The 72,089-nt window shown below is 44.5% G+C and overlaps 1 protein-coding gene across 1 annotated transcript; it reads left to right on the top strand.

Annotated features, from left to right (window-relative positions):
- The first annotated feature begins 44,518 nt into the window (after positions 1-44,518).
- NPBWR2 (neuropeptides B and W receptor 2) lies at positions 44,519-53,037 on the top strand. Its single transcript, XM_073580866.1, has 2 exons — positions 44,519-44,575; positions 48,892-53,037. Exon 2 carries the CDS (start codon positions 49,146-49,148, stop codon positions 50,115-50,117), a length of 972 nt encoding a protein of 323 aa, XP_073436967.1. The 5' UTR covers positions 44,519-44,575; positions 48,892-49,145; the 3' UTR covers positions 50,118-53,037.
- The last annotated feature ends 19,052 nt before the right edge of the window (positions 53,038-72,089 follow it).

Genomic DNA, 72,089 nt, shown 5'->3' with positions numbered 1-72,089 from the left:
CAGGAACAAGTGTGGATTGTGCAGACGCCACTTCGGAGCTGTAACTGGCGGGGTTGGAGGACAGGGGAAATACGAAAATCAGTGAAGCCACAGGCCTAAGTGGAGCTTGGTTCAAATTAGTAGTCTACAACCGATCTTAAAATTTCTTCAGTGCAGCCTCAGCCTGCTCCGTGCTTGTCCCTGGGCTTCAACACAGCCAGTTGTTGCTCGGAAGTGCCGTCTTCACAGAGTAAAACACTAGCTCCTGTGTTTGTGGGGTTCAGTAACGTCAGCTGTTCCCCTGCTGTTTTGATGGCAATCTGTCCTGCTGCCTCCCAATTGACAGCACATCAGGCCTCAGCCTGCTAAGTGCTTGTCCTGGGCTCCAACATCGCCAGTTGCTGCTCATAACTGACTTTGGCACGGGTACTCCCTCCTGCCCAGCTTGGTTCCAGCCCTGCCTGCTGTTTCCGGGAAGTGTCAATGTCAGTTTGCCACCCCAAGTTGCCATGTCGTGTTGCGGTTGGGTTAGCCGAGGCTAGGGTGCCAGCAGTTTAGGTGCTTCCTATGTGGACTGCGGGTTCTGGTAAGAAAGGCTTGTTCCATAGTGCCAGTAGGACAAGCACCCCCTGTAGGACTGTGTGATTCGGTAACTGCGGCCAGCTTGCGGCATGCCAACTTTGCTTTTCAGGGGTAACTTCTGATACCCCTCCGTGTTCCAGCACCGTCAGCTGGTTCTCGTCAGAGCCTTTGGCCTAGGTGCCTCCATCTCGGTATCCGAGTTCCGGCAACGTCTGCTGGTCCTTGGTAGTGCTTTGTAGCACAGGTACCTCCTGCTTAGTAACCGGGTTCCAGCACCGTCAGCTGGTCCTCGGTTGTGCCATTGGCTCTTATTCCTTCTGCTGCCCCTCCGGGTGCCAGCACTGTCAGCTGGTCCTCGCTATTTCCATTTGCTCTTGCAGCTTATGCTACCCCTCCGGGTTCCTGCACCGTCAGCTGGTTCTCGGCAGAGCCTTTGGCCTAGGTGCCTCCATCTCGGTATCCGAGTTCCGGCAACGTCTGCTGGTCCTTGGTAGTGCTTTGTAGCACAGGTACCTCCTGCTTAGTAACCGGGTTCCAGCACCGTCAGCTGGTCCTTGGTTGTGCCATTGGCTCTTATTCCTTCTGCTGCCCCTCCGGGTGCCAGCACTGTCAGCTGGTCCTCGCTATTTCCATTTGCTCTTGCAGCTTATGCTACCCCTCCGGGTTCCAGCACCGTCAGCTGGTTCTCGTCAGAGCCTTTGGCCTAGGTGCCTCCATCTCGGTATCCGAGTTCCGGCAACGTCTGCTGGTCCTTGGTAGTGCTTTGTAGCACAGGTACCTCCTGCTTAGTAACCGGGTTCCAGCACCGTCAGCTGGTCCTTGGTTGTGCCATTGGCTCTTATTCCTTCTGCTGCCCCTCCGGGTGCCAGCACTGTCAGCTGGTCCTCGCTATTTCCATTTGCTCTTGCAGCTTATGCTACCCCTCCGGGTTCCAGCACCGTCAGCTGGTTCTCGTCAGAGCCTTTGGCCTAGGTGCCTCCATCTCGGTATCCGAGTTCCGGCAACGTCTGCTGGTCCTTGGTAGTGCTTTGTAGCACAGGTACCTCCTGCTTAGTAACCGGGTTCCAGCACCGTCAGCTGGTCCTCGGTAGTGCCATTGGCTCTTGTTCCTTCTGCTGCCCCTCCCGGTGCCAGTACCGTCAGCTGGTTCAAGAGGACAAAGAACAGGAAGACAACCACCAAGATGCAGAACAACAAGAGAGAGAAGACCAAGAAGCATAAAAAAAACAAAGCAGAAGAACATTAAGCATAAGACTAATACTCTGAGCAAATGATATTATCTTATTTATAAGCAGAAGAAGACTAAGCAGTGTATGGGGGTGAGTCCGTTCCTCCTCGTGGTGCCCCTGGAAAAGGCCTGCTGCTGCAGGCCAAACTGAACGCGGACAAATCCTGTTGTAAATCTTTTGTGACAGGCAGAACGGAAGGTGTAAACTTCTAACTTTTCCAGATAACAACTACAGGAATGCCTGACACAAACAAGAATATGATGAAGAAGAATAGGAAGAAGATGAAGAAGTTGAATATGTAGAATAATAATTGTTGAATAAGAAGAATATGAAGAATGTAAGAAAAGGAAGAAGAAGAAGAATGTAAAAAAAGGAAGTAGAAGAATTTAAAAAAGGAAGAAGAAGAAGAATGTAAAAAAAGGAATAAGAAGAAGAATGTAAAAAAAGGAAGAAGAAGAATGTAAAAAAAGGAAGTAGAAGAATGTAAAAAAAGGAGGAAGAAGAAGAAGAAGAATGTAAAAAAAGGAATAAGAAGAAGAAGAAGGTAAAAAAAAGGAAGAAGAATAAGAAAGAAGAAGAAAGAAGAAGAAGACATACATGTCTGGCAAAATATAAATGAGGCTAACATAGTCAATATCTTTGTAACTCCTAACATCTTTAAAAAAAAAGTTTAATTCCTGCTATTCCATTTGATTGGGCTAAACCTCTATGGCTTTAATGTCTCCTCCACCTCCCACAATACATTCTACATTATTCTTAGTTGTTTTTCTTCATGTAGAATTAACCTACAAGGAAAGAAAGGTTTTTTTTTAATTCCGATATTTTGGCCCCATTGACTTGCATTGGTTCCCGGTATCGGAATCGGCGATACCGATACTTTTTTTTAAGATCGGCCGATCCATTCCGATCCGATATTTTCAAGTATCGGCTGGTATCGCTCAACTCTACAGCTAACGCATCCACTTCAATGACTTCCGCATCCTCCCAGGGCCAGAGCACTGAAGAGCAACCATCTGTCTCTTCACCACCTGCCAAATTGCCCAGGCAGTCTGAGAGCCCTGGACAGGAGCCATCTCAATCTTTACTTCTGTTCTCAGAATCTGTTGGCTTGGAAAGAGGTGGCCAGCCAAGCAGCATTCTAGAGCGTGAAGAAGAGGGAGTATGCAGTGATGCGCAACTGCTTTGTCCCTCTGAATCTGAAGAGGCGGGTGGGCCAGTGCCTATTGTCAGCACACCTCAGTACTCTTCTGATGATTATGAGACTCAGTTGCCAATTTCTGGTGCGTACGGTGCTGGCGAGACAACCCAGGCCCAGCCGGTGCTTGAAGAGGGGAGTGGAGATGATGAGGTCCTTGACCCATCATGGCGTCAGCCACAGGAAGGTGGTGGGAGCAGCTCTGAGGAAGAGATTCCCCGAACGGCCAAAACAGGAGGAAGAGGGCGGGGGCAGACTTGGTTGCCTGTAGCCTCCACTTTGGCACCCGTGAGGAGCAATCCTCTTCCATAGCAGAAAACGGGCGCTCCCAGGACTTGCAGTGCGTGGTCTTTTTTTGACACAGTTGCAGATGACATTTGCTTTGTCAAATGCAAGCTGTGTCATCAGAAAGTTAAACGAGGGAAAAATGTCAGCAACCTCAATACCACAAATATGTGGAAACATGTGCGGACCAAGCACGAGGTGGAGTTACACAGACACACTGAAGATGTAGGCCAACCTTCAGCAGCACCTACCACCTTTTCAGCTCGTGTTGGGGCCTCTTCCTCCAGCTCACACATAGCTGGTTCGGCTTCCTCACTGGAACGCCATGGAAGAACCTCTGCCACTGTTGTCCAGAGACCCAGTGAAACTCCACCCACTGAACCACGTTCTCAGTCATCAGCACACTCCCAGGCCACTCACCAGCAATCGGTAGCACAGGCATGGGAGATAAAGCGGCCATACTCGGCGAACCATTCCCGAGCACTGGCTCTGAATGCCGGCATTGCCAAATTACTGGCCCTTGAGATGCTGTCATTCAGGCTGGTGGAGACTGACACCTTCCGGAACTTGATGTCATTGGCAGTTCCACAATACAATGTGCCCAGCCGCTTTTATTTCAGCAGGCAAGCCGTCCCTGCCCTGCAAAAGCATGTGGAGGGAAAAATTAAAAATGCGCTACTAAACGCTGTCAGTAGCAAGGTCCACCTGACCACCGATGCGTGGACCAGTAGCCATGGACAGGGACGATACCTTTCCCTCACTGCCCATTGGGTCAATGTTGTGGAGCCGGGTACAGATCTGGAGAGTGGCTCTTTACGTATTCTGCCAACTCCAAGGATTGCAGGAATGCAGTCTGTACATATTGAGTCCTCCTCCTACTCTAGTTCCTCGGAATCAGCACTGCATGAGCCTATTAGGCCAGATATGAGCACAGGTGTGGCCAAACGTCAACAGGCAGTCCTTAAATTAATTTCTTTGGGGAATCGGAGCCACACAGCACAGGAGCTCTGGAATGCCATCAAGCAGGAGAGCGATGTGTGGTTTGTGCCAGCGAATCTCCAGCCAGGTTTGGTAGTGAGTGACAATGGCCGAAATCTAGTGGCAGCTCTGGGCCTAGGCAACCTCACTCACATACCATGTCTGGCACACGTGCTCAATTTGGTCGTGCAGAGCTTTCTGAGGGACTATCCGGATCTTGATGCACTGCTGCACAAAGTTCGCCTAGAGTGTGCTCACTTGCGGCGCTCCAGCATGGCAAGATTGCGCATGCATCTCTGCAACGCCGATTCCGCCTGCCAGAACATCGCATCATATGTGACCTCCCCACCAGGTGGAATTCAACGTTACATATGTTGGAGCGGTTGTGTGAGCAGCAGGCAGCAGTAATGGAGTACCAGCTGCATCAGGCGCAAACAAGTCGCACTGTGAGCCGGACACACTTCACCACCACTGAGTGGGCCACTATGAGGGACATCTGCCAAGTTTTGCATGCCTTCGATGACTCCACGCGGATGGCCAGTGCAGATGATGCACTAGTCAGCATGACTGTCCCCTGTTGTGAGTTCATTTTCCCCTTCGTCACTGGGGTCTGGTGAACTCCCTATTCTGGTAAAGGAAGGTAATGAGCCTGATTATCAGGCACCTGAGTCTAATGAGGATGACTGGCTGAGTGGAGTCACGGACTGGATATAAGGCTGCCGACGCCCTTCTGCCCTGCGGGTGATTTCTCTGTGGACTTCTAGGACACCAGTCTGATTCCTGCTCCTCTAAAGCTAAGTTTCTGTTTTGCCTGTTAGCTTTAAGTTTTGTTTTTTGTTTTCCTTGCTTTTCTGGATTCTGCCATTCCCTGCTGGGGTGAGCTGAATCTCCTTTTGCCTGTAGCTCTGTCTTCAGTATATTCCTGAGTACTGTCAGTCTGTTTTCTCTTATTTTCATAGGGTTTTTCACGGATTGCAGACAGCAGCCTTCCTGTCCTTTTCTATTTAGTTAGCTTGGGCCCCTCTTTGCTCAGTCTATCTTTCTGTCTGTGTTAGTATTTTCATCTTGCTTCACCGTCATTATATGTTGGGGGCTGCCTATTGCTTTGGGGTCTGCTCTGGGGCAGTTTAGATTTTCCCTTTCTTTCTTTAGGCCTATTTAATTCTCCGGCTGTGATCGAGGGGTCTAGGGCATCGTAGGAACCCCCCACGGCTACTGCTAGTTGTGTTGATAGGTTCAGGGGTCTGCAATCCGATAGCTGCCAACTTCTCTGGTTTTCTGGACTTAGCTAGCATTTCTGTTTTTGCCTCCTACGGTGACTCAATCATAACAGTCCCCCTTATCTGTCTTCTTCAAAAAACCTTACAAGCACTAAGTGAGGAGGTTTTTGAAGAGGTTGAGGATGAGGAGTCAGAAATGCCATCTGCTTCTGGTAAGTCTGCGCAACGTGCTTCCACACAAAGGCCTAGGCAGGGGACACTTAGTGAGGAGGATGGCGAGGAGTCAATGGAGGAGGAGGAACACATCTCTCCAGAGGAGGGAGGTACACAATGCTCTAGTAGTCAGTGTGTACAGCGAGGGTGGGGTGATGCTGAGCAGGCTGAGATGCTGCCTCAAGCTGGGGACAGCGTTTCCGGTCCAGTTGGCAATCTGCAGCACATGGTTGATTTCATGCTGCAGTGCTTGTTAAATGACCGCCGCATCGCCAGCATTCTCCACACGGCTGATTATTGGGTGAACACCCTCTTAGATCCTCGCTACCGGGACAACTTACAAAGCCTCATACCACAGTTGAACCGGGAGCGTAAAATGCGGGAGTACCAAGAAACACTTGTGCAGGCCATCATGTTCTCCATTCCCCCCGCAAGTGTTGCTGGTAGTGCTTTTCAAAGCAGCCATGTGGGTAGAGGCAGTGGAGAAAGCTCTGCACAAAGAGGTAGCAGAGGCAGTGCCGCAGGACAAGGCAAGGCCAGTATGGCCCAAATGTGGAAAAGTTTTGTGGGACTGCCACAAACGGCTACACCATCACAGACGGCTCCAGTTAGCAGGAGGCAACGTTTCCGTCAGATGGTGACAGACTACTTGTCTTGCCCTGTTAGTGTACTCCCAGACGGCTCTTCCCCGTTCAAGTATTGGGTCTCTAAGCTGGATACATGGCCAGAGCTTAGCCAGTATGCATTGGAGGTGCTGGCTTGCCCTGCTGCCAGTGTATTATCGGAACGTGTCTTTAGTGCTGCAGGTGGTGTGGTAACAGACCGTCGCACGTGACTATCCGCCGATAATGTTGACCGGCTTACTTTTGTGAAAATGAACAAGGCCTGGATCTCACCTGAATTTACCAGTCCTCTTCCAGAATAAATAATTGGCTGGCAACAGGATCCAGGTCTCCTGTTGTGTTCATATTTTTATGACCTGAACTTTATTTCCTGGGCTACAGCAACGCCCGTTGTTGCTCAGAAGTGCTGTCCACACAGACAAAACACTCACTCATGTGTAAGTGGAGTTTGGTAATGTCAGCTGATCCCCTGCTGTGTGTATGGCAAAGTGTCCTGCTCCCTCCAAACTCAAAGTACCTCAGATTTACACCTGGCTCCAAGTAGGCCTCGGCCTACTACCTGATTTTCCCTGGGCTCCGACACCGCCAGTTGGTGCTCAGAAGTGCTGTACGCACAGAGAAAACACTCGCTCATGTGTAAGTGGGGTTCGGTAACGTCAGCTGATCCCCTGCTGTGTGTACGGCAAACTCTCCTGCTGCCTACAACTTCTGACTACCTCTGATTTAATATGTTCTCTGATTTGCCCTCTGTCTCCACTCTGTTTTGAGTATTTCCTCCGGCCTACAACACCGCCTGTTTCTGCTCTCAAGTGCCGTCTGCACAATCAACACTTGTTCCTGTGTTACCTGGGTCCTGTAACATCTGGTAACATCTGCTCATCTCCAGAGGTGAGTCCGGCAATGTCTCCTGCTTTGTCTACATTCCCACTACTTGTAGTGGAAAAGTGGACAAAGCAGGAGACATTGCCTGACTCACCTCTAGGGAGAAGCTGCTGTTACAGAACCCCAGTAACACAGGAACAAGTGTTGGTTGTGCAGATGGCATTTCAGAGCAGCAAGTGGCGTGGTTGGAAGCCAGAGGAAATACTCGAAACAGAGTGAAGCCAGAGGCCTAATTGGAGTACGTTGACAGTTAGTAGTAGTGTAGAAACAATCGAAAACTGCCACCAAGTAGGCCTCAGACTACTACCTGATTTTCCCTGGGCTCCGACACCGCCAGTTGGTGCTCAGAAGTGCTGTCCACACAGAAAAAACACTTGTTCATGTGTAAGTGGGGTTCGGTAACGTCAGCTGATCCCCTGCTGTGTGTATGGCAAAGTGTCCTGCTCCCTCCAAACTCAAAGTACCTCTGATTTACACCTGGCTCCAAGTAGGCCTCGGCCTACTACCTGATTTTCCCTGGGCTCCGACACCGCCAGTTGGTGCTCAGAAGTGCTGTCCGCACAGAAAAAAACACTTGTTCATGTGAAAGTGGGGGTCGGTAACGTCAGCTGATCCCCTGCTGTGTGGAGGGCAAACTGCTGCTGCCTCCAAATTGTAACTACTTCTGATTTAAACATTCTCTGATTTGGCCTTTGTCTCCACTCTGTCTCTAGTATTTCCCCTGACCTCCAACACCGCCAGTTCCTGCTCACAGTTGCGTCCACGCATTCCACACTTGTTCCTGTGTTCCTGGTGTTCTGTTACGTGAGCAGATCCCCCAATGTGTGTCCGGCACTGTCTCCTGCGCTGTCCACCTTCCCACTAGAAGTGGTGGGAATGTGGACAGAGCAGGAGACATTGGCAGACACACATCAGGGGATCTGCTGACATTACAGAACCCCAGCAACACAGGAACACGTGTGGATTGGGCAGACGGCTACTGTACGCATAAACTGGCGGTGTTGGTGGTCACGTGAAATCCTGGAAACAGAGTGGAGACAGATGCCTAATTGGAGCACATTGACAGTCTGTTGTAGCCTACAAACAAGCTAAAACTGCCTCCAAGTAGGCCTCGGCCTACACCATGATTGTCCCTGGGCTCCAACAACGCTAGTTGGTGCTCGGAAGTGCTGTCCACACAGAAAAAAACACTCGTTCATGTGAAAGTGGGGTTCGGTAACATCAGCTGATCCCCTGCTGTGTGGAGGGCAAAGTGTCCTGCTCCCTCCAAAGTCAAAATACCTCCGATTTACACCTGGCTCCTAGTAGGCCTCGGCCTGCACCACGATTGTCCCTGGGCTCCAACAACGCCAGTTGGTGCTCGGAAGTGCTGTCCACACAGAAAAAAACACTCGTTCATGTGAAAGTGGGGTTCGGTAACGTCAGCTGATCCCCTGCTGTGTGGAGGGCAAAGTGTCCTGCTTCCTCCAAAGGCAAAATACATCTGATTTACACCTGGCTCCTAGTAGGCCTCGGACTGCACCATGATAGTCCCTGGGCTCCAACAACGCCAGTTGGTGCTCGGAAGTGCTGTCCACACAGAAAAAAACACTCGTTCATGTGAAAGTGGGGTTCGGTAACGTCAGCTGATCCCCTGCTGTGTGGAGGGCAAAGTGTCCTGCTTCCTCCAAAGTCAAAATACCTCCGATTTACACCTGGCTCCTAGTAGGCCTCGGACTGCACCATGATTGTCCCTGGGCTCCAACAACGCCAGTTGGTGCTCGGCAGTGTCTTTGGCATGGGTACTCCCTGTTGCCCAGCCTGGTTCCAGCACGCCAGCTGTTTCCGGGTAGTGTCAAGGTCACTATGCCAACAATCTGTTGTCCTGTCGTCTTGCGGCCGGGTTAGCCGACTCTACGGTGCCTGCAGTTTAGGTGACTCCTATGTGGGCTGCGGGAACTGGCACTGAAGGCTGGATCCGTAGTGCCAATCGGACATGGACCCCCTGTAGGACTGTGGGTTTCGGTAACTGTGGCCGGCTTGCGGCCTGGCTACTTTGCTTTGGATGAGTACCTTCTGCTACCCACCCGGGTTCCAGCACTGTCAGCTGGTTCTCGCCAGAGCCTTTGGCCTAGGTTCCTCCATCTCGGTATCCGAAAGTCCAGCACCGTCAGCTGGTCCTTGGTAGTGCTTTCTAGCACAGGTACCACCTGCCTAGTAACCGTGGTCCAGCACCGTCAGCTGTTCCTCTGTAGTGCCATTGGCTCTTGTAGCTTTTGCTACCCATCTGGGTTCCAGCACCGTCAGCTGGTTCTCGGCAGTGTCTTTGGCACGGGTACTCCCTGTTGCCCAGCCTGGTTCCAGCACGCCAGCTGTTTCCGGGTAGTGTCAAGGTCACTATGCCAACAATCCGTTGTCCTGCCGTCTTGTGGCCGGGTTAGCCGACTCTACGGTGCCAGCAGTTTAGGTTACTCCTATGTGGGCTGCGGGAACTGGCACTGAAGGCTGGATCCGTAGTGCCAATCGGACATAGACCCCCTGTAGGACTGTGGGTTTCGGTAACTGCGGACAAAGAACATGAAGACAACCACCAAGATACAGAACAAAAGACAGAAGAACAAGAAGCAGAAGACGCAAAAGCAGAAGAACAGAAAGCAGAAGAACATTAAGCATAAGACTAAAAATCATCATAGAAGAAATCAAAATTATAAGCAGAAGAAGACTAAGCAGTAAATGGGGGTGAGTCCGTTCCTCCTCGTGGTGCCCCTGGAAAATGCCTGCTGCTGCAGGCCAAACTGAACGCGGACAAATCCTGTTGTAAATCTTTTGTGACAGGCAGAACGTAAGGTGTAATCTTATAACTTTTATAGATAAGTACTACAGGAATGCCTGTCACCATAAGAAAATGAAGAAAAAGAAGAATAGGAAGAAGATGAAGAAATAGCATATGAAAATTAATAATAGCTGAATAAGAAGAATATGAAGAATGGGAAAAAAAAAATTAATGGGAAGAAGGTGAAGAAGAAGATGAATAAGGTGAAGAAAAAGTTGATGGAAAAAAATGCTACTGCTGCGGATCATGAAGGAGAAAGTGTGGGAGAAGTACAAAAGAAGGTGAAGAGCATGGAAGTTGTGAAACATACATATCTGTCAAAATATAAAAAAGTTAACATAGTCAATATCTTTTTAACTCCGAACGTCTTGAAAAAAAAATTGGAATTAATGCTATGCCATGTGATTTGAATAAACCACTATGCCTTTAATGTCTCCTCCACCTCCCAAATACATTCTACATGATTCTTATTTGTTTTCAATTATGTAGACTTAGCCAACAAGGAAATAAAGGGCTTTTTTAAATTCCGATACCGGAAGTCCCATTGACTTGAATGGGACTTCCGGTATCAGAATCGGCGATATACCCGATATTTTTTTCGTATCGGGCGATACCATCCGATACGATATTTTTGGGTATCGAACGGTATGGCTCAACACTACTGCTGAGACGTCACAGAACTCAGATACAGAGGGGAATGATGGGAGAGGGAGTGTCGGCCCCATCCTGTGCTCCTTCCTGCTATATACAGTGGGGGAAATAAGTATTTGATCCCTTGCTGATTTTGTAAGTTTGCCCACTGACAAAGACATGAACAGTCTATAATTTTAAGGGTAGGTTAATTTTAACCCCTTTCTGACATTCGATGTACTATTCTGTCCCTGTGCCCTGGGAATTAATGCCCATGGACAGAATAGTACGTCATACGCAATCAGCCGCGCTCACGAGGGGGAGTGCGGCTGATCACGGCCGGGTGTCAGCTGATTCTCACTAAGTGCCAGTAGCGGTCTTTAACCCCCAGAACACTGCAATCAAATATGACTGTCCCATAGTGGGACATAGTGTAAGGCTATGTTCACACATCCGGAATTCCCGCGGACTTTATGCATTTTTGCAGCGTTTTTTCGCCATGAAAACACAGCAAAAACGCTTCAAAAACGCATAAAATAAGCAACCCATTGAATTCAATGACATTCCGCACATGCTGTGCTAATGCTGAGTATTTTTCTGCGGAGGAATCGCATCGCGGAAAAATATGCAGCATGCTCATTCTTTTTGCGGAATCGCGGGAATTCTGCACACATAGGAATGCATTGTTCAGCTTACATTCCGCATGTGGCTATGCCCACCATGTGCAAAATAAGCGGAAAATATGCGGTTGGTACCCAGGGTCTGGAGGAGAGGAGATTTTCCTCCAGGCACTGGTTAGCATATCCCTGTTAAAAAAAGAACTAAAATAAATTGTGATATTCTCACCTTCTGGCATCCCATGCAGCGTCCCCAGGCCTCAGCAATGCTCCCAGCAAGTCCCGTTCCCAGTGGCAGGGAGTTGCAGAATTGCTGCAGAAATTTCCGCAGGAATTCCGGACGTGTGCACATGGCCTAAAAGTAAGAATGAAATTTAAAAAAAATTAAAGAATTGTAAAACTATTCAAAAAAATAATAAAAAAGAATAAATATTGATTTTTTTAAATTATTATATCATTAAATCAATATTTGAATTAAAAAAATCTAAACAATAAAAGTACACATATTTTGTATCGCCGTGTCCGTAATGACCCAACCTATAAAACTGTCCCACTAGTTTACCCCTTTAGTGAACACCATTAAAAAAAAAAAGGCAAAAAATCAATGCTTTATCATCATACCGCCGAACAAAAAGTTGAAAAACACGCAATCAAAATGATGGATAAAAAATAAACGTGGTACCACTGAAAACATCATCTTGTCCCGCAAAAAACAAGCCGCCATGTAGTTCCATCACTGGAAAAATAAAAAAGTAATAGAATAAAGCGATGCAAAAATAATTAGTTTTTCTATAAAATAGTTTTTATTGTATACAAGCGCCAAACCATAAAAAAGATATAAATGAGGTATCGCTGTCATCATACTGACCCGAAGAATAAAGCTGCTTTATCAATTTTACTACACACGGAACGGTGTAAACGCCCCCCCCCTCAAAAAAAAAGGAATTCATGATTGCTGGTTTTTGTTCCTTCTGCCTCCCAAAAATTGGAATAAAAAGTGATCAAAAAATGTTATGTCCCCCGAAAATGGTACCAATAAAAACGACAACTTGTCCCGCAAAAAACAAGACCTGACGTGACTCTGTGTGCCAAAGTATGGAAAAATTATAGCTCTCAAAATGTTGTGATGCAAAAACTATTGTTTGCAATAAAAAGTGTTCTTTAGTGTGTGACAGCTGCCAAGCATAAAAACCTTCTAACAATAGTAAATCAAACCCCCCTTTTTCACCCCCTTAGTTAGGGAAAAACAATAAATTAAAACATGTATTTATTTCCATTTTTCCATTGGGGTTGGGGTTAGGGTTAGGAATAGGTTCCTCTGGTCTCCTGATCACCCCCCTGATACCTCCATTGTCCCTGCAGCCCCCCTGAAGGCTGGCTTCTTCTTCCGGGAGAAAATGACGGGCGCATGCACAGTGCGCCCGCCGAGATCTGCCGGCCGTTACCCGGCACCAATAGTAGATTTTTTCCTATTGGTTCATTTTGATCACTTGGATATACCCTCTCACAGTGATCAAAATAAAACAAATAGTAAATCAAACCCCCCTTTATCACCCTTTAGTTAGGGGAAAATAATAAAATTAAAAAAAATTATTTATTTACATTTTCCCATTAGGGTTAGAGTGGGGCTAAAGTTAGGGGTAGGGTTGGGGCTAAAGTTAGGGTTGAGGCTAAAGTTAGGGTTGGGGCTGAGTTAAGGTTAGGGTTGGGGCTAAATTTAGGATTGAGGTTGGGGTTGGGATTAGGGTTAGGGGTGTGTTAGGGTTAGGTTTGCGGTTAGGGTTGGGATTATGGTTAGGGGTGTGTTGGGGTTAGGGTTGAAGTTAGAACTGGGGGGGTTTCCATTGTTTAGGCACATCAGGGTCTCTCCAAACGCGACATACGTCTGATCTCAATTCCAGCCAATTCTGCATTGAAAAAGTCAAATGATGCTCCTTCCCTTCCGAGTTGTTTACCCCATATAAGGGGTATCAGCATACTCAGGACAAATTGCACAACCGCAACAACTTTTGGGGTCCAATTTCTCCTGTTACCCTTGGGAAAATAAAAATTGGGGGTGAAAAGATCATTTTTCTGAAAAAAATAAGATTTTTTATTTTTACAGCTCTACATTATAAACTTCTGTGAAGCACTTGGGGGTTCAAGGTGCTCACCACACATCTAGATAAGTTCCTTAGGTGGTCTACTTTTCAAAATGGTGTCACTTGTGGGGGGTTTCCACTGTTTAGGCGTATCACGGGCTCTCCAAACGCAATATGGTGTCCGATCTCAATTCCAGCCAATTTTGCATTGAAAAGTAAAACGGCGCTCCTTCCCTTCTGAGCTTCTCTATGCGCCCAAACAGTGGTTTACCTGTATATATGGGGTATCAGCGTACTCAGGACAAATTGTACAAAAAGAATTGTGGTCCAATTTATCCTGTTACCCTTGGAAAAATAAAACAAATTGGATCTGAAGTAAATTTTTTGTGAAAAAAAGGTAAATGTTCATTTTTTTAAACATTCCAAAAATTCCCGTTAAGCACCTGAAGGGTTAATAAACTTTGTGAATGTGGTTTTGAGCACCTTCAGGGGTGCAGTCTTTGGAATGGTGTCACTTTTGGGTATTTTCTATCATATAGACCCATCAAAGTGGCTTCAAATGTGATGTGGTCCCTAAAAAAAAAATGGGGTTGTAAAAATGGGAAATTGCTGGTCAAATTTTAACCCTTATAACTTCCTAACAAAAAAATTTTGGTTCCAAAATTGTGCTGATGTAAAGTAAACATGTGGTAAATGTTATTTATTAACTATTTTGTGTGACATATTTCTCTGTTTTAAGTGCATGAAAATTCAAAATTGGAAAATTTAAAAGTTTTCGCCACATTTCCATTTTTTTCTTAAATAAACGCAAGTCATATCAAAGAAATTTTACGACTATCATGAAATACAATATGTCATGAGAAAACAATGTCAGAATCACCAGGATCCGTGGAAGCGTTACACAGTTAATATCTCACAAAAGGACAGTGGTAAGAATTGTAAAAATTGGCCTGGGCATTAACATGCAAACCACCCTTGGGGGTAAACGGGTTAACATTGAGCGATAAAATATCAAAAATAAAATCCAGAAAATCACATTGCATAAATTATATAAATTTACTAGTAGATGCAGGATAGGAAAAAAGTGGTCAGACAATCTGCGCTGCAAATCACTATAAACAATTATTATTACAGTGGTCTTTATTCAACGCATTTCGAAGTTTCACAGAACTCCTTCCTCAGGAAAAAAACCACATGCAAGTATCATGAACAGGTTCTTAAATAGAAAAAACAGTACACTTGTTATTCAGGTGCTCGGCGTCTAACAGGTCACCTGATTCAAAAGGGTGTCAAAGTTCATTGCTTGAACACATGATAGACACTTAATAGACAAAATATATATAAATTTCTGTTATAAAATTATTATTATTATCCTTGCATTATACAATGACTAATATATATTAATTTAATTTCTTTATTAACAATCAACGGAAAAAAAATATTAAAAGAAAATTTAAAAAGAAAGGGACAAGAACCTCCAAAACAGGGGGAAAAAAAAGGAGAAATGCCTTACAGGGAGAACAGCCTCTCAAGAGAGCCACCATGAAACCACACAAACAAAGCCAAATCCAACAACATGTATAAAAAAACAAGCTTATACCGTGAAATTTCTGAATAAAATATTCTTTCAAAAGACATTTTTTGGTCTTATTTCTATACATTTTATTGCACAGTTCTTGCTGGAGGATAAAAATTGCATAAAAATTATTTATATAAAAGATATTTATATAAAAAAATGTAAATATCCATATAAAAATTTTAAAAAATATATATTTAAAATCACTTACATTATCCTTTCTTTATTGAATTGGTTGTGCAGTAAAATTTGCGGTATATAGGAATAGTGATGTTTACGATATTAAACAACATATTAAAATATAATTATCAATGAATTAGTGGCAGGGTATTGCATGTGCGCAAAAAAAAAAACCCACACTAAAAATCAAGACAAGGAAAAAGTGAAAAAATAAAAAAATATTTTAAAACAGAACATAATTGCTTCAAATGAACACCTCAGTGACTTCATTTAAACCATGTGGTTTTAGTGTACTCAGCCGTAGAGTTGACCGAGACGGGTTGGTCAAATTCATAAGTCGCCGACATGAAATGAAACCCGACCATAGCGTGAGGTCGGCCATGAGGTCGGCGACCGGAGCGCTTCAAATGATGCTTCCAGCGCCCTTTTTCAGCCAATGATGGAGGACGCACACTGTGGGCAACGCGATGACATGGGCATCGGTCACCACCATCTTTGAGAAGGGCATGCAAGTGATTGGCTTGCTTTGTGTGGCGTCACAGGGGCTATAAAAGGGCGTGCACGCCGACCGCCATCTTACTTCTGCCGATCTTAGCATTAGGGAGAGGTTGCTGCTGCTGATTCTGAATAAGGGAGAGCGTTAGGCAGGGAAGAAGGAAAAAAAAACTGCATCTGTTGATAGCGATTTCCACTTACAACACAACAATTTGTGTGCAGTGACAGGGAGGCTCTATTTTTGTGCATCAGCTCTGTTGGTTATTAGGCAGCCTTATAAGGCTCCCTGATAGCTGCATTGCTGTTTGCACACTGCTGTGCAAACTGCTTTTTTAAAAGCAAAAATACTTTTCTTCCTCTTTTCTGCACAGTTACCAAGCGTTCATTTTTCCACACTTTTGTGTGCACCAGTCCTGCTTGTTAGGCTGCCTGCTGCCATACTTGGACTGAGAGCATCATTGTCAGCCTTCTAAAATCTCTAGCAAGATTCAAATTCTCCCCAAAACTATATACACACCTTGTACCTTGTCATATACCAGCCTATTTCAGCCTGTTAAATTGAGGTGTAATCTATAGTGGGCCTGAGATAATTGTTCAGCCTCCTAAAATGTCTAGGGAGATTCAAGTTCTCCCCAATACTATATACACCTTGTACCTTGTCATACACCAGCCAATTTCAGCCTGTTAAATTGAGGTGTAATCTATAGTGGGCCTGAGATAATTGTTAAGCCTCCTAAAATCTCTAGGGAGATTCAAATTCTCCCCAATACTATATACACCTTGTACCTTGTTTTACAGTACCATATAGCTGGTGGTATTTTGGGTACATTTTCCCAAAAATGAGGAAGTATGATGGAAGTGGGTGGGGGTTGCCAGCTGGTCCAGCTGGTACTTATGGTGGTGGTGCATCTGCTGGTAGTGGCAAAAGCACAATAGCAGCTAAGGCAGGAGGTGTTGAGCCTGCCTCATGGTCTGGCTCTGGAAGGCCTGGAAGGCTATCTTTTCTGGGAGTAGGTTAACCGCTTTTAAAGCCGGTGCATCAGGAACTGGTTTTGGCTTACATTGCCGAAACAGACTCCAGCTAATATGCCCTCCTCTTCTGAAGTTTCAAAAAATGCAAGCACTGAGTCATCAAGTGCTGGCTTCTGGTCAGGAAGAACCCCTTTCCTTGTGTCCTTCACCCCCACCAAAAGTGAATGATGCAGCAGGCCACACTTCACATTAGTCCATGTAGCTCTTTCTATCATACAATGCCAGAGTTATCAAGTTAAATCGTGAATTCCCCAGTCCAAGATGAATCTGATATGGAGTGTGGGTCGCCAGCCAGGGCAATGGGGTTAATCGGTACCGGGCCGGTGTCTCAGAGGGATGTGTCACGGTGGTGGTGACCCGGTCCGTGGCCCTGGGCGTCCATGCAAAGGGGTGAATAACATTTATAGGTGAATGATAAGTGACGCCACTTGTGGTTTCTGATCAGATTGACCAGCGCTGCAGTGTCGCTTCTCTGGGACAGACGTTGTGGTGCAGCTAAGATATAGAAGCCCTGCCGTAGTCACAGGGCAGATGAAAGAGTTGTTAGATGGTGTGCAGTGCAGGATGTAGCAGAGCCATGCGCCAGGCGCAGGAGAAAGATGACAGACACAGTCGTGCAGTTCCTTTACCTGTACTTGGTAAGTGCTGTCCAGGACCCAGAGTACAGATGGAGAAGGAGCTGGTCAGCCTGGAAGCAAATTAGGAATTCTCTCTCTGCAGATAGGTAGTGTGGCCTCCGTTCTAGCGCTTATCTGAGGTACTCGGAGTACTGAGTTCACTGAAGTTCCCCCTGTTGACTCTCTTTTGGAACTTTCTCATATGTGTTGTGTGTTGGTTTAACTGTTAGAGAGATTCTTCGTTGCTCCCAAGCTTGACATCACACTCCCTAGGAGGAAGGTAATGCCACTGTGGTGACCGTACTCCTGGGGGTGCCACAAGTGCACTGATGCCCAGCCACTGCTAGATGATTCTGCTGGTACATTGACCCAGACCACTACATTCCCCTCGCACTCTACACAGCCTGAATGTGACCCTGATGAAACTCAGGTTCCCCTTCCCACATACTATACCACCTTACACGGTGACAAAGAGGAAGGTGCAGATGAAAGTGCAGGTTCCTTGAGCAGGTGGGGGGGCATACTCATGGGCGACGGCACTGGCACAGGGCCCCTCATAGTACGCAAAAGTGTCTCCGCCGACAGACACACCACAGAGTGATCTGTGATGTGACAGAACAGCGATCTGTCACAGGACAGTGATGTCCCACCTGGGACAATGTAATAAAGTAAGAAAAAAAAAAAAGTGTAAAGATAATTTAAAAAAAATCGCTAAATAAATTAAAAAAAAAAAAATCCCAAATAAATTCATTTTTTGGAAATAAAAGAAAACAATAAAAGTACACATTTGGTATCGCCACGTCCGTAACGACCCGCCCTATAAAACTGTCCCATTACTTAAACCCTTTAGCGAACCCCTTAAAAAATAAAAATAAAAAACGAAGCAAAAAATAATGATTTATTATCATACAGCCGAACAAAAAGTGCAATAACACGCGATCAAAAAGACGCATATAAATATCCATGGTACCGCTGAAAATGTCATCTTGTCCCGCAAAAAATGAGCTGCCATACAACATCATCAGCAAAAAAATAAAAAAGTTATAGCTCGCAGAATAAAGCGATGCAAAAATAATTATGTTTTATAAAAAATTGTTTTCATTGCATAAAACCGACAAAGCATAAAAAAAGACCTAAATGAGGTATCGCTGTAACCGTACTAACCCGAAGAATAAAAGCGCTTTATCAATTTTACCGCACGCAGAACGGTGTAAACGCACCCGCCGAAAGAAATTCATGAAACGCTGGTTTTTGTTCATTCTGCTTCCCAAAAAATCGGAATAAAATGTAATCAAAACATGTCACATGCCCGAAAATGGTACCAATAAAAACGTAAACTCATCCTGCAAAAAATAAGACCTCACATGACTCGGTGGGTCAAAATACGGAAAAATTATAGCTCTCAATATGTGGTGATGCAAAAACTATTTTTACAATAAAAAGCGTCTTTTAGCGTGTGACAGCTGCCAAACCTGAAAACCGCCATAAATAGTAAATCAAACCCCCCGTTATCACCCCCTTAGTTAGGGAAAAATAATAAAATTAAAAGAAAATGTATTTATTTCCATTTTCCCGTTAGGGTTAGGGTTAGGGCTAGGGTTAGGGTTAGGGCTGAGATTAGGGTTAGGGTGTGTTGGGGTTAGGGTTGGAGTTAGAATTGGGGGGTTTCCACTGTTTGGGCACATCAGGTGCTCTCCAAATGCAACATGGCGTCTGATCTCAATTCCAGTCAATTCTGCGTTGAAAAAGTCAAATGGTGCTCCTTCCCTTCCAAGCTCTGCCATGCGCCCAAACAGTGTTTTACCCCCACATATGGGGTATCAGCCTACTCAGGACAAATTGCAAAACAACTTTTGGGGTCCAATTTCTCCTGTTACCCTTAGGAAAATAAAAAATTGGGGGCAATAATATAATTTTTGTGGAAAAAATATGATTTTTTATTTTCCCGCCCGGGCGTTATAAACTTCTGTGAAGCACTGGGGGGTTCAAAGTGCTCACCACACATCTAGATAAGTTCCGATGGGGGGTCTAGTTTCTAAAATGGTGTCATTTCTGGGGGGTTTTCACTGTTTTGGTACATCAGGGGCTTTCCAAACGCGGCATGGTGTCCGATCTCAATTCCAGCCAAAAACGTCAAATGGCGCTGCTTCCCTTCCGAGCTCTGCCATGCGCCCAAATAGTGATTTACCCCCACATGTGGGGTATCAGCGTACTCAGGACAAATTGCACAATAACCTTTAGGGTCCTTTTACCCTTGGAAAAATAAGAATTGAGGGTGAAAAGATCATTTTTGTGGAAAAAATATGATTTTTTAATTGTACGGCTGTACGTTATAAACTTCTGTGAAGCCCTTGGGGGTTCAAAGTTCCCACCACACATCTAGATAAGTTCCTTGGGGGGGTCTAGTTTCCAAAATGGTGTCATTTGTGGGGGTTTCCACTGTTTTGGTACATCAGGGGTTTTCCAATCGCGACATGGTGTCCGATCTCAAAGCAATGGGATGAAACTGAATGGGAGGAGGCACAGATTAGATATTAGAAAAAACTTTTTGACAGTTAGAGTGATCAATGAGTGGAACAGGCTGCCACGAGAAGTGGTGAGTTCTCCTTCAATGGAAGTCTTCAAACAGAGGCTGGACAGACATCTGACTGGGATGATTTAGCGAATCCTGCTTTGAGCAGGGGGTTGGACCAGATGGCCCAGGAGGTCCCTTCCAACTCTACGATTCTATGATTCTATGATTCTATGATTCTATGATCTCAATTCCAGCCAAAAAAGTCAAATGGCGCTGCTTCCCTTCTGAGCGATGCCATGCGCCCGAATAGTCGTTTACACCCACATATGGGGTATCAGCGTACTCAGGACAAATTGTAGAATAACTTTTAGGGTCCTGTTACCCTTGGGAAAATAACAATTGAGGATGAAAAGATCATTTTTGTGGAAAAAATATGATTTTTTTTAATTGTACGGCTGTACGTTATAAACTTCTGTGAAACCCTTGTGGGTTCAAAGTTCTCACCACACATCTAGTTAAGTTCCTTGGGGGGTCTAGTTTCCAAAATGGGGTCACTTGTGGGGGGTTTCCACTGTTTAGGTACATCAGGGGCTCTCCAAACGTGACTTGGCATCCGATCTGAATTCCAGCCAATTTTGCATCGAAAAAGTCAAACGGCGCTCCTTCCCTTCTGACTTCTGAGCTCTGCCATGTGCCGAAACAGTGGTTCCCCCCCACATATCAGGTAGCAGCGTACTCAGGACAAACTGCACAATAACTTTTGCAGTCCAATTTCTCCTGTTACCTGTTATGATTGAGTCACCGTAGGAGGCAAAAACAAAAATGCTAGCTAAGTCCAGAAAACCAGAGAGGTTGGCAGCTATCAGATTGCAGACCCCTGATCCTATCACAACAACTAACAGTAGCCGTGGGGGGTTTCTACGATGCCCTAGACCCCTCGATCACAGCCAGAGAATTAAATAGGCCTAAAGAAAGAAAGGGGAAATCTAAACTGCCCCAGAGCAGACCCCAAAGCAAAAGGCAGCCCCCAACATATAATGACGGTGAAGCAAGATGAAAACACTAACACAGACAGAAAGATAGACTGAGCAAAGACGGGGCCCAAACTACCTAGATAGGAAAGGACAGGAAGGCTGCTGTCTGCAATCCGTGAAAAACCCTATAAAAATAAGAGCCAACAGACTGACAGTGAATAAGGCCTTGAAGACGCTAGGCTTCAAAAAAGCTATGTCAGTACTCAGGAATATTCAGAAGACAGAGCAACCGGCAAAAAGGGATTCAGCTCATCCCAGCAGGGAATGGCAGAATCCAGAAAAGCAAGGAAAACAAAAACAAAACATAAATGCAAACAGGCAAAGCAGAAACTTAGCTTTAGGGAAGCAGGAATCAGACTGGTGTCCTAGAAGTCCACAGAGAAATCACCCGCAGGGCAGAAGGGCGTCGGCAGCCTTATATCCAGTCAGTGACTCCACTCAGCCAGTCATCCTCATTAGACTCAGGTGCCAGATAATCAGGCTCATTACCTTCCTTTACCAGAATAGGGAGTTCCCCAGACCTCAGTGACGAAGGGGAAAATGAACTCACAACAGTACCTCCCCCTTGAGGAGGGGTCACCGAACCCTCAACCACGCCACCAGGGCGATCAGGGTGAGCCCGATGAAAGGCACGCACCAATCTTTTGGCATGAATATCAGAGGCAGATACCCAGGAATTATCCTCCTGACCATAACCCTTCCACTTAACCAAATACTGGAGTCTCTGTCTAGCCAGACGGGAATCCAGTATTTTCTCTACCTCATATTCCATGTTACCTTCAACCAATACAGGGTCTGGAGGTGCCACCCCAGGAACAACTGGTTCAACAAACCTCTTCAACAAGGACTTATGGAACACATTATGGATTTTAAATGTGACAGGAAGAGCCAAACGAACAGAGACCGGATTAATAATCTCCAAAATCTTGTAAGGTCCAATAAATCTAAGCTTAAACTTAGGAGAAGCCACCTTCATAGCAATATTTTTTGATGATAACCAAACCATATCACCAATCTTAAACTGGGGACCAATGGTCCTATGTCGATTGGAAAACCGCTGGGCCTTTTCCTGGGAGAGAGATAACTTATCCACCACTTGGTCCCAGATCTGGTGCATTCTCTCCACCACAGTGTCAACACCTGGGCAGGCAGAAGGCTCCACCTGCCCTGAAGAAAATCGAGGATGAAACCCAAAGTTACAAAAAAAAAGGTGACATCAAAGTGGCAGAACTAGCTCTATTATTTAAAGCGAATTCGGCCAAGGGCAAAAATGAAACCCAATCATCCTGATCAGCGGAAATAAAACATCTCAAATACGACTCCAAGGTCTGGTTTGTTCTCTCTGTCTGCCCATTGGTCTGAGGGTGAAAAGCAGAGGAGAAGGACAACTGAATTCCCAGCTTGGAACAGAAAGTCCTCCAAAATCTAGACACAAACTGAACTCCTCTGTCAAATACAATGTTCTCAGGAATCCCGTGTAAGCGAACCACCTGTTGCAAAAACAGGGGCACCAACTCAGAGGAAGACGGCAACTTAGGGAGTGGTACAAGATGAATCATCTTAGAGAACCTATCACAAATCACCCAGATAACAGTCATTCTTTGAGAGACCGGCATATCAGAGATGAAATCCATTGAAATATGGGTCCATGGCCTCCTGGGGACCGGCAAAGGCATCAACAACCCACTAGAGCGAGAACAAGATTTAGACTGGGAGCAAGTCCCACAGGACTGCACAAAATTCCTGACATCATGAGACAAGGTGGGCCACCAAAAAGAGCGACTCACCAGATCTCTAGTACCAAAAATACCTGGATGACCAGCCAATGCAGAGCAATGAACTTCAGACATCACTCTCTTCTTCCACTGGTCAGGAACATACAACTTTCCACTGGGACAACGCTCAGGTTTGTCCTCCTGGAACTCTTGCAGAGCAAGTCTCAAATTGGGCAAGATGGCAGAAAGAACTACCCCTTCGCCTAAGATGGTAGCAGGCTTGGTCACCACAGGAGAATCTGCAAAGAAACTCCTAGAGAGGGCGTCTGCCTTGACATTCTTAGTTCCAGGAAGAAAAGAGACCACAAAATCAAAACGTGTAAAAAACAAGGCCCACCTAGCCTGTCTAGGGTTCAAGCGTTTAGCCGACTCTAGGTAAATCAAATTCTTGTGGTCAGTGAGGACCACAACTTGATGTTTAGCTCCCTCCAACCAATGTCTCCACTCCTCAAATGCCCATTTCATGGCTAACAGTTCCCGATTCCCCACATCATAGTTACGTTCAGATGGAGAGAACTTTCGGGAAAAGAAAGCACAGGGATTCATTTTAGATGTTACAGGATCCTTTTGGGACAAAACAGCTCCTGCACCAATCTCAGAAGCATCCACCTCTACCTGGAACGGGAGTGAGACATCCGGTTGCCGCAAAACCCGGGCGGAGGTAAATCTTCGCTTCGGCTCCTGAAAGGAAGCAACAGCCTCCAGAGGCCAATTCAACACATCAGCACCCTTCTTAGTCAGATCAGTCAATGGCTTGGCAATACTAGAAAATTTTGCTATAAATTTCCGATAAAAATTAGCAAACCCCAAAAACTTCTGGAGGGCCTTCAAAGAAGTGGGCTGAACCCAATCATAAATGGCCTGTACCTTGGCCGGGTCCATTTCAATAGTTGACGGGGACAAAATAAATCCCAAAAATGAAATCCTCTGTACTCCAAAAAGGCATTTCGATCCTTTGACATACAGGGAATTCTCCCTCAAGATCCGGAACACAGAAAGAATATGTTCCACATGAGAATCCCAATCCTTGGAGAAGATCAAAATATCATCCAGATAGATAATCAAAAATTTATCCACAAAGTCTCGGAAAATATCGTTCATGAAGCACTGGAAGACAGAAGGGGCATTAGTGAGCCCAAAAGGCATCACCAGGTACTCAAAATGTCCCTCCGGAGTATTAAACGCCGTCTTCCATTCATCCCCCTGCTTAATGCGGATAAGATTATACGCCCCCTGAGGTCAAGCTTGGTAAACCAGCAAGCACCTCTAACTCTAGAGAATAGATCCGAAATCAGGGGTAACGGATACTGATATTTAGTAGTAATTTTATTGAGGGCACGATAATCAATACAAGGCCTTAAAGAACCATCCTTTTTGGCCACAAAAAAAAAACCGGCACCTAAGGGTGAAGAGGATGCTCTAATATGACCCTTCACCAACGCCTCCTTAATATAGGACCGCATAGCCTCGTGCTCGGGTACAGATAAATTGAAGAGCCGACCCTTGGGAAATTTACACCCCGGGCTTAGTTCAATTGCACAGTCATAACTCCTATGAGGAGGCAAGGACACAGACTCATTCTCACTAAATACATCATAAAAGTCCGCCAAATAGTCAGGAACATCATGCGACTGAGGAGAGGTGGAAAAAACCGGAGCCTCACTAAAGGCACACCGACAACCCCAACTCACCACAGACACAGACTTCCAATCCAAAACTGGATTATGAATTTGCAACCAGGGAAACCCCAGAACAACGGCATCATGCAGACCATGCAACACCAAAAATCTGCAATTTTCTTGATGGTCTGGGGCGACCCGCATGACCACCTGGGTCCAAAACTGAGGTTTATTTTTAGCCAAAGGAGTAGCATCAATCCCCCTCAAAGGGATTGGCGTCTGCAGAGGTGTCATCGGAAATCCACAACGTTTAGCAAAATCCAAGTCCATTAGGTTTAGCGCTGCTCTCGAATCCACAAAAGCCTTGGCGGAAAATGTGGACAGGGAGCAGATCAGAGTAATTGCCAGAAGAAACTTAGGTTGAACACAACCAACAGAAAACGTGTGTGCAAAGCGTTTCTCTCATTTAGGACAAACAGAAATAATATGCGAGGCATCTCCACAGAAAAAACACAGCTTATTACGCCTTCTGAACTCCTGACGTTGCGCCTTAGACAAAACTCTATCACATTGCATAGGTTCAGACATTTGTTCAACAGGTGGCAACATCTCTCGTGTAGTTTTGCGTTCACGTAAACGCCGATCCACTTGAATGGCTAATGACATAGAATCGTCAAGACCAGAGGGAACAGGAAATCCCACCATAGTATCTTTTACAGTTTCTGACAAACCCTTCCGAAAGAGGGCTGCAAAGGCACCATCATTCCAGGTAGTAAGGACCGCCCACTTTCGGAATTTTTGACAGTACAACTCTGCCGAATCCCGACCCTGGCTTAATGCCAATAGGGTCTTTTCAGCCTGATCAATAGCATTAGGTTCGTCATACAACAACACCAAAGCTTGAAAGAATGCGTTCACATTAGTCAGAATAGGATCATCTGGTTTCAAAGAAAACGCCCAATCCTGGGGATCGCCACACAGCAAAGAGATGACAATTTTAACCTACTGCGTGGAGCTCCCAGACGAGTTAGGCTTCAAGGCAAAAAATAATTTACAATTATTTTTGAAACTCAAAAATTTAGATCGATCCCCAAAAAATACATCAGGTGTAGGGATCTTTGGTTCAACAGCATGCGAACGAGCAAGGTAGGCGGAAATTCCCAGCACTTCCGCAGCGAGCTGCTCCACACGATCAGACAATTGCTTTATCTCCATTGAGAGAAAAAAAAAATTCCCCCTACGGCCTCAGAGATATAGAGGAATGAATATACACACACACTTTTTTTTTTTTTTTTTAACACAATTCTTTTCTGCTATTGAGTACCCTAGGATCTGCGGTATGGCGGGTGATTCTGTTATGAGGGAGTCACCGTAGGATGCAAAAACAAAAATGCTAGCTAAGTCCAGAAAACCAGAGAGGTTGGCAGCTATCGGATTGCAGACCCCTGATCCTATCACAACAACTAACAGTAGCCGTGGGGGGTTCCTACGATGCCCTAGACCCCTCGATCACAGCCGGAGAATTAAATAGGCCTAAAGAAAGAAAGGGGAAAGCTAAACTGTCCCAGAGCAGACCCCAAAGCAAAAGGCAGCCCCCAACATATAATGACGGTGAAGCAAGATGAAAACACTAACACAGACAGAAAGATAGACTGAGCAAAGATGGGGCCCAAACTACCTAGATAGGAAAGGACAGGAAGGCTTCTGTCTGCAATCCGTGAAAAACCCTATGAAAATAAGAGCCAACAGACTGACAGTGAAAAAGGCGCTAGGCTTCAAAAAAGCTATGTCAGTACTCAGGAATATTCAGAAGACAGAGCAACCGGCAAAAGGGGATTCAGCTCATCCCAGCAGGGACTGGCAGAATCCAGAAAAGCAAGGAAAACAAACACAAAACATGAATGCAAACAGGCAAAGCAGAAACTTAGCTTTAGGGAAGCAGGAATCAGACTGGTGTCCTAGAAGTCCACAGAGAAATCACCCGCAGGGCAGAAGGGCGTCGGCAGCCTTATATCCAGTCAGTGACTCCACTCAGCCAGTCATCCTCATTAGACTCAGGTGCCTGATAATCAGGCTCATTACCTTCCTTTACCAGAATAGGGAGTTCACCAGACCTCAGTGACGAAGGGGAAATTGAACTCACAACAGTTACCCTTGGTAAAATAAAAAAATTGAACCTGAAGTATTTTGTTTGTGAATAAAGTTAAATGTTCATTTTTTTTTTAAATATTCAAAAAAATTCCTGTGACGCACCTGAAGGGTTAATAAACTTCTTGAATGTGGTTTTGAGCACCTTAAGGGGTGCAGTTTTTAGAATGGTGTCACTTTGGGGTATTTTCTATCATATAGACCCCTCAAAGTGGCTTCAAATGTGATGTGGTCCGTAAAAATAAAATTGTGTTGCAAAAATGAGAAATCGCTGGTCAATTTTTAACCCTTATAACTTCTTAACAAAAAAAAAAATTTTGGTTCCATAATTGTGCTGATGTAAAGTAAACATGTGGGAAATGTTATTTATTAAGTTTTTTGTGTGCCGTATCTCTGTGATTTAAGGGCATAAAAATTCAAAGTTGGAAAATTGCGAAATTTTAAAAATTTTCGCCAAATTTCCGTTTTTTTCACAAATAAACGCAAGTTATTTGAATGAAATTTTACCACTAACATCAAGTACAATATGTCACGAGAAAACAATGTCAGGATCACCCGGATCCATGGAAGCGTTTCAGAGTTATTACCTCATAAAGGGACAGTGGTCAGAATTGTAAAAATTGGCCCGGAAGTTAACGTGCAAACCACCCTTGGTAGTGAAGGGGTTAATATCGTGAACATCACTATTCCTATATACCGCAAATTTTACTGCACAACCAATTCAATAAAGAAAGGATAATGCAAGTAATTTTAAATATATATTTTAATAATTTTTATATGGATATTTACATTTTTTATATAAATAATATCTTTTATATAAATTTTTATCCTCCAGCAAGAACTGTGCAATAATATATATAGAAATAAGACCAAAAAATGTCTTTTGAAAGAATATTTTATTCAGAAATTTCATGGTATAGGTTTGTTTTTCTATACATGTTGTTGGATTTGGCATTGTTTGTGTGGTTTCGTGGTGGCTCTCTTGAGAGGATGTTCTCCCTGTAAGGCATTTCTCCTTTTTTTTTTTCCCCCGGTTTTGGAGGTTCTTGTCCCTTTCTTTTTAAATTTTCTTTTAATAATTTTTTTCCGTCGTTAATAAAGAAATTAACATATATTAGTCATTTTATAATGCAAGTATAATAATAATTTTATAGCAGAAATTTATATATATTTTGCTTATTAGGTGTCTATCATGTGTTCAAACAATGAACTTTGACATCCTCTTGAATCAGGTGACCTGTTAGACGCCGAGCACCTGAATGACAAGTGTACTGTTGTTTCTATTTAAGAACCTTTTCATGATACTTGCATGTGGTTTTTTTCCTGAGGAAGGAGTTCTGTGAAGCTTCGAAACGCGTCGAATAAAGACCACTGTAATAATAATTGTTTATAGTGATTCGCAGCGCGGATTGTCTGACCACTTTTTTTCCTATCCTGCATCTTCTACGTCGGTCCCGCAGCAGCGAATCCTCCATGCTTATTACAAGCTCCATCTGGTGAATGTATTATTTTTAAATTGATATACCTACACTGGATAATGCACAATTGCTCTATTTCTCTTCAATAGTATCCCTAATAAATTTACTAGTAGAATACCCACGGCTTCGCTCGCAGAAAATATGTTAATTTGTTGGTTATGATAGCTAAAGTAAAATATACAGCTGTCGTACCTGTATTGTAAAGGTTCCAATGGATTGTAATGAATAAGAAAATGCTCACACAAGAATTGAATTTACTAAATTGATTTACTATATAAATGATAAGATTAAAATATAAAACTATAAATACAGTTGTTGCCAAAAGTATTGACACCCCTGCAATTCTGTCAGATAATACTCAGTTTCTTCCTGAAAATGATTGCAAACTAAAATTATTTGGTATTATTATCTTCATTTAATTTGTCTTAAATGAAAAAAAAACAAAAAAAGAATTGTCCTAAAGCCAAATTGGATATAATTCCACACCAAACAAAAAAGAGGGTGGACAAAAGTATTGGCACTGTTCGAAAAATCATGTGATGCTTCTCTAATTTGTGTAATTAACAGCACCTGTAACTTACCTGTGGCACCTAACAGGTGTTGGCAATAACTAAATCACACTTGCAGCCAGTTGACATGGATTAAAGTTGACTCAACCTCTGTCCTGTGTCCTTGTGTGTACCTCATTGAGCATGGAGAAAAGAAAGAAGACCAAAGAACTGTCTGAGGACTTGAGAAACCAAATTGTGAGGAAGCATGAGCAATCTCAAGGCTACAAGTCCATCTCCAAAGACCTGATTGTTCCTGTGTCTACCGTGCGCAGTGTCATCAAGAAGTTTAAAGCCCATGGCACTGTGGCTAACCTCCCTAGATGTGGACGGAAAAGAAAAATTGACAAGAAATTTCAACGCAAGATTTTGCGGATGTTGGATAAAGAACCTCGACTAACATCCAAACAAGTTCAAGCTGCCCTACAGTCTGAGGGTACAACAGTGTCAACCCGCACTATCCATCGGCGTCTGAATGAAAAGGGACTGTATGGTAGGAGACCCAGGAAGACCCCACTTCTTACCCCGAGACATAAAAAGGCCAGGCTGGAGTTTGCCAAAACTTACCTGAAAAAGCCTAAAACGTTTTGGAAGAATGTTCTCTGGTCAGATGAGACAAAAGTAGAGCTTTTTGGGCAAAGGCATCAACATAGAGTTTACAGGAGAAAAAAAGAGGCATTCAAAGAAAAGAACACGGTCCCTACAGTCAAACATGGTGGAGGCTCCCAGATGTTTTGGGGTTGCTTTGCTGCCTCTGGCACTGGACTGCTTGACCGTGTGCATGGCATTATGAAGTCTGAAGACTACCAACAAATTTTGCAGCATAATGTAGGGCCCAGTGTGAGAAAGCTGGTTCTCCCTCAGAGGTCATGGGTCTTCCAGCAGGACAATGACCCAAAACACACTTCAAAAAGCACTAGAAAATGGTTTGAGAGAAAGCACTGGAGACTTCTAAGGTGGCCAGCAAGGAGTCCAGACCTGAATCCCATAGAACACCTGTGGAGAGATCTAAAAATGGCAGTTTGGAGAAGGCACCCTTCAAATATCAGGGACCTGGAGTAGTTTGCCAAAGAAGAATGGTCTAGAATTCCAGCAGAGCTGTAACGGGGTCTACCAAGCTGGGGTACCTCTTTCAGTACCACCCCGTGTTTTCGGAGGTCCGCTCTGCGTTGGCTGTAGTCTGAATGAATGACGCTGGCTGGAATCCCTGGGTTACATGGGCGCATATAAAAGATCCCTGCTTCTCCATGTATTTCCAGTCTGACAACACTTTACTCACAGGACACAGAATATATCACACAGATACAGAGGGCAGGCCAATAGAAAAGCAGACCAGACATGCATTGCAAAAGCCGCAGGTGGCCGGAGCCTGCCGATGTTTACTGTGGAAATTACAAAGGTGGGGGGAGGGCAGACAAAAGGGGAATGCTGATGCATTAGGGACATGCATCTCACATAGAACCTATTATCCATACATATAGCTGCACAACATATTCTGGGTGCTAAGTGGTTCTGTAGCACGAGCATTGTAAGAAACTCATTGATGGTTACCGGAAGCAGTTGGTCGCAGTTATTTTGGCTAAAGGTTGTGCAACCAAGTATTAGGCTGAGGGTGCCAATACTTTTGTCTGGCCCATTTATGGAGTTTTGTGTGAAATGATCAATGTTTTGCTTTTTGCTTCATTCTCTTTTGTGTTTTTTTCATTTAAGACAAATTAAATGAAGATAATTATACCAATGAATTTATGTTTGCAATCATTTTCAGGAAGAAACTGAGTATTATCTGACAGAATTGTAAGGGTGTCTATACTTTTGGCCACAACTGTACATATGCATTAATCAGAAACAGGCATTATTCATACGTTACATTATTCAGATAGTCTCATCTCAGTCCTCTCTCGTCTGTTCACATCCCTTCTGCCCTCTGTCTCTCTCTGTGTCTCTCTTTTTATCCCCCAAAAGCACCCAAATGTGTCTTAGTTAAAAAGCTTTGATCTATCCTTGAATGCTAATGAGAAAGTCCCCTGAAACCAAATAGATGAGAATTCACCAGATAACATCCATGGGGAAAGTTAACACACCCAATCTAATTAGGGTAGTTGCCTTGAATATCAATGGTCCTTTGTTGATGGATAAACAAATGACCAGTAATTTACATTCCTTTATCTTAAATAAGTTTCAGTGACCTTTTGCTTACCTCCCTGGAAGTAAGGATACAGTATATATTATATTAAATTGATTGAAACCATATAAAAATAACTCATAGTATACATTCCACCCCTTGGTTTCAATCACTTTAATTAATTAACCTGCCACTAAACTATACCATTTATCATTATTTGCATTGCTCCTATACATATTTATTTATTTGCTACCAATAGAAAACCGTTTTGGTAAAAAAAACAAACATCCTGGGCTTAAAACGGAAAAAATCAAAACAAAACAGCATTGGACCAGCAGGTGCTTTGTAGAAATCTTCTTTCTTCAGATCTTCTTAGACCACAATTCTGAATGGGTCTGTTGCAGGGAAGCACGGGGAGTATTATGCCCTCATCACTTGGCCTTAGTGACTTCACTACTTTCCCTGGTTAGCAAAACAACAGACTCTAAAGAGCAATCTGTCCCTGCCCTTCATGACATTAACCCCTCGGTGCAGGTGTCCAATGACTGAGCATAAGAGTCCTTTCATTTTCTTTTGCTGCAGCTGTTCAGGGCCTCACTTTATATGCCATTTGGTTTCCAGCAGAAGCTTCTAGGGTTAATTGTCCCCTCGCTTGTCATCAGCTGGCAGTCATGAGGATTCACCCTGGTGACGGTTCAGCATCACCTGGGCTCAGTCTCAGTGCTCAATTGGACATCTTCAGTCTACACACAAGACACAGCCTGCACTGAGGGAAAGTGAAATTCTCAATCTTACTTGAAAGTTCCAAAGTCTTGGCAGAGCTAACTCAGTCCAAAGCAACAGTCCAAAATAACTCAGTCCATGATTTATTCACAGTCCAAGATAGAATAACTTGTTCAATATAACTCAGTCCTGGTGCCTTGTTTTCCACCCCTTGATCAAATGAATCAAACAAAATTACTGTAGGTTTGTTGGTCCAAATTAATTGTGCCCAGAATGACCTTTGAAATTTTCTACTGTTGCAAATATTTCTACTCTAGATAATAACTACTACATAAAATATATCATATGTGTATGGACTTATACACTGAAATAAATCATAATGTCAAAATATCAGATACCAGTTATCAAACACATCAAATTCATGTCAATCTGATTTGCATAATAGCGATGATCATAATTACCAGTACAATCATGTTCATGGAGATCACAAAATAATGTTACTACTAATCAGAATCAGTACAATTACATGTTAAGGAAAACAGAACCTAAACCAATTTGCTATTAACCCAATTCTAGCAAATTATTTTTTTTACATAATAATATACACATTACATCAACACATACTCTGGCTTCACCTAATGCACTCATTCAGTAAGCAGGGGAGATTCTCATTTACATATAGACAAACACACACTTTGTGTAACCACACATTTGCATTGCATGACTCAGGTGTAGGTGAACAAAGCTATATCGAGAACAAAAGACTGACATTAACAAACTAGCATTCATTGAAATCTTTTAACATATATGTTCTTCAAAACCCAATTTGCACGGGAGCTCCCAAAAAATAAAAAATGTTAAAACTCAAAAATAAGTCATAAAATATCATCTTATATTAGGTAGATGGACTCCTTTTTCACTACTGCAGAAATGAACTGTTTTACTGTGCACTGTATTTACATGTTAATTAGATGGCCAAGGTTTCTTCTTTTACTCCTGCAAACAAAAGGTTAATTACACCCCCCACCCCCCAATCCAACTGAAAAGAGAAAAAAAAACAATTACTTTAAAAACCAAGAATGCTAAACACAGTACTATTAAAATTCAGAAAATGAGCTCATAAAAAATAAAAATATACCAAGTAAAAATAAAAATACCACGTGGATTTTTTCTTTGGCTGGGAAGCCAATTTTAACAAGGGATATCCATGACAAATACACAAAGCACATACAGTGACAAAGACAACACTTAGTACAAATAAGTCATCTATTATCTTGTCAACCCCCCAGTATATTATCAGTCATCTAACTTTAGGTCAGTCTTAAATTCATTGTCTGTACTGTCACTCCCTCTTTTCCTTGTATGTTTCTCTCACAATGGCTCCCACATACAGAATCATCTCACATCTGTTGTGGTCTTTTGCCTTTTAAAACATCAAGGTCTATTACAAACCCTCAGGTGAGGAATGCACATTTATGCATCACCAAGACCAAACTCAATTCATCATATATCAGCCAGCGCATACGTCACAGTATGCTCACAGGAGTATTTCTCTTCATATATCAGCCAGCGCATACTTCATAGTATGCTCACAGGAATATTTCTCTAAGAAACTCTAGAACAAAAACAAACATCATTAAACATCAAAAAATGTCAAAACTGTTCAAACTATTTTCAGGGATGTTCCACAACTTTTTTCTAAAATCTGCATTTAAAATTAGTCCATGAGGGAATCTTGGCAGGGGGTGTAGTATGCCATGGTATTGGAAGAGTGCAAGGGGCAGTTACAGTGGGGGCTTTGCATGCCTCCATCAGGTGTCCCACCTCTATCTTTCCAACCCCCTATCTCATTTGTCGCCACCCTCTTGGGTCTGGCGAATTGCAATTTACTTCTCCTCAGATCTTGCCATCTCCTCAACAGGTCACTTGTAGAGATCCCATCTATCTCCTGGAAAGGAACTCCACTAGCTATCAGGTCACAAAACAACTCCTTCCTGCTCTTTCTTATTTGAGTATCATCCTCTTTTCTCCTTTCTTGATCTACTCTCTCTACTGTACTATTTTTTGATACTTTTGCTCTCTCTAGAGCAGATAGCAGGGAGATTAAATTGCATCCTGTGTAGACATTAGTGGAATTTCCCATAAGTGCACCCAACATAGTGAACAATGGGGCTTTGTAAGCAGCTGGGCCACCTTCTATGAACTTATTCTTCAACAATACTATCAATATTGCAGCATCTGGTCCCTTCCAATCCTCTACAACAGCAAAGTGATCATTCAGATCTGGAAAAGGATTGCGAGTTATACCTCCTATGCATGCAATTTCTCTCAATCTCAGAACACCATCTGCAAGAGTCTCCCATCGTGTCTGTGGTATTAATTCCATGGGAGAGTCATACACTTGTGCCAAAGAATCCCTCACCAAATGCAGCAAAGAGAAAGTCTCTGTAGTGTCCCATGCACGTCTCATTTTTAGACGCACCATAGGATCAATACAAATACCACAAAGTCCTACTGCATCAAGACGGTTCAAGATTATAGTATCGGCTCCCTGATCCCATAATCTGAGAATCCATGCTAACAAAGGTTTTCCTGCTTGCTGCCTGTACCTGGTAGCTAATTCTGTTAATTCTCCTGCTGTATAATTCCTAGTTTCCTCTGTCAATGAAGCTTCTGCTCCTGTAGCTGCGTTTCCTGCATCCATCCTATCTCCACTACGCTGTGTCACTTCTCTCCTAGTTTTAGTAATCACAATCGGTCTGGCTTGCTTTTCTTCCTCATCTGTCTCACTGTCAGAGCCTTCCCATTCCATCAAATCTGACCATTTCTCACGTGCAATCGTGGTCCTAATCTGTGCAGTACGAATATCTGACACTGGCCGCTGTCTCCTCCTGCGCCTATTCTTATTCACATTTTTCATTACATAAGCTTCAAAATTCCTTTGCATATTGTCATGCTGTTTCATTTGGTCTCTCAAGGCTGATTGCAAGCTAATCCTTTGCTCTAAAACTGTATGCAGCTCTAAATGCAAATTATCTATCTGTTCCTGTAAGCTTTGAGACACTTGCACACAGATCCATCCAACGGCTGCTGCAGTTTTCTGCTCTTTTGCATCATACCTTGAGAGATCAAATTTGGCAGCCACATCCTGGGGATTTGATAAGCGCTGTCCCTCCATATATTTGTAACATTCCTGTGCCATTGGGGTCCACTTTCCTGGTAATACCCATTGTGGCAAAGATCTGACACTACTCTCAACTGCTTTCCTATTCTTAACAAACTTATTCAATTTTGCAAACATTTTTATTCAAAACAATTCCACTTCTGACACCAATTTGTATTTTTAAAGGTTCCAATGGATTGTAATGAATAAGAAAATGCTCACACAAGAATTGAATTTACTAAATTGATTTACTATATAAATAAGATTAAAATGTAAAACTATAAATACATATGCATTAATCAGAAACAGGCATTATTCAGATAGTCTCATCTCAGTCCTCTCTCGTCTGTTCACATCCCTTCTGCCCTCTGTCTCTCTCTGTCTCTTTTTATCCCCCAAAAGCATCCAAATGAGTCTTAGTTAAAAAGCTTTGATCTATCCTTGAATGCTAATGAGAAAGTCCCCTGAAACCAAATAGATGAGAATTCACCAGATAACATCCATGGGGAAAGTTAACACACCCAATCTAATTAGGGTAGTTGCCTTGAATATCAATGGTCCTTTGTTGATGGATAAACAAATGACCAGTAACTTACATTCCTTTATCTTAATTAAGTTTCAGTGACCTTTTGCTTACCTCCCTGGAAGTAAGGATACAGTATATATTATATTGATTGAAACCATATAAAAATAACTCATAGTATACAGTACCAAAGAATGTCATCTGGAAAGATGAATTGCATCTACTAATATTTTGCAGAAAATGCTTGGACTCGGCAGTTATTCCTGACATTTTTGAAAGAAGTGGTTCAGGAGGTAGATCTAAAGGTGGCAAACTGACTTTACCATTTGAGCAGCACATACCAGGCGATTCCAAGTTAAACTTCTTTGCTTGACAATGTTTGCATATTATGTCCATTTTGCCAAATATGACTTTCAGATGTGACCTATAGTCTTGAATTGGGTTGTAGTGAAATGCTTCCAAACTTAAATCAGCCTGCCTACATCTTTGTACACGATGCATATGTCATATGCAGTCATTTTCACAACGTTCATCCTTCAGATGTATCCATATTCCTTGCTTCAGCCTGCCTTATCCCATTCTTGTGAAGACGACATTCCTGTTGCTCTGATGTCTCAGCTGCCTTACATTTATCCTGTCTCATCCGTTTCTTTTCATGCCACGAGTCACATTGTTCACTTGTCTCAGCTCTTTGACACAATTTTGCTTTCTTAGCTTCTGGATGTATTTGCCCAATTGAAGGTCATTTTTTGGGTCGCATTTTAAAATACAGTCCTTACTATTATGACCCTTTAGTATTCACCTGACACTGATAACAGATGTAACAGGATGAGTAGTAAATACAGAGCAGCCATCACACAGTATTACTAAGACCTAAAGAAGCTCACATCTCAGTAATGAAAACCACCTCACAGGCACAGGGTCAGCTTTCACTTTACCTCAGCAGCTTCAGTGATGAAAGCTCCCTGTATATTAAGCAATAATGACAATCTTACTATGAGGCATTTTTCGCCTGACCAATATTTCTGCTCAGTAATGTTCGTACGTGTGCGTAAGGTGCATCCATCTGAGTGTGTTTGCATGCATGTGTGGTCCTTGCATGCGTGTGTGTGGTGTGTGCATGTGGTATTTGTGGGGTGGTGTGGTGGTATTTGTGGGGTGGTGTTTGTGATGTGTGGTGCCCCTGAGGGTCCAGTCGCCACAGAGATGCTGTACCTCACCCAGAGGTGTGGTATCCCATAACCAGGTACGGTGGAGTCACCCTACCACATTCAATCCCACATACCACACACACGTACAATAGCAGAGCACCCTTTATGACCCCTGCTTTGGAACACGAAGGGTGTTGGGAGGTGGGCGGAGCATAGTTTGCGAGAGGGAGAATTGTAGGTTACAAGGAAGTTAGGTCAGATTCCCTCAGAGGGAGGGAAGGAGAAGGACGTGTCTTGTGCAGCTCCAGTCAGCAGGAGTTGCTGGACGGATTGGCTTACTGTATGTAGAAAGCTCCCTAAAAGAAAAGGTGGTTCTTCTGAGACATGGTTGGAGCGTACTCCCCTTGGGGCCCAATCCACGCTGACAGGTGTCAGGTGGGGAAGAAACTTGGTCGCAAAGGGTCACGGCCCCTAGTCTAGTGAGCATGCTTCCAGGCGCTACTAGCAAGCCGATAGTTGTGGTGACTTTAAGGACCACAGCCCCTACCACAGTTATTCTTACCAGAAAGGCAGCTACATAGGATCACAGAAGCGAAGGGTACACATTGTCTGACAGGATTCGCAGCTGCTGGCCTGGGACGTTAATTGTGAAGTGCTGGAAAGGAAGGAAAGTGGAAAGCAGCATATTGTGTGGAGATTGCCAGGAAAGTGTACATGCTGACAGGGAGTGCTGGAAGGGTGTACTTCATTTTGCCTGGAAGTTGGCTGGACCCCTCCCCTGGAGAACACAGCACTGAAGTGGGCAACTGTATGCACCAGATTGTAAGTAAAGCCTTGGAACTGCATGCAACTCTGTCCTCTACCTTCTTTCTGCGTCACGTCACCAACCTGGCACGGCTACATCCTTCACTCCACACTACCTCACCATCTCTAAACTCATCTCAACTGCCCTGGGACTACAGCTCTGCCTGTGGAGAGCTATTCCACCTCAGCTGCCTCATACCATCTGTCCCAGAGGATTTGCAGAGCAGCGCTGGTCACCTCTCACCAGAATACCACAGGTGGCATCACAAATATTACATACAAACTCTATTCCTATTCAATTCCCTTAATTTTGCATGAACGTCTGTGGCCATGGACCGGGTCGCTGCCACTGTGACACATCCATTTAAGACACCGGCCCAGTATCGAGTAACCCACGGCCCCTGGGGTGCTTCATGTGTGTTTAGAGGGTCTGGTGTTTGTGTGGTGTGTTGTGGCATTTGTGTGGTGCTTGTGGGTTGGTATATGTGTGCTGTCTGTGTGATGTATGTATGGTGCTTGTGAAATGTTTGTGTGTTGCGTGTGGTGGTGTGGCCCCTTTAGAAGCGACTCTTTGGTGCCGTCACTATAATCAGTCCTTGTCAGTCACAACTGTTGTTTTCCCTTCAGAACTTTTACTTTCACCTTCATATTTCCCGAATATATATACACTCACTGGCCACTTTATTAGGTAGACCATGCTAGTAACGGGTTGGACCCCCTTTTGCCTTCAGAACTGCCTCAATTCTTCGTGGCAGAGATTCAACAAGGTGCTGGAAGCATTCCTCAGAGATTTTGGACCATATTGACATGATGGCATCACACAGTTGGCGCAGATTTGTCGGATGCACATCCCTGATGCGAATCTCCCGTTCCACCACATCCCAAAGATGCTCTATTGGATTGAGATCTGGTGACTGAGGAGGCCATTTGAGTACAGTGAACTCATTGTCATGTTCAAGAAACCAATCTGAGATGATTCGAGCTTTATGACATGGCGCATTATCCTGCTGAAAGTAGCCATCAGATGCCTGTTCTTAGCTGAGAGGAGTGGTACCCAGTGTGGTCTTCTGCTGCTGTAGCCCATCTGCCTCAAAGTTCGACGCACTGTGCGTTCAGAGATGCTCTTCTGCCTACCTTGGTTGTAACGGGTGGCAATTTGAGTCACTGTTGCCTTTCTATCAGCTCGAACCAGTATGCCCATTCTCCTCTGACCTCTGGCATCAACAAGGCATTTCCGGCCACAGAACTGCCGCTCACTGGATTTTTTTTCTTTTTCGGACCATTCTCTGTAAACCCTAGAGATGGTTGTGCGTGAAAATCCCAGTAGATCAGCAGTTTCTGAAATACTCAGACCAGCCCTTCTGGCACCAACAATCATGCCACGTTCAAAGGCACTCAAATCACCTTTCTTCCCCATACTGATGCTCGGTTTGAACTGCAGGAGATTGTCTTGACCATGTCTACATGCCTAAATGCACTGAGTTGCCGCCATGTGATTGGCTGATTAGAAATTAAGTCTTAACACACAGTTGGACAGGTGTACCTAATAAAGTGGCCAGTGAGTGTATATATAGGGCCTAACTTCAGGGGCCCCAATCTCATGATGGGGGGATGCTAACGAGATTTAACGTGCACAATATTCTGCTCCTATGGGTGGAGAGGGGGCATGCCAAATTTCACCCAAATCGGGAGAGAACTGTGGATTTGTATAGAACGGGCTACTACAGATTTCACATTTACCCATTATATGTATAGGGCCAAACTTCGAGAGCCCCAATCTCATGATGGGGGGGAGGGGCACTAACGAGATGTAACGTGCGCAGTATTCTGCTCCTGTGGGTGGAGAGGGGACGTGCCAAATTTCACCCAAATCAGGCAAGAACTGTGGATTTGTATAGAGCGGGCTATTACAGATTTTGAGTTTTATATATATATATATATAGACTAGTAGAATATCCGCGGCTTCGCTCACGGAAAATATGTTAAATTGTTGGTTATGGTAGCTAAAGTAAAATTTTCAGTGTCACCCTGAAAGTGACATTTTCAGAGTGCTACAGTAATTTTTTTTTTCCACTTTAAATTTTTATTATTTTGGCATTTTACTAATTTGTCAGTCACAACTGTTGCTTTCCCCTCAGCAATTTTACTTTCACCTTCACATTTCTCCACTATATGTATAGAACCTAACTCCGGGGGCCCCAATCTCATGACAGGGGGACTCTAGCGAGATTTAGGCTGTGTGCACACGTTGCAGATTTAGATGTAGATCCGCAGCGTTTTTGGCCGCATTAAATCCGCAGTCAATGTTGATGTATGGGAAATGGAAATTAGTTGTGCACATGCAGCATTTTTTTTTTCCGCTGCATGTCAATTCCTTTTGCAGATCTGCAGCGTTTCTGCACCCATTGACTTCCACTGAGTCAGGCACATCAGCAGCAAAACCGCAGATGTAAAAAAGATTTGCTGGGCATGTGTGTGCTAGAAACACTGCAGATCGGGAGGAGGGAAGTGTGTGCATGTCTGTGTGTGCTCTACAGGGGCTCCTGCAATAAACTGTGGGTTGTGAGGAGGCGTGCCAAATTTCACCCAATCGGGCGAGAACCGTGGATTTGTATAGAGCGGGCTACTACAGATTTTGAGTTTTATATATAGATTTGCATTTTGCAGTGAGAAATAAGTATTTGATCCCTAAGAGTTCTGGCACCTATAGACCAGTTAGACTCTCCTAATCAACTTGTTACCAGCATTAAAGACAGCTGTCTTACATAGTCACTTTTATAAAAGACTCCTGTCCACAGACTCAGTTATTCAGTCAGACTCTAACCTTTACAACATGGGCAAGGCCAAAGAGCTTTATAAGGATGTAAGGGACAAGATCATACAGCTGCACAAAGCTGGAATGGGCTACAAAACCATAAGTAAGACACTTGGTGAGAAGGAGACAACTGTTGGTGTAATAGTAAGAAAATGGAAGAAATTCAAAATGACTGTCAATTGACATCAATCTGGGGTGCCATGCCAAATCTCACTTTGTGGGGGTATCCTTAATCATGAGGAAAGTAAGAGATCAGCCTAAAACTACACGGGGGGAACTTGCTAATAATCTCAAGGCAGCTGGGACCACAGTCACCAAGAAAACCATTGCTAACACATTACACCGAAAAGGTTTGAAATTCTGCAGTGCCCGCAAGGTCCCCATGCTCAAGAAGGCACATGTGCAGGCCCGTCAAAAGTGTGCCAATGAACACCTGGATGATTCTGTGAGTGATTGGGAGAAGGTGCTGTGGTCAGATGAGACAAAAATTGAGCTCTTTGAGCTCTTTGGCATTAACTCAACTCGCTGTGTTTGGAGGTGTTTGGAGGAAGAGAAATGCTGACTCAAAGAACACCATCCCCACTGTCAAGCATAGAGATGGAAATATTATGTTTAGGGGCATTTATCTGCTAAGGGCACAGGAATACTTCACTGCATCAATGGGAGAATGGATGGAGCCATTACCATTAAATCCTGAGTGACAACCTCCTTCCCTCCGCCAAGACATTAAAAATGGGTCATGGCTGGGTCTTCCAGCGAGACAATGACCCAAAACATACAGCCAAAGCAACAAAGTAGTGTCTCAAAAAGAAGCATATTAAGGTCATGGAGTGGCCTAGCCTGTCTCCAGACCTTAATCCCATAGAAAACTTCTGGAGGAAGTTGAAGCTCCGAGTTACCAAGCGCAAGCCTCAAAATCTTAATGATGTAAAGATTATCTGCAAAGAGGAGTGGACCAAAATTCCTCCAGACATGTGTGCAAACCTCATCATCAACTAGAAAAAATGTCTGACTGCTGTGCTTGCCAACAAGGGTTTTGCCACCAAGTATTAAGTCTTGTTTGTCAGAGGGATCAAATACTTATTTCTCACTGCAAAATGTAAGTACATTTATTTAATTTATACAATGTGATTTTTCTGGATGTTATTTTTGATATTCTATCTCTCAATGTTAAAATTAACCTACCCTTAAAACTATAGACTGTTAATGTCTTTGTCAGTGGGCAAACCTTCAAAATCAGCAAGGGATCAAATAATTATTTCCCCCACTGTATATCCCCCAACCTGGGTCCATTCTAGTATGTATGTCCTCCGTTCTGATAGATCTGACACTCATCCTGTCTCCATGCTGGTATATATGTGTCTATATATGTGTGTGTGTGTATATATATATATATATATATATATATATATATATATACAGTATATGTCCTGTATCCTGGTATACATGTTTTCCAACCTGGTATACATGACCTCTATCCTCGTATATATGTTCCCCTTCCTGGGTCCCACCCGGTTGTATATGTTCGCCATCCTTGTATATATCTTCCCCATCCTGGTATATATGTTCCACATATGGTCCCCATCCTGGTGTATGCAGTACAGTTGCAGCCCACAAAATTAGAATATCATCAAAAAGTTAATTTATTTCAGTTCTTCAATACAAAAAGTGAAACTCATATATTATATAGAGTCATTACAAACAGAGTGATCTATTTCAAGTGTTTATGAGGGTGGAGGAGAGGCACTAGAGTGTGGTGGGGAAAACAATAATTGGGTGGTGGAGAGGACACTGGGGTGTGATGGAGAGAACAATGAGGGGGTAGTGGAGAGGACATTGAGGTTTGGTGAGGGAGGACAATAGTGTGGTGGGGGAGAACAATAATTGGGTTAGGGAGAGGACACTGAGGTGTGGTGGAGAGAACAATGATGGGGTGGGGGAGAAACTGAAGTGTGGTGGGAGAGAACAATAATTGGGTGGTGGAGAGGACACTGAGGTGTGGGGGGGAGAACAATGATGAGGGTGGGGAAGAGGACACAGGTGTGGTTGGGAGAAAAATGATGGTGTTGTGGAGAGGATACTGAGGTGTGGTGGGGATAAGAATGATGAGGTGGTGGAGAGGACACTGGGGTGTGATGGGGAGAACAAAGAGGGGGTGGTAGAGAGGACACCGAGGTTTGGTGGGGGAGGACAATAGTGTGCTGAGAACGAACAATGATGGGGGTGGTGGACAGGACACTGAGGTGCGATGGGAGAACATTATGAGCGTGGTAGAGAGGACACTGACATGTGGTGGGGAGAACAGCGATGGAGGTTGTGGAGTTGACAATGATGGGAGTTGGGGAGAGGACATTGAGGTGTGGACAGGGAGAACAATGATGGGGAGGTGGAGAGGACAGTGAAGTGGGTGGGGGATAGGACAATGATTCATGTGAGTGAGAGGACAATGATGTGGTGGAGAGGACAATGAGTGGGATGTGGAGATGACAATGATGGGGATGGGGAAGAGGACAATGATGGATGTGGGGGAATGGATAAAGACGGATGTGGAATGAGGACAATGATGGGGCTGTTGTACACTGATGTGTGGTTTGGGAAAACAATGGTGGGATGGGGAGAACAATCATGGGGTGGAGGGAGAGAACAATGATGAAGATGGGGAGGGGACACTGAGGTGTGGTGAGGAGAACAATGATGGTAGGGGACAGGACACTGAGGTGTGGTGGAGAGAACAATGATGAGGGTGGAGGAGAGGACACTCATGTGTGGTGGGACAGAACAATGATGAGGGTGGTGGAGAGGACACTGAGATGTGGTGAGAAGAACAATGGTGATGGTAGGGAACAGGACACTGAGGTGTGGTGGGGAGAACAATGATGTGTGGTGGGAGAGAACAATGATGAGGGTGGTGGAGAGGACACTGAGATGTGATGGAGAGGACTATGATGAGGTTAGTGGAGAGGACATTAGGATGTGGTGGGTCAGAGCATTGATAGGGGTTCGGGAGAGAACACTGAAGTGTGGTGGGGACAACAATTATGGGGTGGTGGAGAGGACACTGAGATATGGTGTTGTAAACAATGATGGTGGTGGTGGAGAGCACAATGAAGTGTGGTTGGGGAGAACAATGATGTAAGTGGGGAGAACTATGATGGCTGTGGTGAGGGAGAACAATGATGAGGATGGGGAGAGGACACCGAACTGTGGTGCGGGGGAACAATAATGGGGCTGGTGGAGAGGTTACTGAGGAATGGTGGGGAGAACAATGATGGGGTGGCGGACATGACACTGAGGTATGGTGGGGAGAACAATGATGGTGTGGTGGAGAGGATACTGAGGTGTGGTGGAGGAGAACAATGAAGGGGTGGTAGAGAAGACACTGAGGTGTGGTATGGTTGAACAATGATGAGTTTGGTGAAGAGAACACTGAGGAGTGGTGGGGAGAACAATAATGGGGTGGGGGAGAGGACGCTGAGGTGTGGTGGGGAGGACAATGATGTGAGTGGTGGACAATGATGGGGATAAAGGAAAGGACAATGATGGATGTCAGTGAGAGGACAATGATAGGGATTTGGGAGAGGGTAATGATGGATGTGCAGGAGAGGACAATGATGGGGTGGTGGAGATGACAATGAAAGGGGTGGGTGAGAGGACAATTAAGGGGGTGGAGGAGAGGACAATGAAGGTGGTGGGGGAGATGACAATGAGGGGAGTGGAGGAAAGGATAATGAGGGGGTGGGGGAGAGGACAATGGGGGTGGGGGAGAGGACAATGGGGTGGGGAAGAGGACAATGATGGATGTTGGGGAGAGGACAATGATAGGAATGGGGAGAGGGCAATGATGGATGTTCAGGAGAGGACAATGATGGGGTGGAGGAGATGACAATGAAGGGGGTGGGGAGAGGACAATGAAGGGGTGGAGGAGAGGACAATGAGGGGAGTGGAGGAAAGGATAATGGAGGGTGGGAAATTGGGAAGGGAGTAAGGGGGGCTTATAATGGACTGATGAACAGGGAAAGAGGGAGCAGGGCGTTAGAGATGGTTGTCAAAAGGAATCTGGTTGTTGAGGAGGGTGATAAGTCCCTTATAGCATCCTCCCCCATTTTACAATTCATTATGACACTCTCAGGGACTTCAAATTTATTGTGAAGTGGAAGAGAAATAAGGTGCATAGGACACTTTATAATAAATTGAAAGTTGGGAGAAGATGCTGTCAGGGACTTTAAATAAATTGGGAGGAGATGGAGGATGATCAGTACATGGTAATGTCTTCTCCATTCCCCAAATTCATTTTGAAGCTATCAAGGACTTGTAATTAATGATGGGGGACACAGGAAAGGGACTAAGGCTTTGTGAACACATTCGGGATTTGCAGGAGAAAATTCTGCTGTATACCCAAATTAGTTGGCAGAAGGAAAGTTCCGTAAAATTATTTAAAAAAAATTGCCACCTTTTTATATGCTTTTGCTATGTATTTTTCCCCACTAATATTTTCATCTTTCCATTTTATATAAGGAATCAATTAATAAGAAGTTAGTCACCATAACCACCATGGAGAGACAGATCCACAGAATCGGGATCCATCTCATTCCTGAGATTTGTAGTTCCATAGCATCTCCCTTGAGTCCAGACGAATTCCAAGCACCACATACAATGTAGATCTGAAGATGCTCCTTCTAGGTCTGTACGGTCTTCTCACTGTCAGTATCTGGATCAGAGCCCCCATCCTGGATGAGATGCCCCCAGCCACCCTCCTCCTTATCTTCCATGGTCTCCCACTATAAGTTTTATTAAACTTTTGCATCCTGAGTGGAGCGCTGTCTGATATCACGTCACAGAGCAGTGACAGGCCCTCCTCCCCACCACAACTTGCAGAAGAGAGAGAAGAGGCAGAGCGCAGGAGAAGGAGCACAGACTGCACAGAGCGCAAGGTAAGGAGCAGCCCGAGCTGTGGGGACAGGGATACAGCACAGATCGGAGGGTGAGAGGTGTCAGCACAGATCGGAGGGTGAGAGGTGTCAGTACCGATCCGAGGGTGTAAGGTGTCGGTACACATCGGATGGTAAGAGGTGTCAGCACAGATGGGAGGGTGTGAGGTGTCCGCACAGTTTGGAGGGTGTGTGGTGTCACCACAGATCGGAGGGTGTAAGGTGTTAGTACCGATCGGAGGGTGAGAGGTGTCAGCACATATCGAGGGTGAGAGGTGTCACCACAGATCGGAGGGTGAGAGGTGTCAGCACAGTTTGGAGGGTGTGAGGTGTCACCACAGATCGGAGGGTGTAAGGTGTCAGTACCGATCGGAGGGTGAGAGGTGTCCGCACAGTTTGGAGGGTGTGTGGTGTCACCACAGATCGGAGGGTGTAAGGTGTCAGTACCGATCGGAGGTAGAGAGGTGTCAGCATAGATGGGAGGGTGTGAGGTGTCAGTACCGATCGGAGGGTGTGAGGTGTCCGCACAGTTTGGAGGGTGAGAGGTGTCAGCACAGATGGGAGGGTGTGAGGTGTCAGTACCGATCGGAGGGTGAGAGGTGTCCGCACAGTTTGGAGGGTGAGAGGTGTCAGCATAGATGGGAGGGTGTGAGGTGTCAGTACCGATCGGAGGGTGTGAGGTGTCCGCACAGTTTGGAGGGTGAGAGGTGTCAGCACAGATGGGAGGGTGTGAGGTGTCAGTACCGATCGGAGGGTGAGAGGTGTCCGCACAGTTTGGAGGGTGTGTGGTGTCACCACAGATCGGAGGGTGTAAGGTGTCAGTACCGATCGGAGGGTGAGAGGTGTCAGCACAGATGGGAGGGTGTGAGGTGTCAGTACCGATCGGAGGGTGTGAGGTGTCCGCACAGTTTGGAGGGTGAGAGGTGTCAGCACAGATGGGAGGGTGTGAGGTGTCAGTACCGATCGGAGGGTGTGAGGTGTCCGCACAGTTTGGAGGGTGAGAGGTGTCAGCACAGATGGGAGGGTGTGAGGTGTCAGTACCGATCGGAGGGTGAGAGGTGTCCGCACAGTTTGGAGGGTGTGTGGTGTCACCACAGATCGGAGGGTGTAAGGTGTCAGTACCGATCGGAGGGTGAGAGGTGTCAGTACTGATCGGAGGGTGTGAGGTGTCAGCACAGATCGGAGGGTGTGAGGTGTCCGCACAGTTTGGAGGGTGTGTGGTGTCACCACAGATCGGAGGGTGTAAGGTGTCAGTACCGATCGGAGGGTGAGAGGTGTCAGTACTGATCGGAGGGTGTGAGGTGTCAGCACAGATCGGAGGGTGTGAGGTGTCCGCACAGTTTGGAGGGTGTGAGGTGTCAGCACAGATGGGAGGGTGTGAGGTGTCAGTACCGATCGGAGGGTGAGAGGTGTCCGCACAGTTTGCAGGGTGTGTGGTGTCACCACAGATCGGAGGGTGTGAGGTGTCACGACAGATCGGAGGGTGTGAGGTGTCACCACAGATCGGAGGGTGTGAGGTGTCAGTACCGATCGGAGGGTGAGAGGTGTCGGTACATAGCGGAGAGTGAGAGGTGTCCGCAGAGCACGGATCAGGGCAGCGATCGCAGGTGAAACACTGAAGAAACCGCTCCTGAGATATGAAGTCGCGAGTGGAGATGATGGGAGCTTTGGTAGCTCAACTACACGCCCTACAAAATAGTAGTGGAATTGGAGCTTATACTGAAGAGCATGGGGGGGCACAGAAAAGGGGGCTGCATGAAAACTGGGAAGATGACATCGGGTGTAGCATGGCTAAAAGAAAGGGGAAGAGCCATAGTGGGGACCTACAGTGTGATGAGGAGGGTCCAGAAGAGGTCCTATGGGGTGGTGGTCACAAAGCGGGTAGATGGGGATATTCAGTGAAAGGAGCAGCAGAGGTCATATACAGGGGGAAATGCCTGAGTGCTATAGAACAAAGGGTAAAGGAGGGGATCCTACAATGTAGAGAAGAAGTAAGGGTTATATAGGGGGTAAAAGGATGATAACAGTGAAGAGGGAGCAGAAGATGGGGGTCCTGTCCTGATGACAGCAATAAGGGATCTATATGTAAAGGATCAAAGAGGGGTCCACACAAGAGGAGACAGGGTTTATTTCACAGGAGAGAACAGATGTGAGGGTCTGCAGTGACAGGAGCATGCAGAGGTCCAGCAGAGGGAGCAGAGGTAGGCTGGGAGGAATGGATTCTACAGGGTTAAGACTAGAAAGCAAAGAAAATCAATGTACAGTACAAGACAGAAGAAGGGTCTACACAAGGAGGAAAATAAAAAGGGGCTATAATACTAGAAGACACAGAAGAGGGGTCTACACTAGAAAGCACAGAATAAGGGTCTAGACTAGGAGGGGGAAAGAGTTGTGGGTTCTGCTGTGGAGGGTCATCTAAGGGAGTGAACAGAAGTCCTACAGGATGGGGGGCATGACATTTGGAAAGTAGGTAAAATATCAGGAGCACAGGAGAGTATAATGCAGAGACAAGTTACTACACATAGGAGCCGACATTCAGGCATATAAGAGCTGTGATCATCAGAATAGATTGCTGCATTGTGTACATGAAAAGCTGTATGTTATATAATAACCGCTGAAAGGAAGAGGAGATACAGCTGGGTCATTATAGTACAGAGGAGAAAGATGATGGCAGCACTGGAAAAACTATTACCCCCATTTCAGGAAGGATTGTAACAGATGAGGTGGCACAACCCTGTCCCAATCACTGCATATGTCATTTGATTTAGCATAGGACTGCAAGTCATGCTAAATGATCCCACGTCAGTTCCTTATCACTGCTCAAAAGATTCAGATAAATGACAAATACAACTCTGCTGCATCTGTAGTGATCCAGCAGCAAAGAGAGAAGAGGAGAGTTGCATATATAATATTTTTATACGCCATGAAGATAATATTGCTTGGCTCGTTGCTCTTTTATGCAGCTTTAAGACCATGATGTAGGTTTTACTTCTAGATCCACTTAAAAGCACAGACTACATAGTGCAACACGCTTTGCGGCACATACTCGGCTCTGCTACATCTGAATATTGTTGGGAATTGTGTAGTTGTAGCATAATGTGCCCTGTGATTGTTAAACTATAGTAATTGTCATGGTTTGCTGAGACTTGTGGTTCTAGAAATTTTTTTTCTCCTTACTCTACTGTAGCTTATTATTATTTCCACCCAATATTCTCACACTGCTCCTTTCTATATAATTATTATACAGGGAATTGCATATCGGGGATAGAGAAGATTTCTAGAACTGCGCTGGGAATTAAGCTTCTATTGTGCTAAATGCTGTTATTACATCATTACGTTAATCGGTTTCCAGTGAGGAGCGCTGAGGACGCTGATGTTTAGCAATAGGGGCGTCAGTGCGGAAAACCCAACCCAATCCACCAGCTGCCTTACAAGATGTAGTCATCTAGTTCAGTGGAAGCTATTGCTTTATGTTATCAGCCACTTTAAACTGAAACTAGGGAAACAACACAGAACAGAATGTGGGGTATGTGGAGACAAAATGCTTTTCTCCAACTTTCACTACCTTTGCTATTTTATCAAATTGTTCATGCATAGGTGTGGCATAGTGTTACTGGGCTTACTGTATAGACCCAGCAATCATGGCGATGGGATCGGACTGACGTGGATCCTTTATGGACTGTATTTCGTGGATCTGTAAGGATTTTCAGAGACATTTTAATTGGATCCAAAAAAAGTGAAATCTGTACCATAGAAGAGATTTTGCAAAAGGAAAAGTGAGGGAATTGCCTATTGCAACTAATTAGATCTTTAGGAGTCTGATAAGAACTGTAATCTGCTTTTCATGAGCAAAAATATCCTTTTTTTTCTTTTCACTGGCGTTGGTAAATTTCCCCCATTGTGATACAACCATTTGAGCTGGAAAATAGAGCCCCTTCTTAGGATGCTATGGTGATTATTATTTTTCATCCCATATAGACGGTTTTCTGGCATCATATTTTGCACGTCTGTGCCTGCCCCATCTCTCCCCTATAAAATGGTTAAGAAAAGGAGAAGTCTACCCCAACGAACACCAGAAAAATGGCTCATCGGGGGCTTAGATTTCCTTTTCTATCACGCAGATACTCCAAGATTATTAAGAGGCGATGCTATTATTATCTTTCCCATAGTACCCCATATGCATCCACATATGCACTTTTTGTCTCACATCTTCATATTTTTCTTTAGGCAGCATTTGCTGTTCCAGAATGTAATTAATTTGTCTAAATCTTTTTATCTCGTCTAATTTTTTTTTCTTTCCTTTTTTGCTTTGCTTTCAGAAACTGAACAGATTATCAGTCCGAGGACACACAGACATATCTAACAGTCTCCCAGAGGCTCAGCGTTTTTCAGGGTTGTAAGCTCCCACACGACATGTATACGTTCTTGGTAAGCCTTTTTATAACTAGCTGGTGGATGGATGCTTGCATCAGTGGGTTAATATACCAAGAGGCTGCAACATGTGGAAAGCCATGAACTGTGGAGCCTTCACCTTATTTCCCATCTGTCCTGATAAGATTTGAAGCAGAGAGCCATGGAGAACGTGTCCCTGCTGAGCCATCCCAACCTATCGTGTATTCTCGGTGGGGTTAATGATATCACTAACAATGAGCTGCCCCCTGACTTTTACATCATTCTCCCTGTCATCTACTCTGTGATTTGTGTGGTGGGGCTGACAGGAAACACCGCTGTCATTTATGTCATTCTCAAAGCCCCCAAGATGAAGACTGTCACCAACCTCTTCATCCTGAACCTGGCAATTGCAGATGACTTGTTCACTCTTGTTCTTCCCATCAACATTGCAGAGATCCTTCTACATTATTGGCCCTTTGGGGTTGTCCTATGTAAAATCATTTTGTCTATAGATCTGTACAACATCTTTTCAAGCATCTTCTTCTTGACTGTCATGAGTGTAGACCGCTATCTAGTAGTTCTGGCCACAGTGAGGTCGAAGAGGATGCCGTATCGCACCTACAGGGCAGCAAAGATTATCAGTATTTTAGTTTGGTTCTTGGTGATTGTTATTGTGTTGCCCTTCACTGTTTTTGCTGGAGTTTACATGGATGACATGGAATTTAAGAGCTGTGGATTAAACTTTCCCAAGCCAGAAAAGCTTTGGTTCAAAGCAAGTCGTATCTATACCCTGCTCCTGGGGTTTGCCATCCCTGTTTCCACCATCTGCGTCTTGTACATGGTCATGTTGTACAAACTACGGAACATGAGGTTGAATTCCAATGGGAAAGCGTTGGACAAGGCCAAGAAGAGAGTCACCATCATGGTCTTTGTTGTTGTAGCAGTTTGCCTTTTCTGTTGGACTCCTTTCCATTTGGCCACCATCGTGTCTCTCACTACAGATTTGCAGGAGACCTCTTTAGTCATTGGAATCTCTTACTTTATCACAAGTCTGAGCTACGCCAACTCTTGCCTCAATCCCTTCCTTTATGCCTTCCTGGATGACAGTTTCAGGAAGAGCTTTCGGAAGTTGCTGGAATGCAAAGCAACTTAAAGGACGTTAGGTTCTGGTTCTAATTCAAACCTTAAGAGAATTTCTCACATAAACAAAATATGGTCCCTAGTAAATATAAGTAGACGAGTCGGTCTTCTTAGAAATTATATACAGCTCCTATTTATATCTGATTTTTAAAATGCTGGACTGCAAGTAATATAGCCACAATTAAAGACTATGGACACTTCACACAGAATTTGTGTGATTGTTAAATTTGCTTCCTAAACTATTTTCTAAACATGTCGAACAGGAAAGGGTTGGCACTTTGTTCTCCTCAGTACAATGATTTATTAGAGATCCATTTGCAAAAACTACTGTAAAAACCTCAAGCCACTGATGCATATACTTCTTTAGTCATAGATATTTTATGGCAGTGTATTCCATAACGCGTCAGCTGGTTGGAGGTTTTTACTGTCATTTTTGCACGTGGAAATCTAATAAAGTGTTTAACTGAGGAGAACAGTAAAACCTCAAGTCATTGATGTGTTTCAGAATACACTTCCTTAGCCAGAGATATTACTAAGGAAGTGTATTCCAAAACGCGTCACCTGACTCAAAGTTTTTACTGTCATTTTTGCACATGGATTTCTAATAAATCAATGAACCGAGGAGAATGGAGTGACATCCCTTTCCTGTATGACATATTGCTTTACCTGCTCAGGCTGCCATGCACGCAAGATGCGATTGATGCAGGTTTAGTGTGCTGTCACAGTTTGTGTTGGATTACATTATATAAGTAGTCTTCACTAAAAAATCTTTCTACCATTACACTTATGCAGAATGTTGTTAGGTTGATAACGTAGGCAAGCGGTTTTGGCGCCATTGGATCTGACCGAGGCCCTGCTACGAGTTAGGACCAAACACAGCTTTGCCATCTGGTTTCTCCATAACCCTGGGTGCTAGAAGGGGTCGAGACCCAGGCGGGTATTTGCCATGTTCTGGGGATCTCGGATATATACACAGTGTAGGGCATACATACTGATAAGAAATCTAGATTGTGAGCCCCATCGGGGACAGTGCTGATAATGTCTGTAAAGTGCTGTGGAATTAATGGCACTATGTAAGTGAGTAAAATAAATAAATGATATGCAAGATCCTAATCTGACAGAGCTCCTGCTGCTGACATCCCTCCCTGTATCCACCTTCTCTCAGTGTTAGACATAGCAGAAGGGAGGGAGTGGGGGTTGTATACAGATCCACAATGTAAGCTTTACAGAGAATAGAAAAAAACTCTACAGAGGAGGAGAAAACTCATGGAGAGGAAATAAGTGCCGTTCTGGAGATGTGCTGATACATTAAAGCAAGGGAAGATAGCAGTACCCTGGATACACACAGACTTCACATCTGGCCTATATTTCAGGGAGAGACACTCCAAAAAGAGCAAAAAAGAGAAAAATCTGAAACTTGCATCAGGCTACACAGTTGACAACATGGAGTCTGGAAATATATGAAGGATTAAGGATTGCTAACTGAAACTTCAATTTTGTTAACTAAAGGTAACCACTAATATTTCTGAAAACAATTTCTTCCATGTCAAAGATGTCCATAGGCTTTAAAGGAGTTATAGTGTTTGTTACCCAGCTTACCCAAAACTATATACAACAGCTACAAATGACAAAAGGCAAGAGTTAACTCTTTGTCTTGCGGTTAATCATAAAAACTGCTAATTCGTTGTCCTAGTTTAAAATGTGGTGTCATATAAGGTATTGTAAGAGCTTCTGAAACAGGGAGAAGAGTTTGGGGTTTTAAGTGCCCCGTTCTGGTAAGGAAAAGTTCCTTAGTTTCAAGAATTTGCTGCCATTTCTTTACTTTCACGAGAAATGCTGTTCCAATCGCTGGCCTACGTGTATCTTGACTACAGTACAAAGTGGATTTCAGTGTAATAGGGACCACATATCTAGTTAGAGACTACAAACGTAGATTTTATTTTATTATGTTTTGTTAATAACTAAAATGAATGATCCGTTGTTCTCTTAAAAATTCTATGTAAGTCACTATAATGCTCACCTACTGTTTCACTTCAGTGTTTGCTCCATATGAACACCACTATGAACATGCTCCATTATGAGTCACTTTCTTGGAAGTGCTTTCTCACCAAAGTCTTTCGTTTTTTGCCTAAATCTCACTTTTCACACAAAACCTATAGAAAAAAACTCTGTATGTAAGTATCCTGCCTATATATTGGGGATAGAAACTTTGTCTGTCATTATAATAGTAATGGGGGCTTTTAGAATGTCGCTGCTTTGAAGAGAGGGGAGCAGGATGTCACTACTCCAGGGATCAGGTGGAGGGAGGAAGGAGATATCTGGATGTAGCTTGTGACCCTCTCTCAGAGCTGAATGTGGCTTACCAGATAAGGAAGGTTGGGGACCACTAGTCTATAACTTCACATTCTATCCTTTTAAGTGTGTGATTCTTCTTCATTAGCATTCTGCCAGTACAATAGGTCCTGGAACATCCTTTCACTTCCCATCATACATTGACTGCCTCTGTTATGCAGTTTGAAGCCCAGGAGCTGAAGCAGAGAGACACAAAGCCCGACTACCACTCCCTGTAATCCCTTTGGCGTCTCTGATGCTATAAATGGATTGCCCTTGATATTAGACAGCTAGATAGATAGAAGGGAGGTACTTGGTGGCTAGTACTTTTTAGTAATTTTTTTTAGGGGTAAGCCCACATACTTCTTCAATTTAATGATTCTGAGATTGTGTATTTATCACATCTAACAAATGAGATTAAGCTGCCCGTTCAGATTGGAAACTGTGCATAGCACAAGGACAACGTACAGTAGGTGCCCCTATATTGGTTTTTGTCATGTCCTTTATAGTCCATGGCTTTGACTTGTATGTATGACCAGTTCACAGCAACTCAGCACGGTTTTAGTAATATCATCCAATAAAATAATCTTTTTACAAAAAAAGTTTCAGTTTCTTTATGTTGTAAGTCTAATAAATGTAACCATTCTATGGATATAATGATTGTGTATGTCAAGAATCAGAATCAGTATGTAGAAGGTCAAGAAAACGTATGACCCATTTACACAATGAGATCCAGGCAGTTAAATAACCGCCAACTGACTATATACATTCCAATTGGCCGTCACCTATTGTCCCATTTCCGCAGGCCGACAAATGGGAACAGAACAATAATCATTCATGTCCATAGAATATCATGTTATTGGCAGACAAATCTGTTTACTCCATGGTACAGCCCACCGATTATTGACATGTCTCAATGGGACAGTACTATAGGAATTTTGGAACAAGGTTTGTTACATTATTTCCTGAACTATGACCTTGGTCCTCTTGCAAATCAACCACCTCTGACCAGGTTGCCGATATTTTGCTTGTCAATACGCTAAATAATACAAGGCTCATGAAATGTAGTTATGAAATACAGGAGTTGATGTTGTGCATGGTTAAAGAAGCACTCTCATTAACGTTTTTATCCTCTTCATACAGTGGGTATGGAAAGTATTCAGACCCCTTTAAATTTTTCACTCTTTATTTCATTGCAGCCATTTGGTAAATTAAAAAAAGTTCATTTTTTTCTCATTAATGTATACTCTGCACCCCATCTTGACTGAAAAATAACAGAAGTGTAGAAATGTTTGCAAATTTATTAAAAAAGAAAAACTGAAACATGGTCATAAGTATTCAGACCCTTTGCTCAGACACTCATATTAAAGTCACATGCTGTCCATTTCCTTGTGATACTCCTTGAGATGGTTCTACTCCTTCATTGGATTCCAGCTGTGTTTAATTAAAATGATAGGAATTGATTTGTAAACGGACACACCTGTCTATATAAGACCTCACAGCTCACGGTGAGGTCTTAGACCAAATGAGAATCATGAGATCAAAAGAACTGGCCAAGGAGCTCAGAGACAGAATTGATGCAAGGCACAGATCTGGCCAAGGTTACAAAAGACTTTCGCAGTACTCAAGGTTCCTAAGAACACAGTGGCCTCCATAATCATTAAATGGAAGAAGTTTGGGACCACCAGAAGTCTTCCTAGACCTGGCCGTCCAGCTAAACTGAGCAATCGTGGGAGAAGAGCCTTGGTGAGAGAGGTAAAGAAGAAACCCAAGATCACTGTGGCTGAGCTCCATAGATGCAGTAGGATAATGGGAGAAAGTTCCACAAAGTCAACTATCACTGCAGCCCTCCATCAGTTGGGCCTTTATGGCAGAGTGGCCCAATGGAAGCCTCTCCTCAGTGCCAGACATATGAAAGCCTACATATAGTTTGCTAAAAAACACATGAAAAACTCCCAGACTATGAGAAATAATATTCTCTGGTCTGATGAGACGAAAAGATAGAACTTTTTGGTGATAATTCTAAGCGATATGTGTGGAGAAAACCAGGCACTGCTCATCACCTTCCCAATACAATCCCAACAGTGAAACATGGTGGTAGCATCATGCTATGGGGGTGTTTTTCAGCTGCAGGGACAGGACAACTGGTTGCAATTGAAGGAAACATGAATGCGGCCAAGTACAGCCCAATACGTCCGGCTATCAACCACACTCGGATCCTTCAGACGGAACCTGAAAACCCACCTCTTCAGGAAAGCCTACAGTCTGCAATGATCCCCGCTGCCTCCTCACCACTACTGGAGCTACCGCCTCACCATCAATGGAGCTGCTGCAACCCCCCCAACCTACTGTCTCCTTCCTCACCATCCTGTAGAATGTAAGCCCGCAAGGGCAGGGTCTTCTCTCCCCTCTATATCAGTCTGTGATTGTTAGTTTGTTTACTGTAAGTGATATCTTTAATTTGCATGTAACCCCTTCTTATGTACAGCACCATGGAACCAATGGTGCTTTATAACTAAATTAATAATAATAATAATAATAATAATAATAATAATAAAATATCCTGAATGAAAACCTCTTCCAGAGTGCTCTGGACCTCAGACTTGGCTGAAGGTTCACCTTCCATCAAGGCAAAGAACCTAAGCACACAGCTAAAATAACAAAGGAGTGGCTTCAGAACAACTCTGTGACCATTCTTGACTGGCCCAGCCAGAGCCCTGACCTAAACCAAATTGACCATCTCTGGAGAGACCTGAAAATGGCTGTCCACCAATGTTCACCATCCATCCTGACGGAACTGGAGAGGATCTGCATGGAAGAATGGCAGAGGATCCCCAAATCCAGGTGTGAAAAACTTGTTTCATCATTCCCAAAAAAGACTCCTGGCTGTACTAGCTCAAAAGGGTGCTTCTATTCAATACTGAGCAAAGGGTCTGAATACTTATGACCATGTGATATTTCAGCTTTTCTTGTTTAATAAATTTGCAAAAATTTCTACATTTCTGCTTTTTTTCAGCCAAGATAGGGTGCAGAGTGTACATTAATGAGAAAAAAAATGAACTTTTTTGAATTTGCAAAATGGCTGCAATGAAACAAAGAGTGAAAAATTAAAAGGGGTCTAAATACTTTCACACTGTAGTATAGTAAAGGACAGTGGAGGGGACTTTATGCAGATAGAATCTGCCTATGGGGAGTGCATTATACTATAGAGTCTGCTTATGAGGAGTGCATTATACTATAGAGTCTGCCTATGGGGGGTGCAGTATACTATAGAGTCTGGCTATGGGGAGTACATTATACTGTAGAGTCTGCCTATGGGGAATGCATTATACTGTAGAGTCTGCCTATGGGGAGTGCATTATGCTATAGAGTCTGCCTTTGGGGAGTGCATTATACAGCATAGATTTTGCCTATGGAGGGGTGCATTATACTATAGAGTCTGCCTATGGGGGTTGCATTATACAATGTAGAGTCTGCCTATGGGGAATGCATTATACTAAATAGAGTCTGTATATGGGGAGTAAATTATGCTATATAGAGTCTGTCTATGGGGAATACATTATACTATATAGAGTCTGCCTATGGGGAATGCATTATACTGTATAGAGTCTGCCTATGGGGGGTGCATTATACAATATAGAGTCTGCCTATGGGGGTGCATTATACAATATTGAGTCTGCCTATGGGGGGTGCATTATAAAATATAGAGTCTGCCCATGGAGAGTGCATTATTCAATATAGAGTCTGCCTACAGGGGGTGCATTAAATAATTAGAGTCTGCCAATGGGGAATGTGTTATACTAAATAGAGTATGCCCACGGGAATGCATTATACTATAGAGGCCTATGAGGAGTTCATTATACTATATGGAAGTCTATGGGGAGTGCACTATCTGGTGAATTATACTATATGGAGGCTATCTAGGGGGCCATCTTACAGTGTTGGAGCCATTAAACAGTTTGGGAGCTACTAAGCGATCAGTATACTGTGTGGGTGGTAGTATACAGCAAGTAGTCATTATACTGTGTATAGGGGAGCTGTACAGGGGGAGACTCGGGACATTATTAAATGTAAAGTGGGCACTTATTGTTATAGGGGAACTCGGGTTACTGTGACTGTCAAAGGGGCACACAGGGCCTTATTACTTTCTAGGTTTATAGTGGGCAAAATGTGGGCACTGTTTTCTTGGGCATTGCACCTGGCCTTAATATATTCTAAAGGGTTGCTTTAGAATTTAGAGGACACACAGTTCCACACAGCAGGTGCAATAATAGGGACACATACGGCAGCAGCGGCTCAGCATTGGGGTATCAGAAGGATGAGGAGTTTGTGCAGGTTGGGAATAGATGGTGATGGTGCTGGAATGTGAAAAGTGAAATGTTTCTTTCCTGTAATCTCTGCAAACGAGTCCTGGCTGGAGAAGTTGTCATGTCGATCTGGGCCAGATGGAAAAGACGGGAAAAGTGAATGGCTCCATCAGAAAGAACATCCTCTGTAAGTCACCATCTACAGTGGGTATGGAAAGTATTTTTCACTCTTAGTTTCATTGCAGCCATTTGGTAAATTCAAAAAAGTTTTTTTTTCTCATTACTGTACACCCTGCACCCCATCTTGACTGAAAAAAAAACAGAAATGTAGGAATTTTTGGAAATGTATTAAAAAAGAAAAACTGAAATATCATATGGTCATAAGTGTTCAGACCTTTTTTGCTCAGTAATGAGTAGAAGCACCCTTTTGAGTTAGTACACTCATAAGTCTTCTTGTGAATGATGCAACAAGTTTTTAACACCTGGATTTGGGGATCCTTTGCCATTCTTCCTTGCAGATCCTCTCCATTTCCATCAGGTTGGATAGTGAACTTTAGTGGACAGCCATTTTCACGTCTCTCCAGAGATGCTCAATTAGGTTTAGGCCAGGGCTCTAACTGGGCCAGTCAAGAATGGTCACAGAATTGTTCTGAAGCCACTCCTTTGTTATTTTAGCTATATGCTTAGGGTCATTGTCTTGTTGGAAGGTGAACCTTCGGCTAGACGTTTTTGCAAATTTATTAAAAAAGAAAAACTGAAATTTCGCATGATCACAAGTATTCAGACCCTTTGCTCAGTATTGATTAGAAGCACCCTTTTGAGCTAGTACAGCCATGAGGCTTCTTGGGAATGGTGCAAAAAGTTTTTCACACATGGATTTGGGGATCCTCTGCCATTATTCCTTGCAGATCCTCTCCAGTTCCGTCAGGTTGGATGGTGAACGTTGATGGGCAGCCATTTTCAGGTCTCTCCAGAGCTGTTTAATTGGGTTTAGGTCAGGGCTCTGGCTGGGCCAGTCAAGAATGGTCACAGAGTTGTTCTGAAGCCACTCCTTTGTTATTTTAGCTGTGTGCTTAGGGTCATTGTCTTGTTGGAAGGTGAACCTTCGGCTAAGTCTGAGGTCCAGAGCATTCTGGAAGAGGTTTTCATCCAGGATATTTATCTCTGTACTTGGCCGCACTCATGTTTCCTTCAATTGCAACCAATCGTCCTGTCCCTGCAGCTGAAAAACACCCCCATAGCATAATGCTGCCACCTCCATGTTTCACTGTTGGGATTGTATTGGACAGGTGATGAGCAGTGCCTGGTTTTCTCCACACATACCGCTTAGAATTATTACCAAAAAGTTCTATCTTCGTCTCATCGTCTTCATCAATCTTATTTCTTATAGTCTGGGAGTCTTTTGTGTGTTGTTAGCAAACTCTATGCGGGCTTTCATATGTCTGGCACTGAGGAGGGCTGAAGTGATAGTTGACTTTGTGGAACTTTCTCCCATCTCCATACTGCATCTCTGGAGCTCAGCCACAGTGATATTGGGTTTCTTCTTTACCTCTCTCACCAATGCTCTTCTCCAATTATTGCTCAGTTTGGCTGGACAGCCAGGTCTAGGAAGACTTCTGGTGGTCCCACACTTCCTCCATTTAAGGATTATGGAGGCCATTGTGCTCTTAGGAACTTGAGTACTGCAGAAACTCTTTTGTAACCTTGGCCAGATCTTTGCCTTGCCACAATTCTGTCTCTGAGCTCCTTGCCAGTTCCTTTGACCTCATGATTCTCATTTGGTATGATATGAATGGTGAGCTGTGAGGTCTTATATAGACAGGTGTGTGCCTTTACAAGTCATGTCCTATCAGTTTAATTAAACACAGCTGGACTCCAATGAAGGAGTTGAACCATCTCAAGGAGGATCACAAGGAAATGGACAGCATATGACTTAAATATGAGTGTCTGAGCAAAGGCTCTGAATAATAATAATAATAAATTTTATTTCTATAGCGCCGACATATTCCGCAGCACTTTACATTTCAGAAGGGATTTGTACAGACAATAGACATTACAGCATAACAATAATCACATAGATTATAACAAATTGTCATGGTTTGAACAGGGTTCTTGCCCTGCACTCACAGGGTTAAGTGTTCGTGGCCTCTTTCTGGATCTGGGAGGGGTATTTATACTCACTCTTTACCAGGGTTCTCTGTCAGCTATACTGTTGTTCTGGTGTGTCTGACCCCTGGTGTGCGTGTATTCTGCATTGCTTGTTTGATTCCCGTGTATGACCCGGCCTGTTCCCTCACTCTGTACTCCGTCTCTCGCTTTGGTACTACTGTCTTCTCCGGTTCTGACCTCCTGGCTTGGCTATCGTTACTCCGTTACAGTTTGTCCCTATTGTACCGTCTATTGCCCGTTCTGGTTTTCTGACCTATTGCTACGTCCTGACTATCCTTTCTGTCTAAACCCCGTGGTACTGTATTGCTATCTGGTGCTTTGACCCTGGCTTTGTCTGGTTTCTGTCTCTGTCTATGCCCCTTGGTAACATTGCCCTGTAGTTACCTTTCTAGGAGTTTCCCTGCAGCTCCTAGATCTGTGGAGCTTAGGCCACGCCCCCAGCAGTCATGTGCTTCAGGTCCTGATACTCTGAAGCACGCATCATCACCGCTGCTGCCCTGCTCCACAGGTATCTGTGAGTACTGTCTTTGTACTCAGGACACCCGCACTGGCACAGTGAGCAAGTGCAGTGCGGTGTTCCTGACACAAATACAAAGAGGAATGAGGGCCCTGCTCGCAAGCTTGCAGTCTATGAGGAAAGAGGTAGACACGAAAGGTGGGTGGTAACAATTGCCCTGATTGTTTGGACCAGCCATAATGTTAAGTGTGTAACAGTACAGACACAGAGGGCTAATGGATGCATAAAGCATGTGGGAACATGATGCGGGGAACCTGGTTATGGTAAAACTTTTGACTGTGCCACCCAGGGATAGATTAGGCTAATGTGTTAAGGCGGTAGGCCAGTCTGAATAAATGCATTTTCAGGGCACGCTTAAAATTGTGGGGATTGGGGACTAATCGTATTGACCTGGGAAGTGCATTCCAAAGAATTGGCGCAGCACGTGTAAAGTCTTGGAGACGGGAGTGGGAGGTTCTGATTATTGAGGATGCTAACCTCAGGTCATCAGCAGAACGGAGGACGCAGGTAGGGTGGTATACTGAAACAAGGGAGGAGATGTAGGGTGGTGCTGAGCCATGGAGTGCTTTGTGGGTGAGGGTAATAAGTTTGTACTGGATTCTGGAGTGGATGGGTAGCCAGTGTAATGACTGGCACAAGGTAGAGGCATCGGTCTAACGATTGGCGAGGAATATGATCCTGGCTGCAGAATTCAAGACAGATTGGAGAGGGGAGAGTTTGGTAAGCGGGAGACCGATTAGAAGAGAGTTACAATAGTAACTTATGATCATGTGATATTTCAGTTGTTTTTTTTTAATAGATTTGCAAACATTTCTACATTTCCATTTTTTTTTCAGTCAAGATGGGGTGCAGAGTATACACAAGTGGGAAAAAAAATTTACTTTTTGAATTTACCAAATGGCTGCAATGAACCAAAGCATGAAAAATTTAAAGGGGTCTGAATACTTTCCATACCCACTGTATAACTGTGCTGAAATCACTTATATGTTCTGCAGGACTGGTGTCTACCATCGACCATATGGCATTAATAACAATGTTGGTCATTGTATAGAGATTATTTTCAGCAACAGTGCGGTCATCTGCTGAGGTTCTCCTACATCCACTAGTAGGGAGCATCACCGAGTTGTAATTAAGGTTACCTGGTAAAGGGGCCCACTCAGAACTTTCACCCCTGAGCCAGAACCCTTGCTACGCCTCTGGGTCTATAACATCACATTATTAAAAAGAGATTAGCTGAATCGTTCTAAGCTCTATGTAGAAACAGGAGGTCAATTTTTCCTGCATGAGTCATCATTAGAAGTACAGGGGGTGGAACAAAGCAACTGGGTCAGGAGTTGAAGAGGGAAATTATTCATGCATGGAAAAGAGACTTCCTGTTTCAACATAGAGAAGAATTAACTGGGTAGAAAGGCAAAATGAGCAATTGTAAGTACATAGTGCCATATAATAAGATGATGGCAATATATTTAAAGGATAAAAACTATGATGGAAGTGTTACTTTAAGGAGAATGTCACAGTCTGACTGTAATGTGCTCTGTACAGAGCTGTGACTCTGTAATGTGGGGCTGAACCTTGTGAACCTCAGCAAATGACTTTGCTCCAATGATTCTCCTCACTTACCAATCCACATTAATCCTGCCACCTTGAGGCTGTGTGCACACGCTGCGGATTTCGCTGCGGTTCCGCAGCGGTTTTGGCCGCTGCGGACCCGCAGCAGTTTCTGCTGTGGTGTACAGTACAATGATTCCCTATGGGAATCAAAAACCGCAATGCAGACGGTGCGGAATTTTCCACGCGGATTATCTGCGGTTTTCAATCCGCAGAAAGAATTGACATGTCAATTCTTTCTGCGGATTCCGCTGCGGTTTGCCATCTCCTCCATTGAGGAGATGAAAAACCGCAGGGCAAAACCGCAGAGCAATCCGCAGGTAAAACCGCAGGTATTTTGACCTGCGGTTTCACCTGCGGATTTTACAAAATCCGCGCGGATGAATCCGCACCTAATCCGCAGCGTGTGCACACAGCCTGACACAATGAAAATTAAAGGAGACATTCTGTATCTGCAGGATCGGCCTCAGGATCATTTCTTTTGTGGGGCCCAGCATCAATCACTTTCAACCAAGCTTAATATGTGTTTTTCATTAAAATGATGAAAGAGTTGTTTTACCTCTTATGTATGTGCCAAGCATCACTGTATGACTGACAATGAGACTTGTATCGCCCATTAAAAGGTTCCATTATTGGGTGATGTTCCTGTAATCATTCATGACACCCTAGTTTTATCCTGTATGCTTGTCTCTATTGATCCAGTTTACAAACACAAAAACATAACTGGCAAAATGGTAGAGAGATAAAAAAACATTTGTACATGAGCGTTTCTTCATTGGCCTTAATCAATAACCATTACCAATCAACATTTGGAGATAAGTGCAAAATACAAAGGATAAAGTGCAGCAGCCACTGTGTGCGCCAAGTTGTGCAATCATTGAATATATCAAATGTAAACTGCATTATTGCTAAATAGACTCTATTTATAAATTTGAGGTTCTTAGCAGTGTAGTTTGCATTTTACATACTTAACATTTACATATATTGGTGCACACAGCGGCTGCTGCACTTTTTTCATTAGCTGCAGTCACACTTGCATTCATTCTTTTACACATGTATGGCCTGAAAATGCTATTAACCTGCAGATATTAGGGTTAATCTGCAGGTTAATGGCATTATGAAGGTGTCTGGCTGCAGTACTGAAAGTGCAGCACATAGGAAAAAATTAACTTTACTCCTCCCGGAAGGCACCGGCTTTCAGTCATGCAGGCATGTCTGGATCAATTACAGTCACAGCATTGAGAGGAGGGCACTGTAAGTAAGTCCAACCCTGACTGACTTCGTGAAGATGCACTGCTGAGGGGGCTGTCAGTCAGTATCTTGGCGTGGTTAGAGATTACGCTTTTAGTGCTTTGTGAGCAGTGACTATAGCCACACAGACATGCCTGCATGACTGAAATCCAGCGGCTCCTGGGAAGAATAAAGTTCATTTTCTCCCGACTGCCGAATTTTCAGTACTGCGGTCGCGCACCTTCCTAACGCTATTAACTTGCAGATTAATGATACATGTGCAGGTTAATTACATTATCGTATCTGACAGGTTCCCTTTAAGAGGTGGTGGTCAGATTTGCTTTTTGGAACATTCATTAGGAGATTATAGGGCTGATTCATTTAGATTGGCATTGTACATGTCAGTCTTAACGAAGGGGTGGGATGTGCTGAATTCATTCAGAAGGCCTACTTAGTGAATTCAGCACATTTTCTATATCATGTGTGCCTCCGTGCACCTCGCCAGAAATGCTACCCCAGTTAATGAGTGGCGTAACTTATAGTGAATTCAGTGGGAGGATGTATTGAAGTGAGTGGTGACAATGGAAGGCCACAAACTAAGGCCCCCAATTCATCTAGAATTCATTTTCACACTGGTCTTGATAAGGGAGAAGCACATGCCTCTTAATGAAATAAGAGGGTCTAACTTGCTGTGTGCCTCTGTGCACTACACCAGAAATCTTATGCTAGTCAGGCACTGGAAAAAGATTGGAAAAAGATTTCTGGCATAAGTAACATTGCAGCTTTTCATGAATTAGATGAACTGTGGTGACATGCTAGCATCATGTCCCCTTCCCATCCCCGTTTTGCCCATTTTGGTGGAGCTGAGAGAAGCAGGCCTTATTACTATTATTTATTATTACAGCACCATTTATTCCATGGCCCTTTACATGAAAAGAAGAAAACATAACAAAAAACAAATACAATAATCTTGAACAAAACAAGTCACCGACTGGTATAAGAGGAGAGAGGATCCTGCCCACAATGGCTCAGAGTCTACAAGGGATTGGTGAGGATACAGTAGGTTGTGTAGCAGTTTGGTTGCTTGTCTGTAAAGGTAGGTCTTCAGACACCTTTTGAAGGTTTCCACTGTAGGCGAGAGTCTGATATGTTGGGACAGAGCGTTCCAGAGTAGGGGGATACATGGGAAAAATCTTGTATGCAAGTGTGGGAAGAGGAGATAAATGAGGAGTAGAGAAGGAGATCTTCTGAAGATTGGAGGTTGCGTGCAGGTAAGTACCGGGAGACATGGTCACAGATGTATAGAGGAGACAGGATGTGGATGGCTTGTATGATAAGATTAGTGTTTTGAAATGGAGTCTCTGGTCAATGGGGAGCCAATGAAGAGATTAACAGAGAGGCCGAGGAATAATGGGGGGGGGGGAGACAGGTAGAATAGTCAGACAGCAGAGTTTAGGATAAATTGGAGGGTTGCAAGATTATTAGAGGAGAGGCCACAAAGTAGGAGGTTGCAGTAGTTGAGGCAGGAGATGATGAGGGCATGAACTAGTGTTTTTGCAGATTCTTGGTTGAGGAATGTGTGGATCCAGGAGAAATTTTTGAGTTGGAGTCAGCAGGAAGTGTAAAGGGCTTGGATACGTGGTTCGAAGGAGAGATCAGAGTCAAGGGTTACCCCAAGGCAGCGAGCTTGCGGGACTCATGAGAGTGGGCAGCCATTGACTTTGATGGATAGGCCTGTTTGGGGGGTTGAGTGAGAAACATGATAAATTCTGTTTTATCCATGTTAAGTTTTAGAAATCTAACAGAGAAAAAAGATGAAATAACGGACAGACATTGTGAGATTCTGGATAGTAAGGAGGTGGTATCTGGTCCAGAGAGATAAATCTGTGTGTCATCAGCATAAAGGTGTTGCTGAAAACCATGGGACTCTATGAGCTGTTCCAGGCCAAAGGTGTAGATGGAGAAGAGCAGAGGTCCTAGAACTGAACCTTGGGGAACACCAACAAATAGGATGCGAGGTGAGGAGGTGGTGTGTGAGTGGGAGACGCTGAATGTCCAGTCTGATCGGTATGAGGAGATCCAAGATAAGGCTAAATCTGTGATGCCAAGAGATGAGAGAATCTGTAGTAAGAGGGAATGGTCCACTGTGTCGAACGCAGGTGATAGGTCCAGGAGGAGGGGAATAGAGTAGTGTCACTTGGATTTGGCAGTTAGTAGGCCGTTAGTGACTTTAGTCAGGACAGTTTCAGTGGAATGGTGCTGTCGGAAGCCAGATTGTAAGCGGTCAAAGAGGGAGTGAGGACAGTTCAGAATGGACATGCTGTTCCAGTAGTTTTGAGACATAGGGTAGAAATGATATGGAGCAATAACTAGACAGATAGGATAGGTCAAGGGAGGGCTTTATGAGGATGTGTGTGATCGAGGCATGTTTGAAGTATGAGGGGAAGACACCAGTTATTAGTGATAGGTTGAAAAGATGGATTAGGATTAGGATGAAGACTGTGGTGAGGTTTGGGATGGGATCAAGTTAAGTTCAAGTGGTGAGATGTGATTTGGAGAGTAAAGAGGAAAGTTAACCTTCTGTAATGTAGAGAAGCTGTTTTTTGAGGAGGAGGGCTGAGTAGTTATGAGAAGGGGATGTAGGACAAAGCTTTCTATGATGTTATTGATCATCTGCTTGAAGAATGAGGCAAAGTCTTCAGATGAGAGGAGAGGGGGGAGATGCTGCGGGACAGAGAAGAGAATTGAAAGTGTTGAATAGCTGTTTAGAGTTGTGAGACAGAGAAGATATAAGAGATGAGAAGTAAGTTTGTTTTGCTGCAGTGAGCATGGACTCGAAAGAAGTAAAGGACTGTTTGACTGCAATGAAGTGCTCATTGTAGTGGGATCTTTTCCCTCTCCGCTAAGCAACCCTGGATTCCCACTTCAGTTCTTTAATCAGACTGGCTTGTCAGGGTTGCCTGTTGAGTATGCGAGCTTTGGTATGTGTGAGGGGGGCTGCCAATTTTAGAGCTGTTGTGGTGTTACATAAAGTGGCAGCAGCATCTGCATTGTGTAAAGAACTTAGGTGTGTAAGAAAGAGAAGGGATCCAGAGAGTGAGTGTAGGTCGAGGTGTTTGAGATTTCTGTGAAGGTGTGCAAGTTTGTGGAGTGGGATTGTGCTCCTGGAGAGGAGAGGGAAGAGATTGTAGGTAGATTGTGGTCAGAAAGGATATCAGGGATAGGTGAGTTAGAGAGGTTAGATAGGGGAACAGAGGTGAGTGAAGATGAAGTCCAGTATTTGTGTGAATGGCTGTGGAAGACCATTGAGCAAGGTCGAAGGAGGAAGTGAGAGATAGAATCTTAGAGAAAGCTGAGTGTGATGTGTTAATGGGGATGTTAAAGTCACCCATGATGATAGTGGAGGTGTCAGCAGAAATTAAATAAAGTAGCCAGGTAGTGAAGTGGTCAAAGAAGGTGGCTTGCCCTGGGGGTGGTAAATGACAGCCGGTTGGATGTGGAGTAATATGCACACAGTGCACCTCAAAAGAAGGGAGAGTAATGGAGGGTGGCAGTGGGATTTGGGTGAAGGAGCAGTTACCTGACAGGAGAAAACCAACTCCTCTGTCACGCTTGCTTCTTGGGCAGTGGCTGTGGGAAAGGTGGAATCCACCATACGAAAGTGCAGCTGAAGAGGCTATGTTAGAGAGGGTGAGCCAGGTTTCAGTGATGGTGAGGAAGGAAAATTTGTTAGTAATGAAAAGATCATGTATGTATGAAAAGTTTATTGCAAATAGAGCGAGCGTTCAATAGAGCTCCTGTTAGAGCGGGGGGCTGAGCGAATGGGTATAAGGTTATAAAGGTTGCGGAAATTTGTGATAGAACGTAGATAAGAAGTGGAAACAACTGTGGCAATGCGGTGAGGAGGGCCAGGATTTGGAGAGATATGGCTGGCAGTGAGGAGGAGCAGAGAAAGTGTTAGTAGGTGGGAGTGTGGCGCCCCCAGGAGTATGGCCGCCACAGTGACTTTGCCTTCCTACAGGGTGGGTGATGTCATGCTTGGAAGCAGTGAATGGTCTCTCTCGCAGTTACCTATACATGCACCACAGTTCCACTCCAGGCCAGCAGGGGGGACTCTGAACTGGATTTGAAGGGAGGAGTCCTCTCTGAGTGCCAAGAGGGAGGAGTGGTCAGTTAGTGTGAGGAGGTCCACGTGTGCAGACGTGTGGAGAGAAGCTGGAGGTTGAGCTGAGGAAAGAGAGCTCCCTCACAGTGAGAGCGCATGAACTGGAGCCTGGTCTCCACGGTTGTACGGATACTAACGGTCCTGCAACAGACACCAGAGGAGTAGGAGGCTGTAAATGCCCTGCTTCCATCTAAGACTCGGAGGCACAACAGCACGGAGTGAGCCAAGAGAGGAATAGCGACTACAGCTGTCTGCCATATGAGGAGTGCTAGTAGAAGAGAATTAGGAAGAACTTCAGTGTAACTCAGTACTAGGAGTACTTCACTCAAATAAACGCTAGAGAAGGAGACTGCACAGCCCATCTGCTGAGAGAGAATCCCTGAGCTGCTTCCAGGCTAGCCTGCTCCAGCACCATCTGTAATCAGGACCCTGGACTGCATTTATCAAGTAAAGGTACAGAAATTGCACCCCGCTGTGTCTTTGTCTGCTTCCTACCCTTCCGGCACTGCTACATCCCTGTGCCAACCACATCTACACTGCCTTGCGACTACAGCTTCACCTGTGGGGAGCTTTTACATCTTTGCTGCACCATACCATCAGTCCCAGTGGATCTACATGCAGCGTCGGCTTAACATCTCACTTGCCGAACACCACAGGTGGCGTCACAAACTATTCCATTAACTACGTTCCACCATTCAACTTTCCCTATTATTTGGGCGCCCAGGGCCATGGACCGGGTCACCGCTGCTATGACACATCCCACCGACACTGGCCCGGTGCCGAGTACCCCACAGCCCTGGGAGGGCGACCCAGGAGCAGGAGAGGGCATGAAAGAGCTGTCAGTGTTTGGAGATGGAGGATTACGGTATATGTTGAGGAACAGATCTGAGGAGGAGGTGAGATGGGGAGAATGGAGGGAGAGATAACCAGTTCATTGCTAGGTTTTGGGATTAGGGGTATTAGTAGAAAGTGCAGGACTATAGGGGTGAAAGTGAAAACTAACAGAAACATTGTTTACTGTGACGTTGTATCCAGTTAACTTCACTTCCCATCTAGTTCAATTCTGGTTTAATTCAGGGCAGCACTCCTAAGTGATACAGTGGGCACACTACGTCATGCAGACATAATGCTCACAATATATTCAGGTGTGAAATGTGGGGAGGAGGCCTGAACTCATCTTCTTGATCAGTTACTCAAGCTGAGCCAGATGTAGGATAATGCAATTAGAGTAAACAAATGGGTCATAAAGAAAAGTGGGGAGGGGGTAGCAACATATCAGGGGTGAGTAGCAAAGACAAAATATCAGGGTTTGGAAAAGCTTATAACACCAAATGTTGCAAAATTTTGTTGTGCAAAAGTAGCCACAGTTATAACCACTTATATAGTGACAGTAAGCTAGTGGTCGTAACCATAGAAACCTGCATATTGAGTAGAGTTGAGCGACTTTTGGTTTTTTAGGGTCGCGTTTCGTTTCGTGAAACCCGACTTTTCTAAAAGTCGGGTCGAGCAAGATCGTCCGATTATAGGGAAAAGTCGGGGTCGTCCCGAAACACGAAACCCAATGTAAGTCAATGGGGAATAAAAGTCGGCAGTGAGAGGAGGACAGGAAACACACCTACAGTGCCCATTTGAATGCCAAAAGCATCAATTCTTCTTACTTAAGCTTGTCAACCTTAATTAACTTCATAATACAAGTTACGCACTGAAAAATGGGGGTTATTTGGCTAAAGTTGTGGGGGGGTAGGGCTGGCTCCAGGTTTTCATGTGCCCTGGGCGAAAGAGCGCCCCTTTAACACATACCACAACTCATCATGCTCCGATACGGCAGAGAAATAGCGGTATAGTACAATGAAAAATACTTCACTTTTTACATCTCATGACGAGGCCCATCTATTTCTCCATACAGAATCATTGGTCCCATATAATGTTTGAAACAGTATATGATGAGCTCCACATAATGCTACAGTATATGTTGGTCCCCATGGATGAAGCTCCACTGTGTTATGGGCCCAAATAATGCTCCAAACATAATGGGCCCCATTTCTAATGCTCTAGTGTATAATGGGCCCTGTAAATGCTGCACCAGTGTCTGATGTCCACCTTTGGAATGTTCCAGTGTATGGTGGGCCCCATCTATCATTCTCCAGAGTATAGTGCTCCCCAAAAATTGCTGTCCCAACATTGAAAACAATCAAATAAGTCTCCTCGCTAGGGAATCCCTGTACTTCTCTGGATTCCTCGTCGTCCCCATCTTCCATCTCACTGCACAGTATTTCAACTTTGCAAGTGCTGTGATCCTGGGCAAGCAGGGGGGGCCCACTCGTTGGCGACGGCTCTGGCACAGGGCCCATGATAGTACGGTGGTGTGTCTGATGGCGGGTGGGCCGAACCTGCACTTTCATCTGCAGCTTCCTCTTTGTCACCGTGTAAGATGGAACTGTATATGGGAAGGGTAACCTGAGTTTCATCAGGGTCAGATTCAGGTCGTGTAGCGTGCGAGGGGAATGTAGTGGTCTGGGTCAATGTACCAGCAGATTCATCGAGCAGTGGCTGGGCATCAGTGCACTTGTGTCACCCCCAGGAGTACGGTCGCCACAGTGGCATTACCTTCTTCCTAGGGAGTGTGATGTCATGCTTGGGAGCAACGAAGGATCTCTCTAGCAGGTTAACTGATTGGGCGGCGTTATTCCCACGAGTCATGACCCTCCAAACAGTGTTCATGAAGGCAAAGTGTTTGTTTTACGTGGGCAGTATGGTTGCAAAGCTGAACCTTAAAGGAATGTCCAGAAGGGCACCACCAGGAGTGGAGCCTACGGTTAAATTCGACTCCACCTGGGAAACCTCAACCATGCCAGCTACAGAACAGATGCACACATTGCAAGCTTAATTCCGTTAACGAACGAGACTCCGTCATGCCCCGCGGTCCGAGTCCGGCTTACTAGAGGGACAAGTGAGGCTCTGGCACATGAGATTGGCCAATAACTGGTGTGTCATGCCCTTACATGTCCGTGGCTGCATGTGCGCTACACTGAAAAGGCCAGCGTTTGTCGCTTACGGGTGCAGATAACCCGCTGAACAACGTTAGTGATGGGGATCACTGATTACAATTATTACCCGCGAACGATGATTTCCCAGTAAGTGCAGGTCAACCGCAGTTCCGGAATTAGGCCTAACCGTCATTCCTGAAAAAATTAAAAACTTACGTGTGCAAACCACAGGTGCTGTAGCTTGCTTAACAGCTTGCCAGCCGTTCTCACGCCCAGTATGGATTACACGTGATTGCACAAAGGTGAGAAAGGGTACCGTATCCCCAGATAACATGTATGGATAGCGTACACATTCAAAATATATGTCTCAGGAGGCAGGCTCAGACGGTGTTAGGCCCAGTATGGATTGCACGTGATTGCACAAAGGTTAGAAAGGGTACCGTATCCCCGGATAACATGTATGGATAGCGTACACATTCAAAATCTATGTCTATACATCAGGAGGCAGGCTCAGACGGTGTTAGACCCAGTATGGATTGCACGTGATTGCACAAAGGTTAGAAAGGGTACCGTATCCCCGGATAACATGTATGGATAGCGTACACATTCAAAATATATGTCTCAGGAGGCAGGCTCAGACGGTGTTAGGCCCAGTATGGATTGCACGTGATTGCACAAAGGTTAGAAAGGGTACCGTATCCCCAGATAACATGTATGGATAGCGTACACATTCAAAATATATGTCTCAGGAGGCAGGCTCAGACGGTGTTAGGCCCAGTATGGATTGCACGTGATTGCACAAAGGTTAGAAAGGGTACCGTATCCCCGGATAACATGTATGGATAGCGTACACATTCAAAATCTATGTCTATACATCAGGAGGCAGGCTCAGACGGTGTTAGGCCCAGTATGGATTGCACGTGATTGCACAAAGGTTAGAAAGGGTACCGTACCCCCAGATAACATGTATGGATAGCGTACACATTCAAAATATATGTCTCAGGAGGCAGGCTCAGACGGTGTTAGGCCCAGTATGGATTGCACATGATTGCACAAAGGTTAGAAAGGGTACCGTATCCCCAGATAACATGTATGGATAGCGTACACATTCAAAATATATGTCTCAGGAGGCAGGCTCAGACGGTGTTAGGCCCAGTATGGATTGCACGTGATTGCACAAAGGTTAGAAAGGGTACCGTATCCCCGGATAACATGTATGGATAGCGTACACATTCAAAATCTATGTCTATACATCAGGAGTCAGGCTCAGACGGGGTTAGGCCCAGTATGGATTGCACGTGATTGCACAAAGGTTAGAAAGGGTACCGTATCCCCAGATAACATGTATGGATAGCGTACACATTCAAAATATATGTCTCAGGAGGCAGGCTCAGACGGTGTCAGGCACAGTATGGATTTGACGGCCCAGATTACACAGCGGAGGAGCAGGGAGAGGTAAAGATTGCAAATGCTGGGGCCTTGCCCAAGCAAGGGGGGCCCACTCGTGGGCGTCGGTACTGGCACTGTGCCCCTCATAGTACAGCGGTGTGTCTGACGGCAGGTGTGCACCACCACCGTCAGAGACACTTGATTGCACTATGAGGGACCCTGTGCCAGTGCCCGCACCCAAGAGTCGGCCCACCCACCTGTCCAGGGCAACGGCACTCGCACGGTGTCATGCGCTAGGTGGTGACCCCGGCCATGGGGGGGAGGCAGCACAGTTAGGGAGTTTTAGAAAGTGGCATATGTTGATGTTGGACATTCAGCTGATGCAAAAGGCGAAATAGGTGAAGTCCCAGGAAGAGGTGGACCAAAGCAAGCCATTTTTCTGTCACCCTATGTGTCATCAGGGGAAGGTGGGACAAAATCCTTGGAAACCCATGCATGGTTCATTTTAATGAAGGTTAGATCATCCACATTTTGGGTTGACAGACGGGTCCTTTTTTCTGTCAGGATTGATCCAGCTGCACTGAAGACTCTTTCCGATAGCACACTTGCAGCTGGGCAAGCGAGCTCCTGTAAGGCATATTGGGCCAATTCAGGCCAGGTGTCCAGTTTAGCGGCCCAATAGTCAAAGGGGAATGACCTGTGTGGGAGAACATCGATATGGGAGGAAAAGTAGTTTGTTACCATAGTTGACAACTGCTGTCTCCTGTCACTTTCCATCAATGCAGTATTACCAGTTGTGTGAGCGGTATTTGAAAAATCAGTCCACAACATTGTCATGAAACCCCTGTCTCCAACGCCACTTCTGCTGTGTGCACCACGAACACCTCTGCCAAGCTGCCCCCGGCCCGTACGGCTCGTGTGAGAACCATCACCGCTGCTGTGTGCTGGGAATGCCTCAAGTAACCGATTTACCAGAGTTGCTTGTTTATTAGCCAATATTAGGTCAAGGTTCTCCTGTGGCATGATGTTTTGTAATTTGCCTTTATAGCGTGGATCCAGGATGCTGGCCAACCAGTAGTCGTCATTGTTCATCATTTTGGCAATGCGGGGGTCCCTTTTTAGGATCTGCAAGGCATAATCTGACATGTGGGCCAATGTTCCCGGTGTCAATGATGCACTGCAAGTGCTGGTTGGAGGAGCACTTTCTGGCAAATCCACATCCCTCCAGTCACGCACAAACCCTGTACCAGACCTTGCCACGCCAACATTTTCACTTGCCCCA

The sequence above is a fragment of the Dendrobates tinctorius genome, unplaced genomic scaffold (genome assembly GCF_039654945.1).
Source record: "Dendrobates tinctorius isolate UK_male_01 unplaced genomic scaffold, ASM3965494v1 ptg000065l, whole genome shotgun sequence".
NCBI classification, from domain to species: Eukaryota; Metazoa; Chordata; class Amphibia; order Anura; family Dendrobatidae; genus Dendrobates; species Dendrobates tinctorius.
The sequence above is the reverse complement of the archived record's forward strand: the minus strand, read 5'-3'. Positions and strand labels throughout refer to the sequence as shown.

Coding starts and splice junctions, on each gene's coding strand:
- NPBWR2 (XM_073580866.1), top strand. CDS start 49,146: ATGGAGAACGTGTCCCTGCTGAGCCATCCCAACCTATCGTGTATTCTC.